This window comes from Castanea sativa, chromosome 3 (genome assembly GCF_040712315.1).
Source record: "Castanea sativa cultivar Marrone di Chiusa Pesio chromosome 3, ASM4071231v1".
NCBI classification, from domain to species: Eukaryota; Viridiplantae; Streptophyta; class Magnoliopsida; order Fagales; family Fagaceae; genus Castanea; species Castanea sativa.
In genome coordinates this window covers 23,556,798-23,627,728 of record NC_134015.1, presented here as the reverse complement: position 1 = coordinate 23,627,728, position 70,931 = coordinate 23,556,798, and the positions used below count along the sequence as shown (strand labels likewise).

The 70,931-nt window shown below is 37.7% G+C and overlaps 6 protein-coding genes across 7 annotated transcripts; 2 read left to right on the top strand and 4 right to left on the bottom strand.

The window, feature by feature from the left end:
* Positions 1-29,590: 29,590 nt before the first annotated feature.
* LOC142627662 (protein VAC14 homolog) lies at positions 29,591-42,151 on the top strand. Of its 2 annotated transcripts, none has more exons than XM_075801536.1 (20): positions 29,591-30,141; positions 30,288-30,401; positions 30,494-30,559; positions 32,572-32,661; positions 32,757-32,876; positions 33,026-33,054; positions 33,180-33,322; positions 33,416-33,510; positions 33,774-33,860; positions 34,049-34,156; positions 34,293-34,384; positions 34,597-34,678; positions 36,211-36,276; positions 37,233-37,348; positions 37,474-37,594; positions 37,880-38,041; positions 38,171-38,299; positions 40,018-40,086; positions 40,851-41,147; positions 41,616-42,151. In XM_075801536.1, the coding sequence occupies exons 1-20, from the start codon at positions 30,052-30,054 to the stop codon at positions 41,715-41,717; spliced, it is 2,178 nt and encodes a 725-aa protein (XP_075657651.1). In that variant the 5' UTR covers positions 29,591-30,051; the 3' UTR covers positions 41,718-42,151. The 2 variants fall into 2 exon arrangements, with proteins under 2 accessions (XP_075657651.1, XP_075657650.1); XM_075801535.1 differs by having other exon boundaries at positions 29,619-30,141; positions 33,165-33,322.
* Positions 42,152-45,835: 3,684 nt separating this feature from the next.
* LOC142627509 (DNA-directed RNA polymerases IV and V subunit 4-like) lies at positions 45,836-49,675 on the top strand. The gene is made up of 9 exons (XM_075801388.1): positions 45,836-46,000; positions 47,120-47,218; positions 47,374-47,442; positions 47,583-47,678; positions 47,922-48,039; positions 48,123-48,200; positions 48,359-48,392; positions 48,467-48,535; positions 49,292-49,675. Exons 1-9 carry the CDS (start codon positions 45,988-45,990, stop codon positions 49,433-49,435), a joined length of 720 nt encoding a protein of 239 aa, XP_075657503.1. The 5' UTR covers positions 45,836-45,987; the 3' UTR covers positions 49,436-49,675.
* A 958-nt stretch (positions 49,676-50,633) lies between these two features.
* On the bottom strand, positions 50,634-55,951 carry LOC142629467 (ankyrin repeat-containing protein At2g01680). Its single transcript, XM_075803461.1, has 3 exons — positions 55,239-55,951; positions 53,583-53,992; positions 50,634-51,870 (listed from the first exon to the last, which is right to left on the bottom strand). The coding sequence occupies exons 1-3, from the start codon at positions 55,558-55,560 to the stop codon at positions 50,995-50,997; spliced, it is 1,608 nt and encodes a 535-aa protein (XP_075659576.1). The 5' UTR covers positions 55,561-55,951; the 3' UTR covers positions 50,634-50,994.
* Positions 55,952-58,374: 2,423 nt separating this feature from the next.
* Positions 58,375-61,227, bottom strand: LOC142628714 (uncharacterized). Its single transcript, XM_075802759.1, has 3 exons — positions 60,353-61,227; positions 59,557-59,626; positions 58,375-59,415 (listed from the first exon to the last, which is right to left on the bottom strand). The coding sequence occupies exons 1-3, from the start codon at positions 61,225-61,227 to the stop codon at positions 58,375-58,377; spliced, it is 1,986 nt and encodes a 661-aa protein (XP_075658874.1).
* Positions 61,228-61,350: 123 nt separating this feature from the next.
* LOC142628713 (uncharacterized) lies at positions 61,351-61,908 on the bottom strand. Its single transcript, XM_075802758.1, has one exon. It carries the CDS (start codon positions 61,906-61,908, stop codon positions 61,351-61,353), a length of 558 nt encoding a protein of 185 aa, XP_075658873.1.
* A 4,185-nt stretch (positions 61,909-66,093) lies between these two features.
* On the bottom strand, positions 66,094-68,966 carry LOC142628712 (F-box protein At3g07870-like). Its single transcript, XM_075802757.1, has 2 exons — positions 67,848-68,966; positions 66,094-66,276 (listed from the first exon to the last, which is right to left on the bottom strand). Exons 1-2 carry the CDS (start codon positions 68,964-68,966, stop codon positions 66,094-66,096), a joined length of 1,302 nt encoding a protein of 433 aa, XP_075658872.1.
* Between the last annotated feature and the right edge of the window lie 1,965 nt (positions 68,967-70,931).

Genomic DNA, 70,931 nt, shown 5'->3' with positions numbered 1-70,931 from the left:
ATAGATGCCTAATTGGAATGGATTTCTTAAAAAACTGTTATTAAAAAACACAAAAAAAAAAACAACTCTTTTTGAGATAAAGAATTAAAAACTATATCTTGTTGTTTTCAAAAAAGAAGAAGAAGAAGTTTATAGACTACCAAAATTATGAGCAACGACAATTAAAAGAGTATTTTACAACATGAAAATAGACAGTATATTTTTTGAGAAGAAAAATAGACAGTATTTGAATGGAGTATTTTGTGCTAAAAAAATAAAAATAAAAAGAAATCCTATATGGTAACTCTTCGGTTGGCGTAACGAATCCTTGGTCTCGTGGGAAGACTTGTAGTTGAGGCAATGGACACCCCATGACTTTTGTACTAAATATTCAACCACCGTCGATGCTTTTCCATATCTAGAATGTGGAAAATTTGGATTCCTCCTCCGTACAGTTTCATGTCATGCGGGACTTTCTCTTTTGAGTTTTGACTATGGTTAATTAATGTTATCAATTTGGCTCTCAACTTTTCATCTTCTTGTCTCGTTAATGGGACTTATTATGCTTCTCTTTGATTGTTAGGTCCCGGGTTGTTAGGACTTACTTAGGAGGAGGGGCCATTTGTAGAAGAAGGAGCCTTTTGCCTAACAAGGTCTTAATTTTGTTACACTATTTGTTGTATATAATATTATAAGTCAATTGTCTCACTTGTTGCTTGTTTCCCAAGTATCACATCGTGTGGATATTTGTTTTGAATGTTGTGGCATCAGGAGTGAATTAGAACCATATAATATTCATAATATACACACACGGCACCAACTAATGATATAGGTAATTGATTGTAGGCTTTGTATCCCTGACCAGTAGTGTGATGCTATGCCCCCAGTGCTCTAGTGCCAAATTTCTCTCTCGTTAATTTTTATTTTTTTAATGAAATTATAAGTTTTTTTAAGAACTGCTTCTCTCTTTTCCCTCGAGTGCTTTTCCTTTTCTTGTTAGTTTGTTGCCAAAGATGGAATCATAGTGATAAATGATTTTTAATGGCTCATAAGCATCAACAATTAATTCGGATGCTGTGCATTACTGGCTTCAGGCATGTTCATCACTTAGGCATTTATGATCAGCCTAGTTCGTTTATTTGGCTTCTAGTTGTGGCCAGTGGTTCAGGTAATGGAAGGTCCCACATGCTTTGCACAGATTTTCTTTTACTGAACGAGGTGTCAATCCTAGTGATCAAGCAAAATAAATCTACGTCTGCTCAGTACATCCATGCCACAACCCATTCACTTATTTTCATTCATATAGTATAATTTTATAATAATTAGAGTATTGCAATAGGCTTAATGAAAGATGTGATAAGTGATAATGCAAGAAATCAGTGAGCTGGTTGTCCAAACCAAGGAACTCCAAAAGTCCGGTAAGGAAGAAAATGCTCTCGGAATGCACCGGTGTGATGCCGGCCAAAGACTCCGCGATGATGAAGTCAAAATCTCATTAAAAATCTTCAAGAAGGAGGTTAGGTGTTTATATAGGAGTTTGGAGTAGACCATGTTTTCATGATTTTTGCCACCTTCCTTATGGGTGAGGCATGTGAAGTTAATGGAGCTGGATATTCAGAGATCATTTGCTTATTTAGTGTTTGTGGGTTGGTGGGAGGATCTTCAGGAGTGATGCTCAAGCTTAATCTATCTTGCGTGATTAGAGGGTGAATGTTTCGAAGATTCAAATAGTAGAGTTCTATTTGAATGTGTATATGAATAGAAAGACCTAGGCGAGTAGCTTTAAGTGTGAACGACCCACTTTAGACGAGTGTGTTATTTTTCTCTTTATCAATAAGTGTTTTTTTTAAAGAAAATGTCTTATTATTATGAAAAATGCCAGTTTTTTTTTTTTGCACTTAAATGTACCATAAGAAATTCAGCCAAAAAAAAAAAAAGCACTATAAGAATTATTTGAAATTTTATTTTTTTATTTTGATACAAGATAGAATTATACTCTTGCCTAATCTAAGTGTATATGTGTGTGAAGCTCATTCCTGGAGATTTGAACCCCAGCCCTTACTCCCACACCCCACAAGCACTTATACTTGTGGAGTGACTATCGCACTAAAGGTGTGCGGTAGTAGAATTATTTGGATTCGAGTTACTTCAAGATATGAATATTTCTTATCCTAATTACAACCCCAATTTATTGTAAATCACAAAACCATTCAAATCTCCTATAAGTTATAACCATGTATTTTTTGAGTGAACAAAACTGTCGTGCGAATGATTGTCATTTTTTACACCATTATCTTCTTCAATGCACCTTTTTATTAATTATTATTATGAATGAAAAATGGGTCTTGTTACTATGGGGGCTAAAGGACCTAAGTAAGTATTTGGGCCTCGGGCTTTGTTGATGGGCGCTAGTTTGTTTTAGACTAAAAGCCTCTTAGAACTGTAACTCGGCCCATGAGTCGAGAGTCCGAGGATTCGTCCGAAGTCGAATATCTCCTCGGACAGACCCACGATGACCCTGGGATTCGCCAAAAAGATCAAGGCAGAGTTACGGAAAAACCGTTGGTTAAGAGGGGGATGTAAGCACCCTCCAGACGCAACGGTATGAGGAAAATATCTTATAAAAAGGCTGCTACCTCCACATTAAAGACCCTGCACCTACCTCCCTGGCCGCATTAATGGGGGAGTGACCCCTGAATAGTAGAAGTCAGCCTTCTTGCTATAATTTAAAGACTTCCAGAGGGTGGTGGATGGGACAGGTAGCTAATAGGGTGATTTGTGTGACACGTGGACAAAGAGGGAAGAAGAAGAAGTATTTAATGAGGAAAGAGGGCAAAGAAAAGGGGGGAGAAATATTAAGAATTGTGGCCTTTGAGAAAAGAAAAAAGATAAATAATATATAATTTGTCCTCGGCTCACGTCCGAGGAAGTTTGTTTTTTCCGTTTGTCTTTTATTTGCAAACACTGTAATATTTTAGCCTGTTCATCAAGTTTCGAATATCACTAAACTAGATTGCGAGCCCACACTCTACAAATTTCATTGTTTAAGGCTCATTGGGCCTGAGCCCACGTGTGTTTTTGGGTCCAGGCGCAATTGTGCACTTACAATTGGCGCCGTCTGTGGGAATCTAGTGCTGAAAGGAACTGAAACACTATGGCAGGCTTAGGCTCACACCATGCAGAATCTTAAGGATCGCAACCGGAGGATCTGTTCGAGCGCCTTGAGCGCCGGAGGGATCGAGAGGGTAGCGTTCACACCGAGTATCCTAGAACGAGTCGTACTCACAGTAGAGGCGCCAGTACCACCCATGAAGATGGTACTAAAGCCATGCAGAAGGAGATTGACCACCTTAAGAAGAAGCTGCGTCGCGTCAGGCGGAGGCGTGCTTCACCCTCATCCAGTATCTCTTCCGGGAAATCCCGGGGAAGTAGTTACAGTTCGAGGTCATGATCGCCCCCCAGCAGAACATCCTCTTGCGAAGAGGATGGCCTGTCAGGTCATAGGAGCAGGAAGCTCCATTCCAGGGGCTTAGGGAACGATGCCATGAGCCGGGCGTTGCACCAGCTCTCCAAATCGCCATTCTCACGCAGGGTTGAGAGTGGGAGGCTCCCCAAGAGGTTCACCCAGCCCACCTTCACCATTTATAACGGTCGGACTGACCCAGTGGAACATGTGAGCCACTTTAACCAGAGAATAGCAGTGCATTCTCACATTGAGACCCTGATGTGCAAAGTCTTCCCTTCTAGCTTGGGACCTGTTGTTATGAGGTGGTTCAACGGTCTCAAATCAGGGTCTATAAGTTCGTTCGGGGAGCTGACTGGAGCATTTGCGTCACGGTTTATTACATGCAGCAGAGTTCCTCGACCGTTGGACTCACTGTTGTTTATGGCTATGAAGGAGGGCGAGACGTTGAAAGCATACTTCGACAGGTATTGGGAGATGCTTAATGAGATAGATGGAGATTTTGATGAGGTGGCGATCAATACTTTTAAAATGAGCCTTCCAACTGATCATGACTTGAGGAAGTGCTTGACCAAAAAACCCGTACAGAGTGTACGTCGCCTCATGGACCGTATTGACGAATATAAAAGGGTCGAGGAAGACCAACAGCAGGGGAAGGGTAAAGCAAAGGTTATCCCGCAGGAGAGAAGGGATTTCAGGTCGGACAGGTATCACAACAACAAGCCAAGAAGAGATTACTCCGGGCAGTCTGGCTCGGCGGCACCTCAGACAGTTAATACCGTATTTCGAGAGTCGGTGCACCAGCTACCGGAGAAGGTCCGTAAGGAGCCCTACTTCAGATGGCCTAGTAAGATGGCGGGGATAAGCCAGGAGGAATCGAATCTCATTGTGGGTATACCATCAAGACGTGGGTCATCTTGCGTAAGCTGTCGGACCCTCCGGATTCAATTGGAGCGAGCTTGTTAGTGAAGGAAAGTTAAAGCGAGCACCTGCCAACCTGAGGCGGCGGGCGGTCGTCCCGGCTTGAATAATCAGAGGAATAACTCATCTCGGCCTCCGTTCGGAACGATCAACGTTATCTTCGTTGCGCTTGGTAGGACTGGCTCATGTCCTACTAGGGTGATGGCAGTTTCGGACTCCCAAGCCGAGGAGGGGGGCTCCAGGCCGAAGAGATTGAAGCTAAATGTGCCCGTCTTGGGATTTTCAGAGGAGGATAAGGTTGGGACCATCCAACCCCATGACGACGCCCTAGTGGTTACTCTGAGGATAGGAAATTATGATGTGAGAAGGGTAATGATTGATCAAGGCAGCGGCGCGGATATCATGTATCCTGACTTATTTAAGGGGCTAAAGTTGAAATTAGAAGACCTCACCCCTTATAACTCGCCGTTAATAAGTTTTGAAGGGAAAACCGTTATTCCAAAGGGACAGATTCGATTGCCCGTGCAATCTGGCTCCGAGACGGTCGAGGTGGATTTTATCGTGGTCGATGCATATTCCCCATACACAGCCATCCTCGCCCGGCCCTGGCTGCACGCTCTGGGGGCCGTTTCCTCCACCTTGCATGTTAAGGTGAAGTTCCCTTCGGGGGAGTGCATTGAAGAGATCCTCGGCAGCCAACCGATGGCCAGGCAATGCATATCGGCTGCAGTGTTGCATCAGACCGAAGCGCAGTCCTCGACCTCTGCTGTGAAAGACCTATAGCAAATAACGACTCTGGATGCGCCCGACGTGGTGACAGCAGAGGGGACCATATGCGAAGACCTTGAGAAGTTTTGGATATTCGATGATCCCGAAAGGTTCTTCCAGGTTGGGATATGTTTACCACACCAGGAGAAGATGGAACTTGTGGAGTTTCTAAAGAACAACATTGACGTTTTTGCCTAGGACCCCTATGAAGCTTTGGGTGTTGACCCGAGCTTCATTTGTCATCGTTTGAATGTCAATCCTGCTATTTCTCCTAGAAGGCAGTCCCCTCAGCGTTCCTCAAAGGAGCATTCCGAAGCCGTTAAAGAGGAGGTGCTCAAGCTCAAGAAGGCTGGGGCTATCAAGGAAGTTTTTTATCCAGAGTGGTTGGCGCATACGGTCGTGGTCAAAAAGAAGAGTGGAAAATGGCAAGTATGTGTAGACTTTACAGATTTGAATAAAGCCTGCCCAAAGGACTCTTTCCCGATGCCCCGCATCGACCAGCTAGTGGACGCCACAGTCGGACATCCTCGGATGAGTTTTTTGGATGCCTTCTAGGGTTATCACCAAATTCCACTAGCGGCAGAAGATCAGGAGAAAACTGCCTTTATTACTCCAACAGGGAATTATCACTATAAGGTGATGCCATTCGGGTTAAGAACGCTGCGGCTACTTACCAAAGGATGATGACCAGGATGTTTGAATTCCAGCTTGGAAAGACCATTGAAATATATGTGGATGACATGGTAGTGAAAAGCAAGGCGATATCTGCGCACCTGAAAGATTTGGACGACACTTTCCAAGTACTTAGAAAGTACATGTTGCGTCTTAATGCCTCGAAGTGTTCTTTTGGTGTGAGTTCTGGGAAGTTCTTAGGTTATATGGTCACTCATAGAGGGATAGAGGTGAATCTGGCACAGGTCAGAGCCATTCAAACCTTACAGCCACCTCAGAATCCAAAGGAAGTTCAGAAATTAACCGGAATGATCGCCGCTCTCAGCCGGTTCATCTCCCGGTCAGTTGATCGATGCAGGCCTTTCTTCCAGCTGTTGAATAGGTGGAAGGGGTTCCAATGGTTCGAAGAGTGCGTTGTAGCCTTCCAACAACTTAAGGAATATCTTTCCCGGCCACCCATTATGTCTCGGCCTGAGGTAGATGAGGTCCTATTTGCATATCTGGTAGTGGCCGTCCATGCGGTCAGCCTAGTCCTCATAAGGAACGACTGTGGGGTGCAAAGACCGGTCTACTACGTCAGTAAGACGCTGAATGATGCCGAGGTGCGTTATCTGCTTTTGGAGAAAGCACTTCTAGCCGTAGTTTATGCCACGCGGAGGCTTCCTCATTATTTCCAATCTCACACCGTTGTAGTTTTGACCCAACTGCCTCTCAAGTCAGTGCTTCGTAGTGCCGACTACTCTGGAAGGGTGGCTAATGTGGAACTATTTTGGGAGCCTTTGACATCAAATACAGGCCACGTACCTTGGTGAAGGGCCAGGTTCTTGCAGATTTGGTGACAGAGTTTGCTGAACCATTATTGGAAGAAACTTTGAAGGAATCACACATGGATGAGAAATTAGTTGGCATGATTACAAACGAAAGACCTTTGACTTGGAAAGTATCCGTTGATGGGGCAGCTAACCAGAATGGGTCTGGCATGGGACTCGTCCTGGTATCCCCCGAAGGGATTGTCTTCGAAAAATCCTTAAGGTTGTCGTTCTCGGCTACTAATAATGAGGCCGAGTACGAAGCAGTCTTGATCGGCATGAAAATGGTACATAGGATGGGCGGAAAGGAAATTCACATGCTCTCGGATTCTCAATTAGTGGTCGGTCAGGTGAGGGGACCATGGAGGCTAGGGACCCCAGGATGCAAGAATACTTGACCGAGGTCAAACGTTTACAATCCAAATTTGATTCATTTATCTTGTCTCACATTTCTAGAAGTGGGAATACACATGCAGACTCCTTGGCTACCTTAGCGACGTCCTCGGCTCAGGGTTTGCCTAGGATTATCCTTATCGAAGATTTGCTAGCTCCAGCTCTTACCACTGTTGGAGTAGCCCGGATCCATTTGATAAGGCCTGGACCTAATTGGATCGATTCTATGATATCTTTTATGAAAAACGACATTCTTCTCGATGACAAGTCTGAAGCAGACAAGATCAGTCGAAAGGCACCGCGTTTTTGGTTGTCCGAGGATCAAAAATTGTATAAACGGTCCTTCTCTGAACCATATTTGTTATGCGTGCACCCCGAATCAACGGAGGCGCTTTTAGAAGAACTGCATGAGGGAATTTATGAGAGCCATACTGGGGGAAGGTCTCTAGCTCATAGGGCACTGACTCAGGGATATTGGTGGCCCAATATGCAGAGGGAAGCTCAGGACTATGCAAGAAAGTGTGACCAATGTCAGAGGTTCGCTCCTAACATCCATCAACCTGGAGGAGTCCTTAACCCTCTCTCCAGTCCTTGGCCTTTTGCTTAATGGGGATTGGACATAGTGGGACCATTCCCGAGGGCTGTGGGAAACAAAAGGTGGTTGCTTGTGGGGACCGACTACTTCATCAAATGGGTAGAGGCTGAGCTCTTGGCAAATATTAGGGATGCCGATTCCAAGAAGTTCATCTAGAAAAACATCAAAACTAGATTTGGAGTACCACATACACTCATTTCGGACAATGGCGTTCAATTTGATTGTAGAGCTTTTAGGAAATATTGTGGTGACATGGGCATCATAAATAGATACTCCACTCCAGCTTATCCTCAGGGAAATGGGCAAGCCGAGGCCGTTAATAAGGTTATAGTTAGTGGCCTCAAGAAAAGGCTGGACGATGCAAAGGGCAAATGGGTAGAAGAACTACCACACGTTCTATGGACGTATCGAACTACGCCGCGTAGATCTACAGGAGAAACGCCATTCTCTATGACTTATGGGGCCGAGGCAGTGATGCCTTTAGAGTTTGGCTTCCCCACATTGAGGACGAGTACTTTTAGCCCAGAAAATAACAACGGTCTCTTGGAGAAGAGCCTAGATTTAGTTGAGGAACGGCGAGAGACAGCTATGGTCCAAATGTCTTATTATCAGCAGAAGCTTAAACGAGGGTATGATGCCCATGTGAAGGTCAGACCACTCGCGCCTGGGGATCTACTCCTGAGAAAGGTTGTAGGTACTGCTAGAAACCCGGCCTGCGGTAAATTAGGACCAAACTGGGAAGGACCATATCGGATTATTTCTGTAGTAGGTATAGGGTCATATCGACTAGCTGATCTAGATGAAAGAGTTGTACAACGTCCGTGGAATGTAAATAACCTTCGAAGGTATTATTATTAATAAAGTGCGCTTTTGTCGTTTGTGGTTTAAATTATAACTGTATATGGACTTATCAATTACAACTCTCGAAATATCAAATAGAAACTTGGTTATGCACGGTCCTCGGACTACATACCTTGTGAAAATTGATATCTTATTATTTGTTAAACAGAACCTTAGTTATGCCGGGTCCTCGGGCCTTCTACTTTGGGGAAATTAACATCTTAAGTTACTATTACTAAGTATCAAACAGAAACTTGGTTATGCACGGTCCTCGGACTACATACTTTGTGGAAATTGATATCTTATTATTTGTTAAACAGAACCTTAGTTATGCCGGGCCCTCGGGCCTTCTACTTTGGGGAAATTAACATCTTAAGTTACTATTACTAAGTATCAAATAGAAACTTGGTTATGTACGGTCCTCGGACTACATACCTTGTGGAAATTGATATCTTATTATTTGTTAAACAGAACCTTAGTTATGCCGGGTCCCCGGACCTTCTACTTTGGGAAAATTAACATCTTAAGTTACTATTATTAAGTATCAAACAGAAACTTGGTTATGCACAGTCCTCGGACTTCATACCTTGTGGAAATTGATATCTTATTATTTGTTAAACAGAACCTTAGTTATGCCGGGTCCTCGGGCCTTCTACTTTGGGGAAATTAACATCTTAAATTATTATTACTAAGTATCAAATAGAAACTTGGTTATGCACGGTCCTCGGACTACATACCTTGTGGAAATTGATATCTTATTATTTGTTAAACAGAACCTTAGTTATGCCGAGTCCTCGGGCCTTCTACTTTGGGGAAATTAACATCTTAAGTTACTATTACTAAGTATCAAACAGAAACTTGGTTATGCACGATCCTCGGACTACATACCTTGTGGAAATTGATATCTTATTATTTGTTAAACAGAACCTTAGTTATGCCGGGTCCTCGGGCCTTCTACTTTGGGGAAATTAACATCTTAAGTTACCATTACTAAGTATTAAATAGAAACTTGGTTATGCACGGTTCTCGGACTACATACCTTGTGGAAATTGATATCTTATTATTTGTTAAACAGAATCTTAGTTATGCCGGGTCCTCGGGCCTTCTACTTTGGGGAAATTAACATCTTAAGTTACTATTACTAAGTATCAAACAGAAACTTGGTTATGCACGGTTCTCGGACTACATACCTTGTGAAAATTGATATCTTATTATTTGTTAAACAGAACTTTAGTTATGCCGGGTCCTCGGGCCTTCTACTTTGGGGAAATTAACATCTTAAGTTACTATTACTAAGTATCAAACAGAAACTTGGTTATGCACGGTCCTCGGACTACATACCTTGTGGAAATTGATATCTTATTATTTGTTAAACAGAATCTTAGTTATGCCGGGTCCTCGGACCTTCTACTTTGGAGAAATTAACATCTTAAGTTACTATTACTAAGTATCAAATAGAAACTTGGTTATGCACGGTCCTCGGACTACATACCTTGTGGAAATTGATATCTTATTATTTGTTAAACAGAACCTTAGTTATGCCAGTCCTCGAGCCTTCTACTTTGGGGAAATTAACATCTTAAGTTACTATTACTAAGTATCAAATAAAAACTTGGTTTTGTAAGGTCCTCTGACCACATGCCTTGTTAAGATTGATGTTCGATTTTTTGTTAAACAGAACTGTGGTCAAATTAAATTGAGACTTAAGTTATATATCTTTAAGTGTTAGGCAGAAATTTGATAAGGTAGGGTCCTCGGACTGTTGAAAATGAACTTATTCATTTCACAAGTTTTAATTGTTCCAGACTGCTGAAAGTGAACTTATTCATTTCACAAGTTTTAATTGTTCCAAACTGCTGAAAGTGAACTTATTCATTTCACAAGTTTTAATTGTTCCAAACTACTGAAAGTGGACCTATTTATCTCATTCTTTCTGTTCGCTGTGTGCTAATGAGAACTTTATGGTAAACGTAAAGGTGAAAAGATGAGATAAATATAACTCAGATGAAAATCAAATAAAATTGTCTTCCATTAATTATGTCAATATATATCATTACATGGAAAATTTCAAGTATAGAGAAAAAGAAGCCCTAAGCTCGGCCCTAAGCTCTTGGAGGGGGGTCTTGCTGAGAAGTACTGCTAGCCTCGGTGCTTTTTAGTTCCAATTCAAAGGCAGACAGGACTTTTTTCCCTTTGTCTGTTGTAGTGATTGGAGGGGCGATAGGCTCCACACGTTGGCTTAGGCCCTTCTCGGCATCCCCACTCCCTTCCTTCTCTTTATTGGAACCTGAAGGTTCTGTAGGATCTGGAATGAGCTCTGGGACTATAGGAGGAAGAGTAGGAGGAGCTGCCACAGGGGCAGGAGCAACAGCAGGAGCCTCTTCTATCTCCTATATGTCAAGAGGAAGCCAAACGTTCTCGGATTTCCTCAGCTTGGAGGCTGAAGGAACCCCTGCTACGTTTAGGGCTTCCTCCCAGACCTGCTGACAGTATTCTCGGCACAAGGCCGCGAAAGCCTCTGTCAGCTGGTCTTCTGTTGTAGCTACCCCTTCCTCATAACTTGCCTGCTTGGCGGCCTCCAGAGAACGCTTGAAGGTGCCAGCTTCCTTCTTCATTTGCGCGAGCTCCTTCTCCAAGTCTGAGCGTTCCTTCTGGGCTTGGGAGAGCTCATCATTCTTTTGGTGGAGAAGCTTGCGCTGCCCTTCTACTTGAGTCCTCATAGTTCTCAGGCTGGCCTCGGCACCATCTCTTTCTCTTTTCAGATCAGCCAGCTGAAAGGTGAGTTTCTCATTTTCTGCGAGAGCCTAGCCTAGGGACTTCTCAGTCTCCATCCGAATATCAGCCTCCATTCTGGCCTTCTTTCGAGAGTCCTTTACGAATTTCTCGACTACAAAGACTTCTTGAACAGCCTACGACAAAGTGTTAGAGAATTAGATATAGTAAAACACTTACTAATAATCCGATATTATGAAAAAGGAGATATTCATAAGAAGTTAAACTTACAAGGGCTAATTCCCTTTTTAAGGACAGGAATAGCTGAGGTTGGCTCATTTTTTCCAAGGTTTCCATATCCTTGGGCAGCAGAAGAAGGCGTTCCAACGCGTCGGTCAGGTGGTGGGCGTGGCCTTGTTGGACTGCCCTAATGCTGGACTGGCAAGAAATTGGTGCTCCGTCTAGCCTTAAGTCAGGAGACCAGGTAGCCGGTGCTCGGCGCACTTCGACCATGTCCCTAATCTCCCCACTCTCAACTGAACGAGCCCGTCCTTTGCCTTTGTCTAGCTTCTGCTGTTGAGCTGGCTGTGGCTATTGTCGTGGCTTCTTTTGTTTTTCGCCACCAGTCTCCTCGGCCTCCCCCTTTCTTTTCTTCTTGGGCTCCTCAATTGGGAGTTTAGGTTCGGTTGGAGGAGGGGGAGGTGGCAGAGACGGAGGAACTTGGGACCCTCCCGCTCTCTTTTGGGCAACTTTCTCGCCTCTCTTAGTTAAAAGGCCTTGAAGCTTGTCCATTTCTTCCTCCTCGGAATCGTCTTCGGGATGGGCAACTATTAAGCCTGCAACTCCGAAGGCCTCGGCGGGCTCTTCTTCCTCGTCAGATAGCATGAAAAACTGGTTCCCTCGGGGTCTTTCAACGTCCTCGAGCTGAAACCGGTCTATCTCGTCGTCCAACGTGTGCGAAGAGGATACTTGCTCCTCCGGAACAGCAGTTGCTTGAGAGTGCGTCGAGAGAGGGATCGCCGCGATAGGTTGCATGTATAGGATGGTGTTGGGGTCGTCAGGGATGTCGTGGTCGGCAAGAAAGCGCGGCCTGGCTACGTTTATTCTCTTACGCCTCCTATCCCTCGCGATAATCACGTTCTCTATCTCCTGGAAATCCGAGGATATCGGGTCATACCCTAGTATTAAGTGGGCCGCTCTAAGTTGCAAGTCTTCACTCACAAATACCTCTGAGCGCAGGATGCGGTTCAGATCAGCAACGTTGCAATGGCTCAAACGAGGGCGCACGAGTTGTTTATCTGCAAGAAAGAACACCAACAAAGCCAAGTATGGTCAATCTACGCAATGCATATGAGAAATCGAAATGGATAATATGTAAAAGGAAATAAACAATAGAAATTTTTGAGATTGAAGTTCGGGGTAGAGAAATTAACTCCTAAAGAGTCACACTGGGTCTCCCCAGTGGGCAGTGAGGGCCATCATGTTCATTGCCTGAGGCGATGAGGTAGTCGTCCTTCATGCCTTTATTAGACTTTGAGACGGGCAGGAAATCAGCCTAACTACACTAGACCGTGATTTAATGTAGTAACCTACTTTTGTAAGTTTGTGACACTTATACATGAAGACGACATCATGCCAAGTGAGGTTCAAGCCCATCTGCTCATTTAGAGCGTCGACACTTCCTAAGACCCTAAATACATTGGGTGCGCACTAATCTGGGCACAACCTGTGATTGCGAAGGTATTCCCTAGTTACGCTTCTCATAGGGAGGGTCATCCCACCTTCTATGAAGGCAATCATGGGGATAATGACCTCTCCCGTTTTCCTAGAATCACCTACGGCTTCTACCGGACAGTATTTCAAACCCACGTCACTGGGGATATGGTATTTGGCTCTAAAGCCTTCCATCCCAGCGGCAATATCAACTAAACACTTAAATATACCCATCTAAGAGAAAGGAAAGGGCAAGCTTTAAGAAGGAATATGGTTAGGAAGAAATCCGAGGATAGAATCCGAGGAGAAAGAAAGTAGAGAAAGTAAGGACTTACGAGTTTGTAGTTATACGAGTTTTCATGGGTTTCTGGAGAGAAAAGATGATGATTGACGCTCTGATGTGATTGAATCCTGAAGAAATGAATAAGGGCGCAGATTTCCAAACGTCATGACGTACGGGAGGCGACCTCGAAATTGGATTCTTCCCGCCCAAATTTTCAGGAGGTGATGAGGACCGTTGGATGTTCATCTCACCGTTGAAGGTAGGGAACAGGGTGTAACTTGCAGTCATAAATGCGCGCGTTTTGGAAATCGAAGCGCCAAACGGCATTTTTTAGGAATGAAACGACCCCCACACGCATGGTGATGTACGAAACGTGTGAGGGGAGCTCTGTTCGGATCAAAACCTTATTTTTCTCCTCGGATGAGGAAAAATAAAGTTTTGAGGGGCTATTGTGGGGGCTATAGGACCTAAGTAAGTATTTGGGCCTCGGGCTTTGTTTATGGGCACTAGTTTGTTTTAGACTAAAAACCTCTTAGAACTGTAACTTGGCCCATGAGTCGAGAGTTCGAGGATTCGTCCGGGTCGAATATCTCCTCGGACAGACCCACGATGACCCTGGGATTCATCAAAAAGATCAAGGCAGAGTTATGGAAAAACCGTTGGTTAAGAGGGGGATGTAAGCACCCTCCAGACGCAACGGTATGAGGGAAATATCTTATAAAAAGACTGCTACCTCCACATTAAAGACCCTGCACCTACCTCCCTAGCCGCATTAATGGGGGAATGACCCCTGAATAGTAGAAGTCAGCCTTCTTGCTATAATTTAAAGACTTCCAGAGGGTGGTGGATGGGACAGGTGGCTAATAGAGTGATTTGTGTGACATGTGGACAAAGAGAGAAGAAGAAGAAGTATTTAAGGAGGAAAGAGGGCAAAGAAAAGGGGGGAGAAATATTAAGAACTGTGGCATTTGAGAAAAGAAAAAAGACAAATAATATATAATTTGTCCTCGGCTCACGTCCGAGGAAGTTTGTTTTTCTCGTTTGTCTTTTATTTGCAAACACTGTAATATTTTAGCCTGTTCATCAAGTTTCGAATATCACTAAACTAGACTGCGAGCCCACACTCTACAAATTTCATTGTTTAAGGCTCATTAGGCCTGAGCCCACGTGTATTTTTGAATCCAGGCGCAATTGTGCACTTACAGTTACATCATCCTGCTTCCTTTAAATAATTTGTTGATATCTTCACCCAAACATAATTCTCGGGTTCCCTTCACTGATTGATTTCCAAACTCAAGTTAGACTTTAATCTAGCATCCTGAATTTGAAAGAATGTTAGAATACTTTTTTTTTTTTTTTTTTTTTGAGAAAAACAATCGAGATACTGTGGATCATGATTTTATTTATTTATACTGCTATGGGATATTGTGACTTTAAAATACCATAAGCGGTAGTATCTTATCATGTTTGTACGTACTGTGATATTATGGATTTTGTTTATTTTTATATTTGATGGGAAGTGATATTTGGAGTTTCAATGGTGACTTATCATTTTTAAATGTAGGTAAATGTAATTAGCGTTTCTTCTACACCATGACATATACATTATTTACAGTTTTTTAAAACCTTGAGTTCAAATATATTCTTTTATTTTTTTACTATCGATTCGCTGTTTCTCGATCAATCTTATCAGATGATATATTTTTTTGACTGAAAAAAAAGGTGTTGAAAATCAGATGAGATATTTAGTTATTATGTGTTGGGTGGAAGCACAAAGTCTGGGATATTAGCATGACAAGGATGGGCAAAAGCAAAGTTGGGAATTTTGGGATTTTACGAATTACTTTTCGGATATTTTTTTAAAGCTTTATGTCTTATCTATAGACTTTAGTGACTGTCCAAACTTTTGTATCAAGAACAAGTGATGCAAAATGTAGTTTTTATTCTTTAACCACTTCCTTTATATGGATGTAATGGGTCCCATAATTGATAATTGTCATTTGCGAGTTTTGACTTCTAGTCCTAACCAAGGAGTTTAATATTATCATGACACAAATCTTTCGGCAATTACTGTTTCCCATAAAATAAAGTGTGAATTGACTTTTCTCAAATCAAATGGCATAGAATAGAAAAAAAAAAATTGTAATTTTCCTCATTACAATTTCTTTCACAAAAACAATTAAATATTAATTGGAAATGGGAAAAAAAAGGTGATGCTGTGAAGTAAAAGAAATAGCAAGATAAGATTTTAAAAATAAAAATAAAAAAAATCTAGAAATGAGATAATATAATTGTCATCCACACTACATTATAGATTCTTGGATATCTATATATCTCCATATCACAATTGAACTTGCATATTTATAGTGGTTTGAAGAGATTTTATATAGTGAAACTAAGCTATTTGATTGGCAAGAGAGGGTAGCAAACTTGTTTGGCAAGAGAGGGTGGCAAGCTGGATTGGTTTTGAGAAGTGGCACTACATGCGGAAAAGTGCCGCCCACTTATATTCACAACACTCCTTCGTGACCACTTACTAAAAATATCTCTTGTTAAACTTTGCTTCAAAAAACAACTTAGGGGGAAAAAAAACTAATTGCAAAGGAAAAATAGTACAATATTCTTGTGAAGTGTTTGATAATTGTATTCATTGAATTTTGGATTGCTTTTGGAATTTGAACTGCCTCATTAAGACCTTGAAAAGGAGACTCTTTTAGGAAAAAAACCTTAGGGCACGTTTGGTGCACTGAATGAAGATTACATTAGGAATAATAATCTTTATTATTGAGAATAAAAATATTGTAATGGAATAATTATTATTATTCATAACTTTGGTTGTTACATGTAAAAAGCTTGTAAACAATGACCTATTATATGCACAAAGAAATAACTATTACATCAATTTTAAAGAGGAATAGTTATTCTTCAATTTAACGAATAGTTATTCCTTTGTAATAACTAGTTCATGTAATAAAGATGCAACCAAATGACCGAATTGCTATTACACATGAATAAATATTCCATTATAGGAGCTATTACACCATACCAAACATATCCTTAGTGAAATGAGAAAGGGTTTAATCAACACATATCCTTCATAATATGTGCTCACCTTCACAAGTTCATAGGGCTTAACTAATTAGAGAGTACAACCTAGTGAGGCAACTTTAAATGTAGCCTAGCTAGCACATCATAGTAAACAATGATAAAGTCACTACTTATGTTTTCCCCCCCCCCCCCCCCCCCCAAAAAGCAGGATCTTAAAATTCACTATCCCATTGACCTCCCACAGTCCTACATAAGATCCTAACTTTGACAATCTTGATTGCAGCACTTTTAAGTTCAACAAATTCTAAATACTTGTTAAACTATATATGATATATGTAACTCTACGTTCCTGATAGCCCGACTTATCTGTTCTAAGAGATGGATCAGACCTTAACCAAACAACCCTAGCCATTAAGCAATACAAAAATAAGTGAGCATTTGTTTCTTCCTCCTTTTGACAAAAGGAGCACTTCCCTTTGTGTAAAGTTATGATTTACAACTATATTTTATGTTGGCTTTATTCCATGACAAAAAGTATTGTATTTACTTTAATTTTGTTCCTTGTATTTTGTGGGATTTTATTGTACTGGGTTTAGTGTTAAGTTGGTGAAGAATCAAGCATGTATTGGATGAACAAGTGGATTTCACGAGTGTCTCACGAGAAGCCTACCCATGAAAGAGCCACGTGAGAAGCACATGCTGGAAGCTGAAGAGTCGTGCCAGGTTGTCAGTTTCACGAGTGTCTCGCGAGAAGAGCTAACCCGCAAGATACCCGCGAAACTCTCTGCTTGGAGGATTTTAAATGTTACTTTTTTACCCTTCACCCATACTATATATACCCTCATTACCCACAAAAGTATGTGAAGCCATTCAGAAAGAAAGACCTTAGATAGGTTTTCTACAACACACACACACCCATCTTTTATAGAGAGAGCTACTCATCCTTAGTGAGAAATCATTGTAGTCTCTTCTCTTTCCCTTTCCCATTGTCATACCTTGAGAGGAGATTTGTACTCAAATACAACCCACATCTTTTTAGAGTGTAGAGAGTGTTTTGGAGCTTGGGAAGTTTTGGAGATTTACCAAAAGAAGCCGGTGAGGCTTGGCAGATGCAATCGGGCGTATTGCGGGAAGCTAGAGAAGACATGACTCCAAGAAGTCCGTTAGTAGCAGGAGCTTGGAGGGCTCAAGTACATTGGGTAGACTAGGCTTGGAGGGTCTTTTTTTTATTTGTGTATTCCAACTTTATTCTCTAGTGGATCGATTTCGACTTGGAGGGTTACGGAGAGGTTTTGCATCAAGTTCTTCGGTTTCCTCTTCGATAACACGTATCGGTATTATCTTATGTTTGCATCTCTCTTCCCTACTCTTTAAGCTTTTCTTTTATTGTTGATTATGGATGAATATGACTTAGGGTAGTGTCATCGATTGTTTGTGCTCATTTACTCTTATTTCGCACTTAGCTTAAGTTAGAGTAAAAGTAATCTAGCTGTAATTTTTATTTGGAGGTCTGAATAAATTCTTGTGTTTTCACAAAAATCCGAGCTTTCACTTTGTATTAGTCCCTTTCCTTTTAAGAATCCAACCCAAAGGTAATCCCTCTTGAAAGGCCTTTCAAATGAATGTCAGAATTTTAATTGGTAGCAGTGGTGGAGCCACATGCATGCTTGGGGGGTTGGCCCTTCCATTTTTTTTTTACAATATAGGTATATTTTATAAATACTTGAAGTTTATATGAAACAAAAGGAGTTGGCCCCCCAAAAGAAAGCATTCATCAACTAATCTAGTAATTCTTAAAAAAAAAATAGAGTTTAGACTCGACGATAGAATGAAATAATTATGTATAAAGTTTTGTGAGTAAATAGTGAAATCCCTAATTTTTAGTCCAATTTCAAATCCTATTAATGCTTTCAAATCATTCAACATTGATAATAATCAATTTATATATAAAAAAGGAAATTATGAATAATTTTGCTATAAAAATAATAATTGATGAAGTTTATTATGTGAAGTATTATTGTTGAGCATGACTTTGACGGAAGATACTATATTCATTTTTTTTTTTAGGTTCTATATATTTGTATGTTTTATACCCAATTATACAATGTTAATTTATATACTTATTAGAGTTTAAGAAGATTATTAGTTTCTCTTATAAAGAAAATCTTGTGTCTAGGTGTTTATATATACATAATAAAGTTGATAATTTTGGGAATATATATAAAACTTACCTTAGAATAAAAAAATTAATTAAAATTTATATTTTATACGCACGTATATTATGTAGATTTTTTAAGAGTAGTGTCTATTTGTAATTTGAGTTTATTTTGACACAATAGTTTGACTCCCCACTCAAAATTTCTGACTTAGCCACTGATTGGTAGTGAGACTTTCCGAAGGGAAATTATTGTGTACTCCCAGAGTACCATAAATGCGTACTCCCTCCTCTCACATGAATGGTGGGTCCCACTAATTAAATTCATAGTGAGACCCACCATTCATGTGAGAGGGGAGAGTACGCATTTATAGTACTTCGGGAGTACTTAATAATTTTCCCTTTCCGAAGGGTACTCCAGATTTTAAGGTTTCCCTCAACTTTTTAACTTTCTCCTTAATTCTACACTGAGCTTGACAAGTAGATGATATCCTTTTAACTTGGTAATCACTTGTATTGGAATAAGGCCACGCAGCTACTACTTTTGATTTAGGAATATGGTAAGACAGAATCTTATCCACATCTTCCTTCTCAGGTAGGTTTCTAAGTAAGCCACTCTTCAATTCCCTAGTTAAACCATCTATCAAGATATCCATTAACTTATCCTTCAACTCATTAACCAGGGGATTGTCCTGTTTCGGAGTGAACCAATGTGGATGATTAAGATAAATTCTACTAGCCTGCCCTATCAAGCATCTTCCATGTAAAAGGCTAGGATATTTATTTTTAATAATATTCCTCCTTGTCCAAGAATGGTGAGGTTTTGGTTTGCACTTTTGAATCATCTTGCAGGGAAGTATTTAGCTTTGAAGGCTGTGGCTAAAAGTGAATTAGGCTGTTAAGGTAATTCTCAAATACTGTTTTGCAAGCATGGCAAGGTTAAAAAGACTAAATTTCTTAATGCCAAGCCCCCTTCTCTTCTTGATCTACATAAGGTCTCACAGTTTATAAAATGCAGTTTTCTAGAGCCTACTCATGTTCCCACCAAAAGGAACTCACATGTCACAATAGCATCCATTTTGCTACATATAGCCTTAGGAACTTTGAAGCATGAGAAGGTGTAGATTATTAGGCCCCCCAAATGAAAGAAGACCCCCTAAAATAGAATATATTATATCTATTTGACTCATAGTATTGCACAAAATAATAATAAAAAAGTAAGGCATCACACTTAGAAAGAAAGGGAAAAAAAAAATCTTCTATTGGCAATAGAATGTCTTATCTATTTGTCTTACGATATAAAAATTTGAATCAAGACCCAATATTTAATAAATAAAAATTATTTTTAAAATATTATATATATTTCAAATATTTAACATTTTATAAATATGTTTCATTATGTTTGAGGTACTTTAATAGTGTAAAAAATTTACTCTTCCTTTATCTTTCTATAAAAATTAAAATTAGAATTTAAAATTTTCGAGATAAATTTATTATTGAAATCCATTGTATAATAACTGAAGTCCAATATTGCTAAGAGAGATAGTGGCCATGTAAAATATGATATTTATTTGGAAAAATTACACTTTACAACTCTAAACTATACCTCGAATTACACTTTGCACCCTAAATTATTTGAATGTACAGTTTGCACCTTAAAGAATGACCATTGTTAAATTTTGCACCTTGATGTTAGTTTTACTGTATTAGACGGAAATATGAAACATGTGACTTGCATATGTGTATTGCTTAAGTGGCACAAACTTAAAAGACTAAAAACCCTTTTTTTTCCAATTAATTAAAAACAAAAGTTTATTTTTTCCATCTCTCTTTCTCTCTCACGTGCTGCGTATCAGCCCCTTGGCACCACCATTGCTCCATCACTATTGTGGGGTCATGGATTTTGGGATTTGGCCGAGAGCATGTGGTTTTGGCCGAGAAGCATGGGTGGTCTGAGTCCGAGGAGTATTATCTCCTCGGATAAAGCTAAACGCAAATCTGGTATAGATCTTAATGATCAAGGATGACCTTTCAAGAAGTTCTAATGATAGCAACGAGCATCATGAACGTTCAAGAGGGATAAGGACTCAAAAATATCTAAGGGAAAGCTGCTTCCACCGCATTAATGAGGAAGTGACCTCTGAACAGTATTATGGCAGCCTTACAGCCACCCTAGAAGACTTTTAGAGGGGGCTGATAGGACAAGTATCAGCATAAACCATTAAACTGTCCACATGTAGTCCACGTGTAGGGTAAGGATGAAGGGAGAGATGTAATATAAATAAGGGTAGAGATCCCAGAAAAAGGGGAGGATGAAAAAAGGAGAAGAGAAAACACTATAACAATCTCAACAACTCTTGTAACCATTGTCATCCAATATATGCTAGAACAAAACTCCTCGGACTGTGCCGAGAACCAACTTTCTCGCCAAACCGGGTTCAATTCTTGTTGGCTCGTCATCCAAAACCATATTAACTGTTATCCAAGCACTAAAGCCTAGCTCTTTGACCCACTCTCTACAAATTTATTGTACTGGGTTCACTGGGCCAAGATCTCTTACATTTTGGGCTTGGTCTGAAAATTGTGTCCCTACAACTATGTTCATTTTTTTTCTTGTCTATAATTTAGAGCAGGTATGCTTCGCACGCCTTTTTGTTGGCCTCATCAATTCTCTTCCCCAGTATCATTCACACCACCACTATAAGGAACTTGACCAAACTATAACAATGTCATAGTAGCGTATAAAGACTCAAAACTACCGAATATGATTTTGATTTGAGGATTTAGGGTTGGAGGTATTTTGATTTGGGGGGGAGGGGTTGATATGCATAAGAGAGAGAAAGAGAATTGAATTTTTTTTTTTTTTAATTGATTTGGTAGGGGGAGTTCTGGTCTTTTAAGTTTGTGTCACTTAAGCAATGCACATGTGCTAACGTGCCTTATCATCTAACTTAACAGTAAAACTAACGTCGGAGTGTAAAGTGTAACAATAGTCATAGTTTAGGGTGCAAGTTGTGCATTCAAATAGTTTAGGGTGAAAAATGTAATCTAAGGCATAGTTTAAATTGGTAAAGTGTAATTTCCCTTATCTATTTTGATACTGATTGTTTCGTATTAAATTATATAAAGATGTTGAATTCTTTTTTCTAATTCATATATCGCTTATAAAATACTAAGTAACAATATATTTTACATTTGTGTTTGGCCCAAAATGTATTAAGTTGGCCCTAGACTATATCTTTTTTGTGGATTGCGAATTTGAGCAAGGTTTGAAAAGATTCTATTTGAAGTTGAATTGAGGTATTCAATATAAATGACATCGTTAAAATTCATGAGTTTTTTTTTTTTTTTTTTAATAATTTATTTTATATTTAAAATAATTTACATAAGAAAAATCTTCATAGAAACATGACCATGCATGAAAGACATTTAACCTACCAATAACACGGTTAATATTTCATGATTTTGGCATTAAGACAACCAATTCAATCGAGGCTAATTCATGGTTAATTGGTATTATTACAAAGAAACCAATTCAATCAAGACTAAATTTACTTTAAAAAAACAAATATCAAATTGATGGTTTTTTTTTTACAAAGAAATGTTTAACAAATATCACTATTGGGATATTGGAAGAAATTAAATTGTGATGTGGCTTCCATTTACTAAGATAGTAAAGGAAATTGTGGGTAAACATTCCATTATCCACCCTACCATTTAGGACTGATATTCACAATGTGGGGGAGTAGAAGAGTTCCTATCTAGGCCTAAATCCCAAATCCCAACTAGGCCTCGTGAAGTAAGTTGGGCTAGGCACGTATACTTATAGGAAGGCCCAATGGAATGTATGGTACGGAAGAGAGACAATAAGGTCATCTTGAGCACCTAAGAGGAGGAGGGGAGCTTTGGTAGATCGTTCTTGTGAAGAAGGCAGTAAGCTAAAAAGAGCCTAATCATTCTTGAGGTGGGGTGCATGGATAATCCATATTTGATTTCCAGAAGGTACCTGGGACCCCGATAAACTTCCAAAACATGAAAAAAGGTTGAAAATTTTCACCTCCGCATTAATGAGGGAATTCCCACCTAACCCTTGCCACATTGAATGCATAAGAAACAACCTGAACAGTACAAACGCCCCCAAAAGTCAAATTCTAGGATAAGGGAAGGGAAAAACCGATAAAGGAGAGAAAAATATCCTTGAAACTCAACTAGCTATAGGAAAGTTGTGAAGATAAGAATAAAAAGACACTTATATAAGGGGGAGGACAGGAAAAGAAAAGGATGATGAAAAAGAGAGAAAAAATAGAAGAAGATAGAGAGAGAAATATTAGAAGGAGTAGGAGTGAAACTTCAGAGTACCGTTGTAGTGTAACACCACGGGAAATTGACTTTTCCCCTTGTAAAACAACAACCTTACTTTTTATAAACAAAATTTCTTGAGATCAATTGCTTGAGTTTCCCATTGTAGAGTGTGTTTTTTTCCCATTTTTTTTCTTTTTATAAGTAGATTCCCCGTCAATCCAACTCTTTCCTGTGAAGCCAAATATTATCCCCTGGGAAGGGTGGTTTTTTGGCCCCCATAATTGGCGCTGTCTGTGGGAAATCTCTACTAAGCAATAGGCTCTAGAGTTGATTTGCTTTTTTCATTATGATGAATCGATCCCGGAGTGGTCATGCCCATCTAGCTTGTCGAAGCATTTTAGAAGAATCTGTCCATGTAGATCGATGTTTGCAATCTAAGGTTCATAAGGAAACTCAACAACAACCTGACCCACACCTGCAGGAAGAGAGGTTGGCCACCAATATAGAAGGTCCCTTCTATTCTAGTAGGGAAATGGAGGTGGAAAGGTTGAGGGAGCAAGTGGCGATGCTGCAGAGAGAAGAAGAAAGAAACAAAGAGCTTCCACACCAAAAGGACGAAGAGCTTCTTCATCGAAAGGGACCGAGTCCTACACCAAGTCACTCATGAGGAAAATTGCGTGTAGTGGGAGATAGGACTAGGAAGACAGATAGGAGACAATCCCTTCCCCATGGGGATAAAAAACAATCCCCCCATAGGGAAAGGATCGTCTCTCCATGCCACAGGAAGAATATAAGGGAATAGCGAGATAGAGAGAAGCTTAAAGGGACAATTCCTCAGTGCTCGACGATTCCTAACCCCCAAGTCCTCGCGACACCTCAAGTTTCTAATACTGATGCCATAAGCAAAGTTTTGCAGCAAATATCTCAGTCCCTGTTCTCAGAGAAAATTTAAAAAATAGATTTGCCAAGTAGATTTACAAGGCCAACCTTCACAATATATGATGGCAAAATAGATCCCATGGAACATATTAGCCATTACAATCAAAGCATGACCATATACTCTAGAAACGAAGCTCTGATGTGTAAGATATTCCTTTCCAGCCTAGGACTAACTACGATGAGATGATTTGATGGATTGGAGAAAGGGTCCATTCAAAGGTTTGATGAGCTGATTAGAGCATTGAGAGCGAGATTTGTGACTTGTAGTAAAGCCCCAAAGCCTTTTAACTCACTCCTTACCATGTTCATGAAGGAGGGGGAGACCCTTAGAGCTTATTCGGATCGTTATTGGGAGTTATATAATGAGATCGAGGGAGATAACAGAGGAATCGTGGCTAGCACCTTTAAAGTGGGACTCCCTATTGATTTCAACTTGAGAGCTTCGTTGGCCTTGAAGCCAGTTATGGATATGAACAAGTTAATGGAGTAGGTAGAGGAGTACAAGAGATTAGAAGATGACTAGTTGCAGGATAAAGAAAAAGCTAAAATACTTACTGCAGAGAAGAAGGAGGTAAAGATAGATCAAACTCCTCGACCCTGAAGGGACTTTTTCCTTCAGGCTCAGAAGCCAGGGTCCGAGATGGTTAGCTCATTATATAAAGAGCCCATATAACGAATTGTGGAAAAGATAAAGAATGAACTTTACTTTTGCTGGCCGAACAAGATGAGTGGGGATGTTATAAGAAAAAACCAAAGTCTATACTGTTCATATCACCGAGACCGGGGGCACACAACTGAGGACTGCCGAACCCTAAAGTACCATTTGAATTAGTTCGAGAAAGCAAGGGTAATTGAAAGAATTCTTGGTACAAGAAGACTCTTGCCCACAAGACCTTAAAAGGGCTAGCATCTCAAGAACCTCGGCTCTAGCCTGGGGGCTTATAGGGGTAATACATATGACCAGGAAGCAAGTTGAAATTACAAAAACTTCACCTCGAGTATTGGCTGTAGCTTCTGCTTTCGACCCAGAGCTAGATTTTCCCGTACCCAAAAAGGGACATTGGGAAGATAAAAACATCGGCTTTACAGGGAAAAATCTCGAAGACATTGTTTAGCCCCATGAAGATGCATTAGTAGTGACACTATAGGTTGTGGGTTTTGATATTAGAAGAGTTATGATAGATCAAGGACGTGAGGTAGAGATAATGTATCCTGATCTATATGAAAGGTTAAGACTTACCTCTAATTATTTGACTAAGTATGATAGCCCCCTGGTAGCCTTTGACAGAACTGTTGTTACGCCAGCAGGACAAGTGACTCTGCTCGTGGAGGTGGAAAGAAGAAAGGAGTTGGTCGACTTTATAGTGGTACACATCTATTCCCCTTATACAGAAATCCTTGGACGCCCTTGGATTCATTACATGGGTGCAGTACCTTTATCTTTGAATCAAAAGGTAAAATTCCCAACCGAGCAAGGCATTGCAGAAATCCGGAGAGATCAAAGTATGGCACAGAGATGCTAGGTAGCCGCCGTGGGGCACAAACAGAAAGAAGAGACAAACCAATGAATCCTTTTTATCAACTACAGTCTCCACTCGAGGACATATGAGAACGACTAGAGAAGATATCCATCGACCTCGGGGATAAGTACTTCTAGGTAAGAGCAAGCCTTCCTATCTTAGAAAAAGTAGAGTTAATTTTGTTTTTAATAAACAATCTGGACGTGTTCGCATGGATTCCGTATGAGGCACCCGGAGTAGATCCGAAATTTATATGTCATCAACTTAACATTGACCCCCGATGCCTACCGAAGAAACAGAGACCTCGTAGGTCCTCAGATATCTACGTTGGAGTAGTAAAGGAAGAAGTGGATAGACTTAAAGAAGCTGGGGAAATCAATGAGGTCTATTATCTTAAGTGATTATCTAATACGGTAGTGGTGAAGAAGAAGAATGGAAAGTGGCGAGTATGTGTAGACTTCACAAGTCTAAACAAAGCACGTCCGAAGGACCTCTTTCCAGTGCCTAAGATAGACCAGCTTGTTGATGTGACTTTTGGGCACCCTAGGATGAGTTTTCTTGATGCTTTCTAGGGGTACCATCAGATAACATTGGCCCCCAAGGACTAGGAGAAAACTTCTTTCATCACCCCTGTAGGTAATTTTCACTACAAAGTCATGCCATTTGGGTTGAAGAATGCAGAGTCCACCTACCAAAGAATGGTTATTAAGATGTTCAAAGAGCAGTTGGGAAGGAATATGGAGGCTTATATAAATGACATGATACTGAAAAGTAAGGTTGTGGAGGATCATCTTTTTGATCTCGTAGAAACCTTTGAGACTCTGTGAAAGCACCGATTGGAGTTGAATGCCTTTATGTGTGCCTTTGGAGTTAGCTCAGGAATGTTTCTGGGGTATTTGGTAACTCATCAAGGGATTGAAGTTAACTCGAATCAAATTGTAGCATTGCAAAATAACAAAATACCAATAAACCTCTTAGAAGACCAAAATAACCTTGGAATCTCTAAAATGACTAAAATACACTTCAAATTTACAAAATGCCCCCAAAACCTCTAAAATGACCACACAAAAAAAAAAAAACCCAAAACCTAAAAAAAAAAACTAAAATATCGAAACTTTTAAAATGACCAAAGTACCAATAAACCTATAAAATTACCAAAATAACCTCGAAATTGCTAAACATGTTTGGAGCCAAAATTTGTTCACGTTCAAATCCTACTATATCTTAAAAAAAAAAAAATTATGCCTAGAAAATTTGAAGATGATAAAAAATAAAAAATTATTTTATCTACAAAATGTTTAAATTTCAAAATTATACAGAAGGTGTGTACAACTATAAGAATAGGTAATCTAATGGTGAAATTATTTGAGTGATGTAATAATAAGAAATAATTAATTGAAGTTAGCTGTGTGTGTATATATATAAAGTTATATATGGTGTACTTCTAGTAATATCATACCATTTAATATATTTTTATTGGATGTTGTATGTGCAAGTTAGACTTTAGGATGACTTAAATGATGCGTGACCTAAACCCTTACGGTACATTTGAATTTCATGCTTGTTGAGTATAAAAAATGTCACTTTTAACACCAAAGCATAAAAGAGAAAAGAACAGGAAAGTAAAGAATGACAAAGTATGTATGTGGAAAACCTTATGGAAGGGATGAAAACCACGGTGGGATGAAGGATGGAGTGTCCTTATCCCTTATAGACTGCAACATTGTGAAAGTTTAAGGATTACATAGTGTTTCTCTTCCTAAAACCTTACACTTTTTTGCCTTTCTTCCTTACCCAAATTTCTCCCTCTCTGTCCTCCCTCTTTGCTCAACAATATTCTCCTTTTATAGTACGAGGAACGTTGTTGGCTGTACAAGGATAGATGTCTTACTCTCATTCCCCTTTACAAACCCTAATACAACTATCACTAGTACTATTTTGCAGCTCGATGAGAGAGGAAAACTGTTTTTGTCAAGGTGGTGGGTTGAAGGGAAGCTCTGTACCATCATGAAGGACAAATAGAGAGGAGGAGAGGGAAAGCGCGAGGCCTGAGGGCATTACACGTGTCTTTGGTAGTGGTCCAAACTCGCACTAACCAATGAGAGGTGTTCTATAGCTTTTGACCAACAGGGGTTGAATTCTCTCTCCTGGTAGTGCTTTGTGTCCATGCCAGACTGCACATTTCTCTTTCTCTGATGGTATCCATGCTATTGGCACGAGCCAAAGGTGTGGCTCCCCTCATAAAGTCCTTGCTTTTGTAACTTGAGGTTGTCTTCATGGAGGGCCAAGCTGTAACCAAATTGGCATGCTTATTTACACTGGCTTGTGCATTGTATAGATGTGAATAATGATAAATTCACCATTGGATTACATTGTATTATTTAGTAATGTCACTCCATGCTTGAAAAATTTTAAGATGATCATAAATCAATACCCATGTCATCCATTTAAATTTCAAGTTTTTTATTTATTTTAAATAGTAAATAAAATTCAATCAACATGAAATTTGGCATTTTGTTAATAACTTAGAAAACTGGTAATTCAATGGTTAGAATTATAAAATATTAATTCAAATAAAATTTATTAAGTGGTGTAATCATCATCAATATTCAATATATAAAAGTAGAGACTTCATACGGAAGTGCATTAGCTCTTTCCATGTGGTGCTCTATTATTTCATTTAGCACTTTTAACCTATTTTCATTTAATTTTTTTTACTATTATCCAAAAGAACACGTTAACTTTTTTTAAAACTATTATCTTGTTTTTTTTTAAGAGATAATTACAACATGCTACTAACCTCACAGCTTGAACCCTTTCCCCCTTAAACCCCTAATCACTTTGTACATGGGGAGGTGTCAATTTAGCTACAAGACCTTTGAGTCGTAGTTCAAAATTAAATTAAAATTAGACCAAACCTTATGAAAAACCCAAGCCCACTTATAATCTTACATATTATGACCCAAACGTGACCCTTTCACATTAATTTTTTTTCCCACATTCTCCAAAATATGGGCTAAGATCATAAAATAGGACATACACTTTGAAAGATTCTCTCTACCATCTTCCTGATAAGACTCTTATTATTAAGTGCCACATCACTCTACTCTTTCCTCTTCATATCGTTGATAGTATGTTTTGTACAAAAATGGATTATTTCACCACCATCTTCTTTTATATAGTGGAATCTATTAAAAATTAATAAATAAATAGTTTATATGATAGAAACAATAATTTCTTCAATTTGTTTTTTGTTTTAATTTCTAATGTAGAAGACTTTTGAAGCCAACAAATTATATGCTCAGTTGTCCGCTCTCTTTCAAGGAATGTCAAAGATAATTGTACACTTTAATTAGCCATAATAATTGTGAATTCATTTAGGCTATATAATATTCATATTCTTAATTATGTATATTCATAATAATTTTGTTTCTTTTTAATTTCTTCCTCTTAATGATATGTATAATATAATTGAACATAAAATGAGTGTTATTGGGTCTTAAAGAATAATTAGAAATTAATTCAAAATAAAAGTATAAAGTATCTACACATCGCATTAGACATCGACTAATATTACTTAAAAGTATATCAATTATAATTTGATATATATATATATATATATATAGATATATATATTTAGAATACTAAGTATTTTTAACACACACTGATAGAGGGAAGAAGGTCTTAAAGAAATTGACATTGAGAGATGATCATCTTGACTTTCGCGCTAAATATTATGAATAAGTTATTGGACCCTAAAATTAAGAAAATTAAAATGGATGACACAAATTTAGACTACAACTAGAATCTAAGTTAGATTCAATTTAGATTGCGATTATTTATCATTAATTATTACTTTTTTTAAGTAATTGTTATAAATTAATTATTACCTTACCATATTGGGCTTAAGTGGTGGAAGAATTTGGTCTCAAACTTGACGGAATTTGACTAATGTGCCATGTGGCTGGCTGCTGCTACTAATTTTTTATTTATTTATTTTTTGATGAACCTAATTTTTATTTTATTTTATTTTATTTTTATTGGAAATCACGCTCTCAACCATCCCACCAAATATGGACGTACGGTTCATACACAACAAAGTATTGACAATTTTTTTTTTTTTTTTTTTTGGTAAACAAAAATGGGGGCGCTTATGGTTGTATTAAACCCCCGGACAGGGCGCCGCGGTTTTTTGATTATTTGTTCCGCGTGTGAGGGTTACCTCATTGCTGAGAACACCCCTCACTAAGGATGTCCACCAACGAAAGGCCGTTGGCAGGACTCGAACCCAAGCCTTTCAAGCAGGGAAGCGAGAGCCTGACCAACTCAGCCAACCCCCCGTTGGCAAAGTATTGACAATTTGACATACAGGTTTCATGTTTGTTTGAAATAAATAAAAATTAAAATACCCAATATGACCATACAAGGACATTTTGGTCATTACACCAACATACACCACCGTTTGATTCCAAGCTCCAAACCTCTCCAGTCACCTTTCACACATATAGAGAGAGACTCTGTCACGGCGAGAAGAGGCTTCAGAGAGAGAAAGAGAGAAAAGCGAAGAAAAAAAGAAAACCCAAACACATAAAAAGAGAAAAAAAGAAAGAAAGCAAAGCTTGGCAGAAAAATTTAGTACGTAAAAGTAATTCCAGATTTTCGTAGATCTGATTTTCCTCTTTCTTCTTAAAATATTTCAAATTCCCGGATTTCATTTTCCTCGATTTCGCGATCTCTGGGAAGAAAAAAAAATATAAAGAAAGAAAAATATCATCTAAACGAAGAGAAAAAGAAGGAAGCGTAGAGTGCAATGTTCCGATTTCAAGAGGAGAAGATCCGAAAACGAATTTGAATTCTCAGAGAGAGATTGAGAGAGAGAGAGAGAGAGAAAGAAAAAGAGAAAGAGAGAGAGAGAGTTCGAAGGAAGGGTTTTGTTGCTATGGCCGACGCTCTCACAGTGATTCCCGCTTCCGTGCTCCGAAATCTCTCCGATAAGCTCTACGAGAAGCGCAAGAATGCTGCTCTTGAGGTCTCTCTCCCTCTTTCTTATGCCCTAGAATTTTAACAGTTTTGATCGGTTTTTGGTTTTTTAGGGTTTTTGATGGTTTTATTGGATCTTGGTGGAGTAGTTGTGTATATAATTATGTGTACATGTATGTGTGTGTGTATGTATAGGTTGAAGGAATCGTGAAGCAACTCGCGGTGGCCGGTGATCACGATAAGATAACTGCGGTGATCAATTTGTTGACTACGGAGTTCACGTACTCTCCGCAAGCGAATCATCGGAAGGTATTTTCAATTCATCGAATTTCGTCAACTTGTTTCGAATTTGTGACTGTAAAAATGAATTGTTTGGTTTGAATTTTGGTTACATTATGTAGGGGGGATTGATAGGATTAGCTGCCGCCACAGTTGGGTTGACTAGTGAGGCGGCTCAACATCTCGAGGTAACAACAATTATGCATCGTTACTTTGTAATATTGATTTCTGGGTCAAGTTTTAGTTTTATCAATTGATATATTTGGTCAAAGGGTTTTTTGTTTGGTGGCTTTTAACAATTGGATATGCTATGGGTGCTGAATTGAAATGAGTCAAATCTCGGTGTAAATATATTAGCTTACCATGGCAGTGTGCTCTAAGAATATAATCTAATTTAGTGATTTGCTAAGTAGAGATTCTGGATGGACTAGGGGACTAACCTCTTCACTTGAAGTGAAGATGGACTTATAACTCAATGTGTTCTGGTGGCAATGGTGCCTTGACTTATGTTTTGTATTTTGAATTTGAAGTGTCGTTGCTACTTACTGTTACTTATATTGGTTTTAAGACTGCAGAATGGTTATTGCTTGACGTAGGTTACAGGATTTAGCCTTAGTTGTGTATGGCAGGCCAAGCAATCTTGAGGGAGATAGATTTATTTATAAAGAAAAAGAAAAAGAAAAAGAAAAAGAAAAAGAAAAAGAAAAAGAAAAAGAAGAAAAGAAAAGAAAATTGGCTTGGTTTTAGTATTGTTAAGTTTTGATGGGTGTAGAAACCCCTCATGTTATGACTTACCTCTGAAAGGTTGTCACTTTTATATGGATATGGGCTTGCTTTATTATTTGCTGCTGTCCATTGGTTGCAGCTTACTCGTGCATTTCAACTTAACTTGTCGAATTTTGAATTTGTACCACTTAGGGCCAATCCTCTTCTCCCATATTCTAAGACGATATCTTCTACTTAAAAACAGCATACCCTGACATTGTGTTTTATTTAGATTCATCATTCATGTTTGATAATACTTGGGATGTTTAGGACCTGTTTGGTTTACAGGAGTTTTGAGTGATATGGTCCAAAACTCATAACTGAGTTATCAAAAAACGTGAGACCCACACAAATTTTTTTGTTTTTTGGCTTAGTTTTCACCCATTGTTTTCATCACTCAATTCTTTGATTTTTTGAGTGATGAGTTGTGGAAACTGAAAACACATTTGAGGTGTTTTCAGTTTCCAATAGCATTTTCGTAATTAAACTCACAACTCTCACTGTTCAGCTGCAATGTTTGACTTTTGGGTTTTTTTATTTGAAAGAAAGCCCAGCCGCATTGCGTGACTTTTCAGTTTTTTCTTTTTTGAAACAAAAAGTAAGGGCAGAACTGGGTGATGAGTGCCAAATAGGGGGTTTGAGAAATTGAGGTATTTTAAGTGATGAGTGATGAGTGATGAGTGATGAGACTTGAGTGATGAAAATTGAGTGATGATAAATTTTAAACCAAACTGGCCCTTAATGTGTTTAGGCAAGACAAGTAAATCTTTAGCATTTTGTAGTTGGACGGAATAATATATTTGGGGTGATATTGGGGTTTGTGAGATCGATTGTTTTGAAGTAACACTAGATTTTCTAAAATTGGATCTCTATCTCAATTTTCATTAAAGAAATGAAAACTCAATATGTTCTATAGTGCCATATAATATAATGGGAAGTTGCTTCTTTTTATTAGCGGTTCTTCAAATCATGCTTTCTAGTAGCGTGTGTACTGCTTAGAATTCTATAGATATCGATACTCAGTGGAATCTTGTGTGCCAGTGATAAGAGCTTACATTGCATTTTACTAACTTAAATTGTTACTAAGTAGTGACCAACTTGTGGCATATATATCAACTAGATAATGTGTTTGCGTATTTTAGTACTCAGGATGAGATGATCCTTTTTTGTCCACTGTTTTTAAGTTGTTCTTTTGAGGTTTTCAGCTGTGCATATTAGACACAAAAATACATTTTAAACACTGAAGAAGACCATTTTGCCGTTAATCATTATTATGGAAGTGAGTCTTAGTGTTGCTGGAGTACTCAAAAAGGATATACCTGTTGGTTGTATCGCATTATAAACATTGTTGAACATTTTATTTTTCCATTTGTTTCCCACCTTCCTGTTGCTATAGTATTGATAAATTTGTTTTTGCTTCTGATCCACCTACCAGCAAATTGTGCCTCCTGTGCTTAATTCTTTTTCTGACCAAGATAGCAGAGTTCGGTATTATGCTTGTGAAGCTTTATATAATATTGCAAAGGTGAGATTGGATTAGCAGGATTATATATAATGGTGTTTCTTTGGGATTGGTAGCGGGCTTTATACATTATCTTTTGGTGGTGGCCTGATGCACAGGTTGTAAGAGGGGATTTCATCATATTCTTTAATCAGATTTTTGATGCCTTATGTAAACTATCGGCAGACTCAGATGCCAATGTACAAAGTGCTGCTCATCTTTTAGATCGGCTTGTGAAGGTAAAAAATTATTACTTGATCCTCCTCATTCTTCCAACTCACGTACAGACTAAAACACCAAATAGATTGCTGGGTTGTTCCCTTAGTTGTCTGAAAATAGGCTTTCCTTTTCTTTATATCAATTCTCAGATTTTATTATAATGAAACAGGACATTGTTACTGAAAGTGATCAATTCAGGTGCGCCATCTTCTTGCTCTTGTTCTAGACCTGTTGTATTTTTAAGAATAAAAAATCATCGGATGAGTTTGTGAACTTCTTTAACAGTGTAACTTACGCGGCTTTTAAAGTTCTTTTTTCTTCAGCATCGAAGAATTTATACCATTGCTGAGGGAGCGTATGAATGTCCTAAATCCCTATGTCCGGCAGTTTTTGGTAGGCTGGATAACTGTATTGGACAGTGTTCCAGATATTGATATGCTGGGCTTTCTTCCTGATTTTCTTGATGGTAATTGGTCATTATTCAAAACTAATAAGCTTCTTTGATAGCTGCTCTCTTCTTTAAATGCATTTGAACTTACACATCCTTGATGAATCTCAGGTTTGTTTAATATGTTAAGCGATTCTAGCCATGAAATAAGGCAACAAGCTGATTCAGCTCTTTCGGAGTTTCTACAAGAGATCAAGAACTCCCCAGTAAGGCTTCTGTTAACAATGAATGCCCAAACCCCAGTTTTGTTGTTTAGTATTCCTTGTGCTGCTACCAAGCAATTTGAAATCTTGTGCAATGCATTATCCTCTTTTCTTTTCTTCTGATACTGTTGGAATCATAAGATTGTTGCACTTTGACTCTAGCTACAAGCAAAGAATGACTTTATCATCAGTCCCAATTATTTTGACAAAAGCAAAATATTTTGTTCATTTGTAATTTTCTGACTCGAGCAGTGCTACTCTTGAAGTCTGTAGATTATGGTCGCATGGCTGAAATACTGGTGCAGAGGGCAGGTTCTACAGATGAATTTACTCGGTTAACGGCTATCACATGGGTAAGTAGAACTGTAATTCAGAGAGTATTTCTACTATTTTTAACCAGTATCAATCTCTGATTTGGTTTTTCTATCTGATTTTGGAGTGAATATTTTGGCACATATTCTTGATTTACAGAGAATTCGCTGCTTCATTGTAAATTTTATTTTATTTTGTTATAGCTTTTTTTTTTTGGGGTTTTGTACAGATAAATGAGTTTGTAAAACTTGGTGGGGACCAGCTTGTGCCTTATTATGCTGATATTCTTGGAGCCATTTTGCCTTGCATATCTGATAAAGAGGAGAAAATTAGAGTGGTAGGTTGTTTCATGCTTCCCCACTTAGTGCTCCCCCTTTTTTTTTTTTGGGGGGGGGGGGGGTTGGTTCTAACTAGTTTATGCAATGAAATCTTTGATTCTCCTGGTCATCTAAATACATTAATATTTATATAAGGTTGCTCGTGAAACAAACGAAGAGCTTCGTTCAATTCAGGCTGATCCAGCTGAAGGATTTGATGTGGGAGCAATCCTCGGTATTGCAAGGAGGTATAGTTTTTGAAACCTGGGAAAAAAAAGTGGTATGGAAATGTAACTTGTAATTTGTACTTTTATGGGTATATGTAGCATGTCTCCATCTAAGGAGCTATAAGAAAGGTGCTTACAAGAGTCCCTTGTTTATCTTGGTTACAATGGTTATTCTAAAAGACTTATTGTGTAGTATGATTTAATGGTGATTACTGGCTATTTTTACTGATCAGGGAATTAAATAGTGAATGGGAGGCTACTCGAATCGAAGCATTGCACTGGATCTCAAGCCTTCTTTACAGACATCGCTCTGAGGTAACCGCCTATCTAAGAATCATATCTATATCAGGTTAGATGCATGTTTCCTGCCTTTTGACTTACATCATGATGGTTGTTACCTGGTTCAAGGAATTTGCCAAGCAAACCTATATCTAACGTGGGAGTTTAATATAAACTGACTTCCTAAAAGGTCCCTTAGGATTTGAAGTGGTCTAGATCTATTATCTCTTTGGCCAAGAGCCTTGTAGCTCAATTGGCACCTCTTGGTGTTGCGAACAAAGACGTCCAGGGTTCAATCCTCCCTCCCCAACTATCGAGTTATCAAAAAAAGATCCATTATCTCTGTGCCTTTTAGTATGTCAAACTGCTCATCTACATTCCCCTCTTTGATATTATCTCATTGTAGGATTGAAGAGAGTCACTTATCAAGAAAGATGGGATTGAAGAGAGAGTCTACTTTTAAATGCTTATTCGCATTTTCCATTGGAAGTATGTTGGTTTTATACATAGGACTCCCAAATGATCATATCCACATCCCTAATTCTTCACTATATGTTTACATTAGGAGGGTGGGGAGGCTACACTAGAAAATATCATAAAGACTTGGAAAAAATTCAGTATGAATTCTCCCCAAATGAGTGGCTTTCAATTAGTTTGGGCTTGGCTTGCTAGCTGGCCTTAATAAAAGGCTTGTTATGGAATAGGAGCCAATCCTGAACACAACACACTTTGGCTCAGAAGCTTGTGAGCTAGCTTTTAATAAGTCAATGATAGGCTTTGTCAAATGAGGGACTAAATGACAGTAATTCCACATTGGAAAAAGTGCAATTGAGTCATTGAGGTGATATATACTGTCTATAATTTACTTTCTCCACCTTTGCAACTTGCTTGGACTTTCATGGGAATGAGGCCCATTACATGGAGTTGTTAGTGACCAGCTGTTAATATATTGAAATTTAGCTTATAACTTTTTAAGTTTTGAAAGGGTTGGACTTTAAGGTGCATTTCTTAACCAACCCAAATTAGATGTTGGCTTAAAATTGTTGTTGCCAGGAGCTTCTAGGGGCAACTTTCCTGGGCTCATCAAGTGGCTTGTGAGCTTGTTTTCACTAAGCTGATCTTGAGCTTATATTTAATGGCTTGTGCTGGACTAAAGCTTCTTCTTTTTGGTTGAGGTCAGCTCGGGTTTAGGTTTTTTTTGTTCAGCTCATCGTATTTGGCTTAGATCATTTCCAGCTCTTGAATATGTGAATAAGTGACACAGAATATGTGTCCTATGGTTAAGTTATACTTACAAAGAAAAGAAATGTAACCTGATTTGGTTACATAATACTCATTAATCCCCGTCTATGTCTATGTTGCTGGGTAAAAGTGAGCAGAACAAGCGAAGAAGTGCTAAATTAAAGGAAGGGGTGAATTGCGTAGTTGGCTTGGTTTTATCAATTAACTACTGGGCAATTTCTCTTTGATTGGTTGTTTTGCTCTGAATTTATTTTTGTAGTTTTGTTTGGTGGACCTTTCTTTGTTAATGTCAACTATGTTTAAATTAAATTTTCTACCTGAAACAGGTCTTAAGTTCCCTCAATGACATATTTCACTCCCTTCTGAAAGCGCTGTCAGATCCTTCTGATGTGGTAATTCTTTTATCCTGATTGTACATTTTCATTTCTGATTGTGTAATGAAGTTGCGTTTTCTGTTGAATTTCACCATCATCAGTAATGTAGTTGGAGTTATTTTTATTTGTGGCATTGTTGTGATCTCCATATATGTAGTCTTTCACCTTTTCTTTTCTTGGATCTTTGGGGATCAGCTATTAGTTTAGAGTGAGATAACTCAGTAAAGAGGATAGTTAGAAAATGATGTCGTTGATGAGGAAAACAGGAGGCTAAAACTGTATGTTTTGTAAGCGAGAAATACCATATTCAGGGCTATTAAAAAACTGAAGTCATTGAGAGTTCCTGGTCTTTTGCTTTTCTTTTTCCCTTTTGCTGGTCAGGTTTGAGAATGTTAAAAGTTTGCAACTCTCCCGGCTAAAATTTTGTAAAAAATGAGCAATAGTCTGAAATATGACTGTTGTCTTTTGGGGGTGTGGCCAGATAATTTACAGTTGCCAATGAAATAATTCAGCTATTCATATGAGAAGTAGCCTCTCTGCATGCTTTCACACACACTCACAAACATTATACATTGAATGTAATATGTTTTGCATATGTTTCAAGTATTGTGTTATAATATTTCAAAGTTCAAGATTTATGTATTGCATTTCTTTGCACTTCTTTTGGGAGTTGGTAGTATTTTATAATTTTCAAAATATGGATGGTCTATGAGATCATATTGTTGGACTATATATCTGAGATAGATGCTTTAAATTTTTACAAAGAGCAATTTATAAATATCAGATTTGAAAGTGGTCTTGTGAAACTGAATCAAATGTGGGCACTGCTACTATTTGTAGCCTTAGGATAATCCTTAGAACATGTGCTACTTATCTGAGACTGCATTTTGGTAGTGTTTGTAGTTAGTACCAAAAAGAATCATTTACTGGCTTCAATTTTTTCTTAATTGCTTGGCTATTATGGATCTTCTCAGGTTGTGCTCCTTGTTCTGGACGTTCATGCCGGCATAGCAAAAGATCCTCAGCACTTCCGCCAACTTGTTGTTTTCCTAGTTCATACTTTCCGGGTAGATAATTCTCTTCTTGAGAAGTGAGTTTCATTCCTTATCTTTTCTTGCTTTCTTGTTGCTAGTCTTGTATTTATCAATATTAACTTAATCGTATTATTTCTTCTGAGATTAAATCTCTTGTTTAATTCTTGATTTTATTCCTCAGGCGTGGTGCTCTGATTATCCGCCGGCTATGTGTACTTTTAAATGCTGAAAGGGTCTACCGTGAACTCTCAACCATACTAGAAGGAGAATCGGATCTGGATTTTGCATCTATTATGGTTCAGGTTCTGTTGATTGTCTGAGAACTTGTATAAACCTGTAGTGCTTTGCTTGGTTATAATTTTTGAACAACATGACGCAACATCATAAGATTGTACGTTGAGTTAAGATGGTGTGGCACAACTGGGACATCGAACAGTACATATTTTTTAGAATGCTTTTCTTTGCTCTCTTTTAGTTTTTTTTATTTTTTTTTTATTTTTATAATTTTATTTTCTTTTGCCTGTGTTGATTCTTTAGTCACTTAATGTAGGTGAATTATTGTTTATCCATTTGATTTTTTTTTTCAGGCTTTGAATTTGATTTTACTTACATCCTCTGAATTGTCTGAGCTTCGGAATCTTTTAAAACATTCACTGGAGAATTCTGCTGGGAAAGACTTGTTTGTTTCGTTGTATGCTTCATGGTGCCATTCACCCATGGCAATTATAAGCCTATGCTTACTAGCTCAGGTGAGCGTTTTGAGTTATTAATGGCATCTTGTTTCATTATCAATCTCTTCCTGTAGCATTTAGTGATCTTGATTGTCCACCTCTATGTTCTTGTTGCATTTATTGATCATCTTTTATCTTGCTTGGCAGACATACCAGCATGCAAGTGCTGTGATTCAGTCTCTGGTGGGGGAGGATATTAATGTCAAATTTTTGGTCCAGCTGGATAAATTGATTCGCTTGTTGGAAACTCCAATCTTTGCTTATCTTAGACTGCAGGTGCATAAGTAAAAGACAATTGTAATGACATACATTCATACCTTATTGGGTCTTTTCTCTTTGCAATATCAAAATAATGCCTATTATAGTTACTTCTGGTCAAGTCCTTAACAAATATTAATACGTTTTTCCACTGAAAATGTCACATTGAGAGTGAGTGAAAAGCAATTAGGAATAGGCTGGCTTGATTTGGAGCGTATTTCCTTTTAAGGAGGTCGAGGGGACCAATATTCTTTTTGTAGGATGCATGGTGTGGAGAAGTGTGCTTTGAAGGGGATTTTCTCCTGATTTGATTTCCATTAATGTTAATTTTGGCTATCTATATATGTTGGTTAGGCAGAGTGTTGCATTTGAATTTTGAGGATTGTTTGGCCTGTTTAGGATTGGAAAATATAGTCAGTTGATGCCCTTTGTCTCTCGTATGATGTTCAAGGTTGTGCGATAGGAGAAAATGTGATGTGTGGGAGACCAAGTAACAATCACAAGATTGAGGTGAGAAGTTTTCTCTTTGGTGCAGTGTGGAATTAGGGGGAATGGGAGATGATGTTTTCTTGGAAGAGAACTTGGCTAGTAAGGGCTCTACTAAAGTGGTAGCCCTTGTGGAAGTGAAAGAATTTTGCTTTCAATTTCTGTTACACGTGCAAACAGTGGACCATTTTAATCTTTTGGAGTTTATTGATCGTTTGAACTTTATTATCTCTTGTATTTTTTCCCCCTCTTATTGCAGTGAGTTTACAATCGTAAACACATTGCACTTTTGCTTTCAATAAAATTCTTATTACCTATAAAAATAAAGTATTTTCCCCCCTCTTGGAGAAGGTTGTTATTGTTGTACTTCCCTTTTAGGGTCTAATGAAGTAACGAATGGTTTTGTTCATTAAATTTCTAATGTTAGTTCCTGGTTTGAAAATTTAAAAAAAGGGGGAAAAAAAGAAAAGAAAAGAGAAACTATAGTATAAGGAACCACTTTCTCTACCTCTAAGAAAAGTTGACTTGAAAATATACTGTTTTCAGCATATTTGGAATATGATCCCTCACCTCGTGTGGGGTATTTGGAGAGAGAGGGATGTGTGTACTTTTGAAGGGAATGAAAGATTGATTCAGAATTTGAAGCTTTCATTCTTTCAGACTCTGTTTGAGTGGGTTAAAGCTTCGGGTGTTTCTTCCTTTAATTCTTTGCATGATTCACTTGACTTTTGTACTCACTGCTAGTTAGTTTGGATATTCTGCTGGTTGCACAGCACACTGCCGTGTGCTTTGTTTTCATTGTATTTTCTCATTTCTTTTTCAATGAAGTTATTTACTTATCCCCAAAAAAAAAAAAAAAGGTTAAAGCATTGCTTATATGTGATGGATGTCCAATCAATTAATAATTTTTTATTTTTATTTTTTGTCTTGCAATAAAACCCTTGTACATGGCAAAGATAATTTAATGCCTCTTAGTGTGTTTGTACAGTGGTGTGATGTATGACCTTTTTTCTTGTACTGTCTGTATTTGGTGCATGAGTGAGTTTTTTTGCTCTCAGTACAACAACAACAAAGCCTTCATCCCAATTTTGACTTTTGGCATCCTCAGTATCTTATGTTGTACAGAGTGTTTAATGTGGTGCAGTTTTTCTTGCAACTAAATGGATTTTTTTTAGTTTATGTTCCTGCCTTGTCTTCCCAATTTACAGTTGATATGTTCTGGTGCCTGACCCCTTTTGTGGTTCTTGCAGCTTCTTGAACCTGGAAGATATATATGGTTGTTAAAAGCCTTAAATGGCCTTCTGATGTTGCTTCCACAGGTATGGTTCTGGAAGAGTTTTACTTTCATTCCTTCCCCCTTTGTTAATGACAAATATGTTTGCCTGCATTAAAAACCGACTTATACACTATCATGTAATGTAAGTAGTTTTGTACACACTTTTTTTTTGGTTTTTTTGAGACAATGGTTGTCCTCACATGTATATAAACACAATTAATCCATGAAAAATCTTTATTTTTTTTTTCCTTTTTATCTTTGTCATACTTTACAATTTTTTAAATAAATTTTTAGCCAAATGCCTTGTAATGATGAACAATCACAAACATGATACATTGGGATTTCCAGTTTTAAGGAATTGGAACATAAAAGTGAGGTGGATAGGGATCTGGTAATTCGAGCTGGAGCTGCAAATTAAAGAGCCTGAAAACAAAATTTACCAAAACATATAGAATTCATCTAACTATACTCAGTATGCTGCACTGTTTAGGTGTAGAACTAGAATACAGGTTATTTTCCATCTGAAAATGGTTTTAAGTTCCTCTTTTTCCTGGGAAATCTATTTGGTATTTGGATCTTGAGACCCAAGTAAAAGAGTGAGGTTCACGTCAAGGTGATTTTCATCTGATTGTTACCCCAGCTATTGGGCTTGTTCATACTAAAATCTCAATATTTTGCTCCTAACACTAGCTGTTTGGTGGTGTTTATTCTGAAATGCAATATATGTGTGTGTGTGTGTGTGCATAAAGTGCTTTAATTGTGTAGTTAGTAATTTATGTTTACCTTGCGTTTGACTCTTGATTGCAGCAAAGTGCCGCCTTCAAGATACTACGAACGCGTTTAAAAACTGTACCAACATATTCCTTCAATGGTGAGCAATTCAGGCGAACTTCTTCAGGGAACCCCTATCAAATTCTACATCACATGCCAAGTGGATCACAAATCACTGAGGATGGTGACGGAATGCAGGATGGTGGAAATTCACATAATGGAATTAACTTCGCTTTAAGGCTAAAGCAGTTTGAGGAAATGCAGCACCAGCACCGTATGCATGCACAAGAGCAGGCACTATCCAGCAACAGTTCTACCACTTCGTTATCAAAGGTTTCATGATTTTTTTTCTTGATATTCTTACTGTCATTGAGCTTTATAAAGATCTGAATGAGTGTTTTCTAGAAATGTTTTGAAGTGAGTCAATTTAAAAAATGGGTTTTGGTGCTCTTTTGTCATGTTCTCATGCTCACAACAAAGGGATACTGGTGAGCTTTAGATCAAAGCATTAGGGGTTAGACTTGAGGCAGAAGACAAAACATCTTCAGTAGGGCTGGATACTTTTTTTATTTCTTTTAGCTAGGGTCAAGGGTTGTGTGGGGCTATAGTGACTTGACTTTGGAGCAAAGTTTATGTTGCCAGCCTCAAGTATTTGTGATAAGGCACTGTTTTTTTTATTTAAATTTTTTAATTTATTTATCATCTTATACTTTTAGTTTTCTGTCTCAACTTATACTCAGTTTTGTGTTTAAGGCTGCTATTGCTATTCTTGCAATCACATTGTTGCATGTCGATATGCAGGAGGTGCAAAGAAATGAAGAACCTCGGCGCCCATCTTCATCAGACACGAGTGGGCCTCCTTCAAGATCATCAAAGAGAGGCCCGGGGCAGTTACAACTATGATTGTTGTTGCTGCTTCCTGGTTCCTGCCCATAGTCAAGGCTAATTGTACATTGGTCTTGGAGGATGTCTGACCCATGGATGGGATCTAGTGTAATCTGTAAAATTGTATATCGTAGTAGTTTGTTTTTTTAAACTGTATGGTGGTTGGGACAATTAAAAGGGTTTTTGAAGTAAGATAAGCTTGGATTTCCTGAGCTATTCTTTTTCCATTGTAAGCAGCAAGATATACCCATGTGCCATCGTGGTTCTGTTGTTTTTTATTGAAAACCACGTGGGCTAGAGGGAGATAATTATTTTAGAAGATACAGTCTGTTTTTGTTATGTTCATCTGTTACAGAAATCTTATAAAATAAGAAATTAGCTACTTCATGTATACAAATCCTACAGAAAAATTATGGATGTGTTATTATTTGCTTATCGATTTTCACCCACTAGTATATTGTGTGCATGTGTGTCATCCATTTTTTGAATAGTGCTAGCGAATAAATTGTGTTACAGAGATTCTCCCCCCCCCCCCTCTTCTCTCTCTCTCTCTCTCTCTCTCTACGGTACTCAAAATTGAAGCATGTAAGGAAGGAATCGAGATGGGATTCTAGCAGTTACAATCAAAAGCTAAAGCTAGAGAATGGGGGGCTATATAAGAGAGAGAGAGAGAGAGAAGAAGAAGAAGAAGAAGAAGAAGAAGAATAGGAAGGCATGCAGCCTCCCATTTTATATGAAAAAATGTCCAATAACAAAGAGGTAACCAACCGTAGATATCTTCAATGATGGAAGCTAATGGGACCAATCATGAATAGCAGATTTCCTAGGGGCATCTGCTGTCCAAACTTACTTATTCAGCTCTCCCGTGTGATTGTTACACAACACGGCTGCTAGACTAGAAGTCTCATTAATTTCTTGCACAACATCAAGATTCAGCTCCAATCATTCAATAGAGGGAGTAATTATTCAATACTCTCTATTCTTACATAATATTAAATTCCACTAATTAAATATTTAGTAAGATTTATCCTTTATACGAGAGGAATGAGAACCTTCGGTTAACTTTAGGTTTAATTTGCTTACAATAGGTTTGGGCCTTTTGAACTATAATATCTTTAATACCAGTGGAGCATTAAGTTTGTAAGGTCTTATATAATTTGTCGAAACAGGAAGTGTGCAAGACATGTTTGATCCAATAAATTGCAACCATTGCTCCCCCTTGGTACGGTGGTCACTCTACAAGTATAAATGCTTGTGGGGTGTGGGGGGCAAGGGTCGGAATTCAAGTTTCCAGGAGGGAGCTTCACACACATATACACTTAGATTAAGTTATAGTAGAAATTTTTTCTTGTATAAAAAAAAAAAAAATTGCAATGGTGATAAAATTAATAGACACCAAATGCAGGAAAATGCGTCGACAAACGGAAGCATGTTCGACAACAAAGGTTCATTTTGAAATGTAATCCGATAAACAATTTTTGTTTGTAAATAGCACCACTATCCCTTGTTAATATTCCGTCCAAGAAAAGGATACAATTAAGCCTATCAGTTTCTCACTTTTCGTTGTCTTATAATTGTCGAATTGATATTCATGTTGTTCTCAGTTGATTCACCTTGCAAAATGCAACAAATTTGTTCTTGGAAGAAGTTGCTCAAAATAATGCAAAACTTTTTCAGATAAAGTGCATTGGAGTCTTTCCAATATGAGAGTCTGTTGCACAATTCTTGTACCACATCATTTGTATAAAATGACCAACACTAGTTAAGAGAAAAGTTTCACATTAATATGAAAGTGATTGTCTATTACTTACAATTGACTATTTTATTAAGTTGACTTATTATGCATTATAATATTTTGAGAATAAATTTCACTTATGTTACACGGTTTTGAACCATACTAATACATTGAATAAATAAATAAATTAATACGTTAGATACAAAACTTTAATGAGGTGGAAGGCAAACTTTAACATGAAAAGATTCTCATAAAATAATCATAGGAACATTGTAAGAGGCAAAATTTTAAGCCAATTATAAAATGTCACATTAAAATTTAGTGGCAAATTCCAAATTAATTTCATTAAATTAATTAAATTAGATAATGACATGTGTCATCCAAATTGACATCACACTGGCATATCAAAATTTGCCACATGTCATTTGGCCCACAAGATAAAGATAAACTTCCTATTCAAAATTTATGGATAATTATCTTTATTAAAATAAACTAAATAGAGATAATGATTTATCTTTGTTGATTATTATCTTTATCAAAATATGATATAGATAAATAGAGATAATTATCTCTAAGAGGAATTTGGGCCAATCAAAAGTCTACTACATACTTTCAAGCATATCAACTCAAAGTGGAGCTTATCCTCTAAAATCACTATAAATAGAGGACATCCTCTCTCATTTTGAGAGGAGGAAAAGTTTTCAAGAGGCCCAAGCTTTGGAGAAATTCTGTCTCAAGAATCTTTGAAGAACTTGAAGCATCTTTGAAGAACTTGAAGAACATTTGAAGAACTTGAAGAACATTCGAAGGGCTTGAAGAACTTGAAGGACAACAAATCTCTAACAAGCTTAAAGCCAGAGATTCGTTGTGAAGACCATTTGATCCATCTTTCAACCAAATTGAAGAAAGTTTCGCGTTTGAGTCAAGACCATAAAGAAGATAGAATCAGAGGAGCATTTGTCAAAACTGAGATTGAACTCATTACTTGATTAATACAAAAAATATATTTGTAGAACTCATTTTTTTTTCAATTTGTTTGATTTTTCTTCAATTGAGAAATTTGTGTTTACAAACATAACTATGATATAGTGGATCTTCTCATAAAATGATCATAGGAATACACAACTATGATATAGTGGATCTGCAGTATAAGCTGCTTTAACTTTAAAGACTGTAAAATGGAGGCAAAATTTGCTCTCAAGCAGCTCATCAGCATAAGGAGTTTGTGAGGCATCAAAAGTGGACAATGATCTTAGTGTCAACTCTCTCTTTGTGATTAGGAATGTTTTCAAATTGTCATTTAATCTGGGGAAAACCTATTTCATAATGGGTTAGAGTCATCTAATATTGAAACTAGTGATAGTTTTATCGTGTCTAAATAGTGGGTTTTAATTCTTTTAAATTAAAAACATCATCATGTCACTTAATGCTATAAAATTATTTTGTTAGTCGATAGCTTTTACTTGAAATTTGAGAGACTAATGAATAGTATCATAGACAAAGTCTTATAATTTTGACACTAGTGATAGGTTTTCTCATGTGTACATAATAAGTTTTAATTTTTAATATTAATAACGTTATCACGTCACTTAAAAAATGCGACGATGTTGTTTATAATGTTAGCCACATAGGTATCGAGAAAATTTCTCAAGAAAAAAAAATTTGAAAAAAAACTTGAGAGACTAACTTCAGTAACCAATAGTATATTCCCATCTCATAAAATGATCATAGGAACACAACTATGATATAGTGGATTTTCTCATAAAATGATCATAGGAACACACAACTATGATATAGTGGATCTACAATATGAGCTGCTTTAACTTTAAAGACTATAAAATAGAGGCAGAATTTGCTCTCAATCAGCTCATCAGCATAAGGAGTTTGAGGCATCAAAAGTGGACAATGATCTTAGTGTCAACTCTCTCTTTGTGATTAGGAATGTTTTCAAATTGTCATTTAATTTGGGGAAAACCTATTTCATAATGGGTTAGAGTCTTTCAATATTGAAATTGGTGATAGATTTATTGTATCTAAAAAGTGGGTTTTAGTTCTTTTAAATTAAAAATGTCATCATGTCACTTAATGCCATAACATTTTCTTGGTAGTCGATAGCTTTTACTCGAAATTTGAGAGATTAATGTACAGTATCATAGTCAAAGTCTTCTAATTTTGAAAATAGTGATGAGTTTTCTCATACGTAAATAATAAGTTTTAATTTTTAATATTAAAAACGTTATCACCTCACTTAAAAAATGCTACGACGTTGTTTATTATGTTAGCCATATAGGTAGAGAAAATTTCTCAAGAAAAAAAAAAAAAACTTGAGAGGCTAACTTCAGTAACCAATAGTCTACTCCCATCTTAATTTAATTAATATTATTTTTTGGAGGCCATTTCTGGGTTTTCCTAAAAAAATAAAGCAAAATCTATTATATAGGAGGAAAAGGGTTTTGGTGGGAGGCACTAGATCCGAGGCAAGTCAAAGTTGTCGTGTATACACTGTTCTAAAATACGGTATTGTGAATTGTGATCGCAGAAATACAGGTGGCGATGGAGAAAGGAGGTAAAGTGTGTTCTGCTTCTTTCTATCTATCTCCACTAATGTATCTCTTTTTTCCTTTTGTATATTCCTTCTGTTTTCTTCCTAAACATTTCGTGTGCTATTTATTCATTTATTTTAACCCATTTCTCGAAACACCCACTAATTATTTATTTAATTTTCTTTATAAGAAGATTATCTCAAAAAATGTTGGTCTTTTTTTTTATTTTTTTTATTTTTATTTTTACAATATCTTTTACGCTGTTTAATTTTTGGTTGCTTTTGAGTTTTTTTGGGGGTGTTTGGGAGAGGAAGTTGAGTTATGTTGTTTGAGTGATTTTGATATATGTGTGGAGGAAAATGTGTGAAATGTTGTTTAAAATGTGTGAAAATGTGTTAGAATTAGCTTGCCAAACACCCCCTTTTATTTTTAAACTTCAATAGTTACAATAATGTGGTGACGTGGGGAGGTGATTTGAACTCATATCTCTATTTAATGGAATATGCCAGAAATGTTATTTAATTACAAGGCTCTTGACAAAAACGAAAAACTTCGTTTTTATCTTGGTTAACAATGAAAATGTTACCCAACAATACATTGCTATTGTTATAATAGTTGATAGTTTTAAGTTTGAGGTGATTCTAAACTTAGAGGGTGTGCACTTAATTTTGTTTTTATCTTACTCAAAGTCAAAGTAAGGCTTAGATAAAAAAGAAAAAGACAAAGAAAAAAAAAGTAAGGCCTAGAAAATCTCTTAAAAGGAAAATGTTGGTGGTCCATGTTGGAAAAATTTTCTTTTTGGATTAGTAAGAGTAATTGTATTAATAAAAACCAATATTTGTATAATGATTCAGGTAGCAGTTTAAGTATACTGTGTACATGTTATACCCCCAGGTTCCAAAATTTTCTTTATTAATCTAATAATGTCTTGTTTGGGGTTTGTTTGGGTATTGGTTGGATTTGGGACCCTGTTTCACTGCATGTACCAGTCAGACCAATCAGTGGTGAAATATGTGCAATAGTACCTGTACAATATCCACATTTCCTGTTACTTTCTTTCTTTCTAACCTGCACTGAAGCTTTGTTTAGAACATATAATGTTTTGAATACACTTGTTTCTTTGTGTAAATTCTTGGGTGTAGCAACCTTGAAATCAAAGGGAAAGGAAGGTAGTTTTAAAGGGAAGGATGACAGCTCAATAAAGTCTAAGTATGGAAGGAAAGTTCGTATCAATTTTGAAGGTTAATGCTTTCTTCTTTTCCTTTAGTGTATATTAAGTTTGTTACTGGAGTATGCTAGTCATAAATATGCTTATCTTCTTAATCTTGAACAATCATTTGATGGAAACTTAATCATATTCATTAATTCTCTCTAATTGGTGGTCTTGCTTTTATAGGTCCCCTTGAACCTAAAACTCTTTCTTCACCAAAATATGTAGGGAAGGATGACACTCCATTTCCAAAAGGTCCAATTTTGTTGATTGTTTTGTTGGTTGTTGCCAGTTTATGTTGATTTTACATTTCCATGCACAATCAATGATCGATTACCTCTTGTGTTGATTTCCCTTGAATGAACTTCTCTTTTTTATTTTTAAATATTTTAAAGGCTATTCAAGCAAAGGGGGAAAAGGAGAAAAAATTGCTAATGGTGGAAAGACCCCAGCTAAAGAACCACAACCACTGGAGCTTAAGATTGAGCTAGGTGGGTACTTAGAAGTATGTTTTTGGTTTACAGGCATTATATTTATTATTTTGTTGAGATAATGAAAATTTGGCCTCTTTATGCGTTTGAATGTTTCGCTTGTTAATACTGTAGATTTTATGGTTGTATACTGTGAATTTTTTCTTGGTTTTGGAAAACTTAGTTCTAGATCAATTTCTTAAGCTGGGATGTACTTTGATAGGTTAACACCATGTTGTTACATGTTTATGGTGGCATATGCAGAGCTACCAGAAAATGTCAAATGCATTAGCATGATGGATTGTGAGGCTGCAAGTATTTTACAAGGAATCCAGGATCAGATGGTCACATTATCAAAAGATCCAGAATTGAAACTCCCTGTGTGAGGAAAACATTTTCAGATTTTGCTATTGAATATAAATGCAGTACATTTAATTAGTGATATAATCTGTCGTTTGTTTTCAGACCATTTGACAAGGGACTGCAGTATGCCAAAAGGGGTGTCCATTATACAAATCCCCAGTCTGTTAGAAAAGTTCTTGAGTATCCTTGAACTTCACTTTTCAGAGTGTTTACTTTTTTTTATTTATAATTATACTCATTCTTTAGATTTGCTTTGTGTGTGTGTTGACCCATCACTTCTTCTGATGCGTCATCCATTTAAATCACCCATATGCTGTTGAATTCTTAACTGGAATAAGGACTCTCACAAAACATGGTGTCTCCAATAGCGAGGTTTCAATCTCAACTTGAGTCACTTAAATCTTAAAAGTCATGCAGCACTCTTATTTTCAGTTTTTTGACTGCAGTTATGTGTGATTGCCAATGTTGGTCCAGAGTCTGTTGATGAAGTTTTTTCTCTGGTTCCATCCTTGAAGGTATGATGTCTGGGTTTGTAGTTTTTAGATAATGATATGTTAGATTGCTTACTACGCTAGGGTTTGCTTACTGTTCATTTCTAGTTCTATGCTTGAGAAAGGTTGTTTATGTTTAATAAGTAAACAAGTAGAAAATCTGCAAACCTTATCCTTGCCATATCAGTAACTGCAAAGGTAGAGCTGATATCTGTTGAGCCACTGGATTTTTTTTGTAAATTAGTAGAAACAAGCCAAATTGGTGCTAGTGTATTAATGACTATAGTTGCAGAACTGACATTTGTTGCGCCACCAATTATTTTAAACTTGAATGTTAATATTTCCTGACTTTGGGGCTTAATATTCATGCCATTCCCTTAATTTCTTTTGAATGACTAAATAAGTGTGAAAAATTTTCAGTTGTTGATAATGTTGTCATAATCTAAATGTGTTCTGCCATTCAGCAAATCCCTAGGAAAGCATCTGGTAATGCAATTAAAACACTTATTAGTTTCTACAGCTCTACTGTGGATTCTCTCTCTCTATATATATTTAGCTGTAGTTTAATAGGACAATGTTGAAGGAGACCCAAGTTTCAGTGCTACATTCAACAATTCAAGAGACTTTGTTCAGCTCACTGAGTGCCAGTCTACTTGAAGAATTATTTATGGTTATGTTCTTTTGTGTTGTGGTTTTAAAGCTACTATTTGGGGTGACAACTTGCTGTAACTATTTTTTATTTCAATCAATTGAACATGCTCCACTACATATTTTCTCCAGGCTAAGAGAAGCAAGCTTAGTGAACCCCTCAAAGGTGTACTAAGTGAGCTAGCTAAGCTTAAAGAGTCTGCTAACTTAGCAAGTCAACTTGAGGAGGAAAGTCAACATGGGGGAAAATCAACACAAGGAGGAAAATTCAAATGAGGATTCCTGTGTGTGGTGAAGCAACGGCAGCTCTACTTGCAATTAAGATAGCAATCCAAACGAAATTTGATTTTATAATCTTTGATGGTTATTCGACTTCAGTATTAAATGTAATTAATGGCAATCTCTTTGATGTTTTATGGTTAATCAATGGTATTGTAGCTGATATGAAACTTTTGTTAAAAGAATTGTGTAGCTTGGGATTTGGTACAATCTTATAAATCCATTAATTTTGTTGCTTGCAATGTTGTGAAATGGACTTTTGATTGTAACTATTTGGGCCTTTTCCCATCTCCATTCTTCCTGACTGGCCTTTTATCCCAGGAGAGAGATGGGCCGTGCCAGGAGAGAAATGGACTTTTAATAAATTAATTTATTCAGCCGAACAAAAAAACTGGAGATCATGGACAAAATAAAGGTGTGAGAACTGAGAAAGCCACAATGAACAAATGGAGCGTGAACCCCGAAATCAAGGCATTTCCAATATTCCATGATGCATGAAAGAGTAGCAAGGCTGTGCTACAAAATGGAGAACAACTTCATGGTGGTAGTTAGAAAAATAAAAAAGAACTATTAAAATGGAAATTACCAAAAACTTTCACTAATGATTGTGAGATGCTGTTAATGGTGGAATTGAAGGTGGTGATTCATTGGGTCATGTAGACTCCATTTGGCAACCATTATAGATATGTAGCTGTGTATTAAAGAACTGTTAGAATTACTTTAATTGTAAAAGTTAAAACTATTGTTAAAAGTCACGTGAGATATCTACTTCTAAGACCAAACTCTTATTATATGACATTAAGTTCTTATTGTCCTGTTTCGCAAAAAGAAAAAAAAAAAAGTCTCATTGCCCTGTACCATATCCATGCTCCTTAACTTCATGTAAGGACGTCAGAGCTGATACACCCCCACCAGGCAGACGAACCCATCTTCCTTTCTTTCTGCACCAAACGATTCTTTTCTTATTTCTAGTTCTGTAAAAGCAATTGATCTCATCTCTGTAGTCCCCACCATGGTATCTAAGGAAAAAATGTAAAAGAAACAAAAATCTAATGTAAAAATTGGGAGATATCTAGCATGAATTCTTAAGGTGCATTCTAATATATTTTTTGTTATTTATTGATTATTTTGCATTTGTTTGTAGTCTATGAGCATCAACCTGCTCAGATCTTTCGGCCATCTTATATTGACTCAATTTATACATTAAACAAGTCTCTTGCCTTGAATAGATATACAGGAATTCAGAAAGCTCACAAATTCAAGTTGCTATGTTAGTATGATTGGAACCATACAAAACTGCAAATTTACAACCACAGCAACATGCTATCACAATCAACAAGCAATTTGTTGGAAACTATGTAAGCTCGTACAGACTGAACTATCATAGTACACCTCATTGCGCCTAAATATACATAACTTTTTGTTGGTCAACCATCATACAGAGCCAAACCCATCAACTTTTCTGTGCACCTCATCATAGTTTGAAATTGTGTACCTAAAATTGCATGAACAGTAGAAGATCTGGTGCAGCTAACTCATTGTTCTAAATCTGGTGTCTACAAAGCATAGATCTTCTCAAGGTCGGAGTTATAGTCATCAAGATCTGATATATTTGCAGAGTGTGTCCATGAGAAAGACTTGCTCCCACCAGTCCTTTTGATGCGTCTTTGGGAGTCACTGCGGAAAAACCCAAAGTGTTGCCGGAAAACAAAGTAGCACATGCTTGCAAGAGTCCCTACAAGAATTGGAGCTCCCATAATGGTTATAGTAATAGCCATCCATGAATTTGGCTTTCCAACAACAAGAAAAGCTATTGCCAGGAACGCTCCACAAGTGCAAGTGCAGGCAACCCACATTAGCTTGTTAACAACAGACACAACCTGCCTCTGAGCTCTTGTGTCCCAGGCCACCAAAGTGATCTGAACCACAACAACGGCTAGAGAAATGAAGAGCGAGGTAGCATTTAAAAGGCAGAATACTCTGAAAGCAATACTATCAGCTATGTTAGCCTTCCCTGCGTTTGATTTATCTGTAAAATATTGGCCAGGCAAGTTGAATATGGCCAAGAAAGCTATAGAGGCAAAAAGAACAGCAACGACTGTGACAGAGTTTGTGGTGTTTTGAACAGCTTCTCTGTGGAGTTTCTTTAATTCTTTGGCAATACCAGAAACTCGTCGACGGGTCTGTTCATGTTCTTTGAATTGTGAGTGCACCTCATGCCTTATATCACTCACAGTCCTTTTGAGTTCCATTGCTTCATCCATTTTGCCAACATGCCTGGCATACTTAGCACCAGCTTCAGTTAGAGAGTCCTTAATTTCCAATGCAGATTCTCCATATTGCAGTTTATCTGCCAAATCCATTGCAGTTTCACGCTGATTGTTAATCGCGTTGACTTCAACAGATGTATAGGTCAGCAACAGGTTGACTATCTGAAAGATTGAGAACAATATTCAGTACAGGAAAACAACCAACACAACTACAGAGGGAATAACAAACACATTTAAAGTGCATAAAGCCTTCAAATATTTATGATCAAGAATGAACTTAGAGGATATGATATCATACTACTAGGATAAAAGTTGTACGTATAAATGTGGTAGTGGAATTAGACAGGCAATTTGATAGGATGAAAACACTTTTAAGGGTGCGTTTGTTTCGACAGTAAAGTAATTCTGGAAAATGTTTTCAGGAAAAGAGAATATTTATCGGGAAAGGAAAATATTTTTAGATGTTTGGTGGCATTTTAAAAAAAACATTGGAAAATATTTTCAAGTGTTTGGTAACATTCTGAAAATGCAAATTTTTTACTGATTTTTCACATTTTCTCAACCATTTTCTCACATTCCAAACAAATTTTATAATAAAACGTTAAAATCTATCAACTTCTACACAAACAAAAATCAAATCACCGGCCAAATCAAATTAAACTGAGAGAGGGAGGTGAGACAGGGAGGAGGAAGAGTGAGATCGGTGGGGAGGGTGTCTCGCCGGCGCGATCACGCTCGTTGATCTCGCCCGGCGCGAGCTCGACGCGCGATCTGGGCGAGATCGAGGCGCGATCTCGCGCATCGCGCCTCGATCTTGCCCGGCGCGAGCTCGACCGCGCGAGATCGCGCCTCGATCTCGCCGGGACTGGGTTCGACGAAGAGAGAAGCGACGGCGCGGGTTGGGGCGCGACTCGCCGGCGCGGGTTGGGGCGTGACTCGCTCTCTCTACTCTCTCTTCGTGCTCTCTCTCTCTCTCTCTCTCTTCGTGCTCTGTCTCTCAATTTTCTGGAAAATTCCAATTTGAAGGTAAAATACAAATGGAAACGAATTTCCGGGTCAGAGGCCTAAGTTTTACAGTCAACTGTTCTTATTTTCCGTTTGACCATATTTTCAGCACCTGCCAGACACCCGAAAACGTGGAAAACCATTTCCTGAAACCGTTTACCGTCGAAACAAACGCAGCCTAAGTTGCTATAGTCTTTCTAATGATGATTGGTATTGAAAGTTTCTACTTCCTCATCCTCTAAGTTAACCTAAATTAATTTTTAATATCGATGTTTTCCTTTTCAACTTATCTCACTCTAATAACAGGAAAATCGAGCTTCCAACATCAGTAGCCGAAGAACTGGTAAGGTTTCCAACAGCCAAAACGTGAATAGGCAATGATTAATAGTTGGTAAGAGGCACCCAATAAGGTTAACTTGATGCATCTACTTTATAGATCCACTTTCATAGTCATCAGTAAATGCTGGCTCATAAAACAGGTAGTCTTTTCATTTATAACTTTAAGGGCCTCTTTAAGGAAGTGATCACTTAATGCTTTTCCTAATCCTCTTCCTCATCTTAGATTGCTACCATGGACACGGTTATATGCTTCTGTTCAAAGAGGTGGTACAGATAATGTGATAGCTACGAGGTGATAGAGATATTTCAGGTAGGTAGTATGAACTATGAAAGAATCCAGGAGAAGGGTCCTTGGCAAATGTTACTGAAGCTGCAAGATGAATTCTCACAACAATGAAATGGATAACTCCTAATCTTACTAGTTACTACTGTCATTAAAATCAATACTAACTGCAAAAATGTAAAAAAGAAATTCTAGAGGAAACAAATGTGCTAACATGTTTTCAGCTATAAAGTCAGAACAAAAATACCTGTGAACGGCCTTTCCTTGTGGCCATATGCACAGCTGTATTACCCTTCTTATCACGTTCATTCAGAATAGAGCAATCAGCTTGCAATATCTCATCAACTACTGAAGGACACTGACCTTTCACAGCCATATGGAGTGCTGTTTGACCCTTTTTATCTTTGATAGTGACTATTCCTGGATCACGGTCTATAAGTGCTTTTACAATTCGAAGGAGGCCATACCTGGCAGCTGTGTGCAATGCAGTTTTCCCATTTTTCCTTACTGTGCGAATTATGCTAGCATCAGCATCCAAGATGGCATTCACTACATCCAAATGGTCCTTCACAGCAGCTGAATAAAGCGGGCTGGTGTTTGAGGAGTCACACAACTTACAAAGCTCAGGCCAAATGCCCAAAAGTTCCTTCACAATACCTGAAGAAAATAACAGTCAAACACTAAACGAAAAGAAATCCTCTCTGTATTTGGGTAAGTGAAATATATCCTTTCAACACTATATAATAACTGTAAAATAATTTACGCAAATGGACCAAGAAGTTACTAATAGTAAACTCCTGGATGAATGATGCTCAGTTTTACTGGCCGAATTATATACACTGCTAGGATTGTTATAATCGCTTCAGTATTTTGATAGTAGGCTAAGACACTTATTTTCAGAAAAAGCACCATCATGGCTTGTTGAATGCATGCAATTCATATCAGTTGTTTCCATGCATGATTTTGAGGACTACAGGCCATCACTCTCAAATTTACCATAAAGGTTATTTTCTACTCTCTAATCTCAACCTTCAACTCCAAAAAATGCTCAAAGCAAGGAATGCTTAGAATTTAGAAACCATTGAAAGTCAGATTTTTCTTTCTAAAACATCATTATATACACCCCATTAAAAGGGTAAAAAGCTTTGCCAAAATGACAAAGATAAAAGCATTCCTCCACAAGTAAATAATCTCATTTCACAGTTTGAGTCTGAAGCTAGATCAATAAAATCATTCGCAGTTCAATGATTACAAGGTTCAATAAATTCACTCAAATGAGACAAGCTCTTCCCTGAAACACAGAAGCCCAGTACTACATGAACTACTTCCTCACACCCAAGCCCAGAACAGAGCTATGCATCCAATCAATTAAATTTCAATCTCCTACAATTCCACTCATACCAATACAAAATTTGATTAGATCAATAGCACCACTTGTAAGCAATAATACATATGAACAAGATATTAGCAAACTATTAGGCATCGCTAATCGCTTAGTCATAAATCTCAAAGCACTTCAATTGCTTCGCAGAGAAAAAAAATACACTCATATTTTCTGTTAAAAGCAAGAGAAATACTTCTCCCATCAAATAACAAATAGTAGTTACTAAACAAACTGACATAAATCACTCCCTCTTACCATTCTTTCAGCCAAAGCAGCTAATATTTCTACAACTAGAGATCCATAAATCAAATACAACCATGCAGAAAATGAAAATTTTTAGCTAATAATCATTCATTAAAAAACGACAAATTTAGCCAATTCCCAACAACCCCACCAAAAAAAAGAAAAAAGAAAAAAGAAAAAACAGTTATACAGACATAAATTAAGAATTGAGATTAACACACCCATGTGGCCAAAAACAGATACACAGACTTAAATTAAGAGTTGAGAGTAACATACCCAGGTGGCCATGCTTAGCGGCGATGTGAAAGGCATCCATATCAGAGTCGGACCTGATCTTGAGGGTCTGAATATCAGAGAAGCTAAGCAAGTAGCTGAAAATTTCATGCAGATTATTGGCTGCGGCCAAGAACAGGGCAGTCTCCCCTGCATCGTTCTGCAGAGCCATTAGATCGGAGGTAGTGGAAGCTTCTGATGGGTCATCTCCTGACAGCTTATCCAAGAGCTGCTTGAGGGAGTCAAGGTCGCCTGATCGGACGGCGGAGAAGAAGGGCTGGTGGGTGATGAATCGTAGAGCCTTTGATGAGTTTGAGACTTCCATCGTGTTGATGGCAAATAGTGAGTAGTAACAGTACTGAGTGATCAATAACCGTAAGAAGTTTCTATCTTTTCATTGATGGAAAGGAAAAAAGTTACTAAGAATTATTCAATGGGAAAAGGAAGACTTCGGAGAAAGTTTTCTTTGTGGGTTTGAAAGGAGAGAGGACCAGCTGTGTGTGTGTGTGTGTGTGTGTGAGAGTGTTGAGGAAGATGTGTGGGCCGGTGTGGCGTGTCCTTTTTTGTTTGTTTATTGCAACTTGTTTGAAACTCTCAAGCATCCTTTCCTTTCATTTGTTTGATTGATTGATGATGATGGTGGTGGAAATGGTGGGGTCTATTTTTGAGGTGAAGTCTATGTAGATTGTGGTTTGTGGAAAGAGGAAGGGTTTGACTTCAAATATTCGTTTCTTTCCACCATATTATATATATATATATATATATATATATAGTGGGGATACTAGGCTTTTGCAAGGATTTTGCTTTAATTTGCAAAAATAACATCTTTATTTTTTTCGAAATTATTTAGGTTTGTATTTTTGTTTTTAAAACTTGATTTTAATAAAATCAAGTTTGATATAAAAATTGATATCCTCAAAATCGAGTTATATGTAAATTTTTTATTGAAACTTGACTTCAAGTTTTACTTAATTTTTTTATTAAATTAAGTGGCAAAATATGCATAAAATTCGACATTGCTAATGTTGAGTTCTACTTATAACTCGATTTTGTTAAAATCAAGTTTCAAAACAGAGACACTGACCTAAATAATTTCAATATAGGGACATATTATTGTTATTTTTGCAAAATAAGGACAAAAGCTCAATATCTCCTCTCTCTCTCTCTCTCTCTCTCTCTCTCTCTATATATATATATATATATATATATATAGTACATACTTTTTTGTGGAGCTCATACTCACAATTCACCTTCAGCGGCTTTTAACCATTAAATTATAAGGTTAAGCTTAAGCTTAAGGTTTTCTTAAAAAAATAAAGGGTTGGGCTTGTATTTAGGATTAGTTTGACTGCATACATTAGGATAGGGACACGTATTTGGCCACTGTACACAAATCTCACCCAAGAAAGAAAGGTTAAGGTTATGGTTACTTTTTCTTCTCCACACGTTTGTTTGTTTGTTTGTTTTTTTTTTTGGATTTTTTGGGGTTGGGTTGGGAGTACTCATTGACTAACAAACAGCAGCTAGTTTTACCATTAATATTTATCATTTAGAGCACTGCATGAAATCTGACAATACTCCACATCGTTAAAAATTACTTATATGCTAGATCAGGTGGGTAAATCGGGATCTTTTATAATGAAATTGATTAGCTTTTATAAAATCTCAGAAATCAGATACTTGAGACTTCTTACTTTCTGTTCATCCACTGGCGGAGCCAGAGGGGGCACCTGCCCCCTGACTCCTAAATTTTTTTTGTTTTTTTTTGTTGTATTAGTAGTCACATGGAGGGGAAAAAAAAAAAAAACTTCTACTTGTTGAAAGTGACCAAATCATTGCTTTTGTCTTGTCTACGTGCAACTTGCTCCTATTTCACTATTTTTTTTATCATTATTTACACAATTTTTACTATTTATGATACTTTTAATAGCATTTTATTTTTGAATGATGCTAGAGATATTACAAATTTTACTACTTATGTCTTACAAATTGGCATGTCACCTATCACAAAAAATTATTTCAAACATTTATTCATTATATTTTTTAAGTAACACTAATCATATTTTTACTTCATCAGTTTATAAATTTTTTAGTAGCTATGAATTGGTTGTTTTTGTTTATTTATTTTAATAATATGAAATTTATTCATATTTTCTTACAATTTTTTATTTATTTTGTTATTATTGTTTATTAATGTTTTTTAGATAAATTTCACTTTTAATATTGTCTTTTAATTTTGCCCCCTCTAGACTAAAATCCTAGCTCCGCCACTGTGTTCATCCCAGGAATATGTGGAACAAGATCGAGCCTCTCCTTTTGATTTTTCTCAAGTCATCTTATCTATAGCCGGGCTTGGATGACATCTTACTTATTACTATAATAATTTTTTTGTTAATTGACATAATTCTAATGGAATAAGTGACCGAGACAAGAAACTCCCTTTTCCTCTCTAACGGAAATATCAATATAATATAAGAGAAATGAAGACAATACAAATTATTTATTTTTCTACAAGTTAATTATTAGCTCTTATCAGGGCCAACTTAACAATTTTGAGGGCCTTAGGCAAAAATTTTAAGTGGGACCTTTTTTATATTAAGATATTAATCAAATAATATATATTAATTTTTTTTATTTAAAATCTATTCTTCTTGCTTTTTGAGATGCAAAATTACTAATTAAGTTTTTATATTTAAGACTACTATAATACAAATGAGTTGATATCATACCGATCAAATTATTAATTGGTATGATAATTTATAATAATTGATAAAGTAAGAAAACGTGTTGTCCATGACTGTGGGCTGTGCAACCTTTTAACTTATGTAGTGTGTAGTGTGCAGTGTGCAATTGTACAGTGTGCAAGCAGCCTGTGCTACTGTGCAGTGTAGATGTCCAGCCTGTCTTATGGCTATGTGCAAAAAACGTGTCCTATGACTCCTATCAATCAATCATGCAGTGAATGGGGAATAATATCACACATACAATGAATGGGGAATAATCCCTTAAAAACTGTCACTGAGTAGGTAAATTGTAAAGCTCTAGAAGTTAAATTGTGGTAGACTGTTGGGAGCAAGGAAAGAGTGCATGATCACATTCTTTTTTTTTTTTTTTGATACACAACAAGAAACAGACTTCATTAATCTGAAACAGAGTTCAAACAGAGTACATCATGCTGGACTTGAGCATCAATTAAGGGTGGAGTATCCTTCACCCAAATAATACAATCATTGACCAACTTGGCATGTCTTGCCAGGATATGAGTCGTAGAATTACAACTCCTGCGGGTGTGGGACACTTCCCACGCGTTGAAACAATTTAGCTCCATCTTTGCACCTTCCACCACCTTTAGGATGCTGCTAGGAGGCCGGTTGTGCTCGAGCAATGCATTGACCACAATCTGTGAGTCGCTTTCGAGAATGATCTTCTTAAGGCCAAGGTCCCAAGCAAGGAGGACACCCTCTTCCACTGCTCTAGCTTCTATTTCTAAGGCTCCCAAAGGCAGTTCCACCCTTTTGCACATTGACCCCATTAGAAGACCCCTATCGTTTCTAATGACCACTCTAATCCCACTGCACCCCACCTCACTAAAAACTGCACCATCAGTATTGATTTTATACCATCCCTTTTTTGGGGGTGACCATGAACCAGCGATTGGAGGGGGCATTCTCACCCAAGGATGCATCACTTGCTTGATTTCCTCAACATACTCCCCCACAGCCTTGATTAGCACCTCCTGCCCTTTGCATAGCCCACCATGAACTACATTATTTCTGTTATTCCATAAGCTCCACGCTATTACAGCGAACACCACCCAGTCAGTGGTAGGCCGAGCTTCCATTATCTCCCACATTACGTTGCCGAAATCCCCTAGTGAATCAGGCACTAGGGGCAGCTTGATTTTCGTGTCACTCCACACATTCTTTGCATATCTACAGCCCCACAGAATATGCCCAGTTGTCTTACTACAGCCACATAAAAGGCACACATCATCCTGCCCCACCCCTCTACTCATCAACTGATTCTTAGTTGGGAAAATATTGTTACAAGAACACCACATAAATTGTCTGATCTTAGATGGACACTTCACCTGCCAAACCACCTTCCAAATGGCTCTCATTTTGGAATTATCAGAGCAATAGCCTATCTCAGGTTTATTGCTACACTCCTTCAGCCACTTCTGCGCCAAACCATAAGTGCTCTTGACAGTAAACTTACCATTGGTAGTTCAAGCCTAAATGACAGAGTCTTCCGGCATGCGAGGGCTAACTGGGATGCTTAAAACTACATCAGCTTCATGGGGAAGGAAGATTCTTCTCACCTTGGCCACATTCCAGCTCCTCTTTTCCAAGTCCAGCAAGTCCAATACGAGCATTGCCTCTCCTTGAGGCCTTCATGAGTTAACAACTTTGAAAGAATCAGGCATAGGAAGTTACCGATCCTCTCAAATATGTACATTTCACCCATTACCTATACACCACCGCGTACCCTTCTCAATAATCCCTTTAGTTGCCATAATACTCCTCCATACGTATGAGGGTTTTTAACCTAGTTGAGCTTGACTGAAGGAGCCCTTCGCGAAATATTTCGCTTTGTAGACCCTATAAACTAGTGAGTTAGGATTCTGTTGTATTCTCTATCTTTGTTTAGCAAGGAGGGCCAAGTTGAAGGCCTTGAGATCCCTAAATCCCATGCCGCCCTCATTCTTTGGTGTGCAAAGTTTCTCCCAAGAGATCCATGCCAATTTCCTCTCTTTTTCCTTTTGTCCTCACCAAAAATTGCTCATCATGGAATTTAGCTCCTTGCATAACATTTCTGGGAGTTTAAACACGCTCATCGTATACGTGGGTGTGGCTTGTGCAACGGCTTTGATGATGATTTCTCTACCCGCATTGGATAGGAGTTTCCCTTTCCACCCCGCTATTTTCCTCCCAACTTGGTTTTTTATGCGATTAAAAACTTTCTTCTTACCCCTTCCTACAATTAGGGGTAGCCCTAAGTACTTATTGTGGTGTTTAATGATTTCCGCCCCAAATTTCTGTTTAATATGAAGCTAGGCTTCTCTCTTTGTGTTCTTGCTGAAGAATAAGGAGGTTTTTTTCTTATTAAGTTTTTGCCCTGAGTCTCTTTCATAATCCTCTAAAACCTTAATCACCCTATCACAATCCTCAACCGATGCCCTACAGAAGATGATGCTATCGTTTGCGAATAATAAGTGTGAGACTTTTAAAGCCCCCCTACACACTGCAATCCCTTTTAAGTTTCCCTCACTCTCCTCCTTTTTCAACATTGTTGTCAGACCCTCCGCACACAGTAAGAATAGGTACGGCGAAATGGGGTCCCTTTGCCGTAAGCTCCTAGAAGGAACAATCTTCCGTTTAGGTTCCCCATTTATCAAAACTGAGTAAGAGACCGTGCTCACACACATCATCATTAATGCAATCCATCTCTCTTGAAACCCCATTCTCTTCATTATGGCTTCAAGGTGAGGCCATTCAACCCTATCGTATGCCTTGCTCATATTGAGCTTCACCGCTATAAGAGCTTCCTTTCCTTTCCTTCGTTGATCAATGCAATGCATCATTTTGAAAGCTACAAGGACATTGTCTGTAATGGATCTACCAAGCACAAACGCACTTTGAGATTCATCTATCACCTCTGTAAGAACTCCCTTAAGCCTATTTGCGAGAACTTTTGAGATAATTTTGTACACCACGTTGTACAGGCTAATAGGCCTGAACTTAGTGATTTTTTGGGGGGAATTTACCTTCGGTATGAGACAAATGTAAGTTTCATTGATACCACATGGCATAACACTCGAATTTAAAGCATTTAGTTCGCAGCCTATAACATCATTACCTACAATTTCCCAGTACTTTTGATAGAAAATAGGAGACATACCGTCGGGTCCAGGGGCTTTTGTGGGGTGCATCTGTTGAAGGGCGATTTGAACCTCCTTTGCCTTAAATACTGCTAACAAATCCTCATTCATCTCCGCAGTAACCCAGTTGGATATTGCTCTTAAACTCACATCAAAACTGGACGGGTTGTCAGACTTGAAGATAGTAGTAAAGTATTCCAAGATTATGCTGTCTATACCTCCTTGGTCTTCTACCTAATCACCTTGCTGATTTTGCAAACCGTCAATTTTGTTCTTCCAGCTCCTCTGGCTGGCTATGGCATGGAAAAATTTCGTGTTACGGTCTCCCCACTTTAACCACAACGCCCTCGACCTCTGTTTCCACATGATTTCCTCCCTAATAAGGGTCTCGTTAATCTCCTTCTTCAGAGTTTTGATCTCCTCTGCCTTGTTAAGCACACCATCAATGGCTTCCAGTTGCTGAAGCCAGTTTTGCTTATATCTGAGAATTTTGTTAACATTCCCAAACACCCTCCCATTCCAACCTTGGAGGCTTTCTTTACAGCTTCTCAGTCTGTCCATGAGTCTAAAATCAGGGTCTTTCCTCATCGAGTCCCATGCCTCCTCAATCACTTCCCTATAGCCTTCCTCCCTAGTCCATATTGCCTCAAAGAGAAACCTCTTCCTTACCGGTTTATGTGGCTGACGGCGGTGGACATATAAAGTTAATAGGCAGTGATTCGAAATTGACAGCGTGAAGTGATGCACTGACGCTTCAGGGAAACACTCACTCCACCTTTCGCTTGCCACCATTCGATCAAGTCTGAGTTTTGTTCTTTGATCCCCAAACCTTCTGTTACACCATGTGTATTGTTGACCCACAAAACCCAAGTCGAAGAAACTACACTTGCTCAATCATTCTCTAAAGTTCCTCATTTGCCTTGCATCTCTGTCCGGACCACCTAATTTCTCGTCTGGGTGTGATATTTCGTTAAAATCACCAAAAACAACCCACAACAAATGATTCTTTACCTTTAACACTTCCAACAATTCCCACGAGATGCCGCGTTTTGATGCATATGGTTGCCCATAGTGAAGGAAAAATTCTAGTTTTATTTCTCATACAAAACACACAGCGGAAGCAACAAACAAGGATTTATTTCATTCATGATTGATAACGTGCACAATATAAATTTTAAAATTTAAGAACAAGATAGCGTACCTTGGTGTGGAGAAATTCAAAACAAAGATTAGAAGCACTTGGGAACACTTTTAATCTTCACTCTAATTCCACTTTACGCCCAAGATGTGTGGTCTCTCAATCAGTTTTTTAAAAGGAGAATGAAAGTGTGTCTCACACTCTCTCACACACCGTTTTCTTTTCTTTTCTAATCTCTTCAAAAAAAAAAATTTGTATGTTTCTCCCTTTATAACTAACTGATTATCTAATTGGACTGGCCTATTGGGCCTTTTCAATTGGGCTTTAGTGTGTGGCTTGGAGTGGGACCAAAAGGGACCAATAAGACACTAGCTCCAATGGGCCTTGGGCTTTTTCGTCAACTCTTGACAAGTCCAAAGTTACCATTAATTATATTTAATACCACTATATAAATATAATTGCACTCTAGGCCTTATTAATAAATTATATCCCAAGACTTTATTATACACGTAACCCCTTCATAAAATATTCGTAGTAACACAAAGTCATAAATGTGGACTGCTACTTTGTAAATTACTACATCTTATCCTTGAGTACCCGGTTTAATCCTTTAAAGTTATTAATTATATATTTATGAAATCCAATTTCATAAATATATACTTTAGTAATTTCTTACTCAAGTGGTTAGGCCTAACTCTGAATAACTGAACCCATTAAACTTATCTCAAGGGAATATTTTATATCTCCATCAAGAGACTATGAATTCCATCTTGAGAATATGTGTTCCATCAACACTAAATGTGACTGCCCAACATACTGAGGTTTTGACCGTCACTTCAGATCTCACTCTTGATATATCAAAGCAACCTACACTTCATGATCAGGTCCATTATTCTCTCAGGATTAAGAGTTCATGCAAATAGAAGTCGTGAGATTTATTATTCATTTGACAGTCGTTAGGAAAATAATAAATCCCACGGCGGTTCTATTCAATATATTTTAACTCTTAAAACATATCAACATATCAACTAGAAGTTTCCACTTCCATGATCAAGACAAATCATCTTAGTTGACACGTTATAGTCTTCGCAGATGAAATGCCCAATTTCATCACCGACTATGAATTATAAATTCTGAGTTTACAAAGAACTTGTGATTTACATCTTTTATGACTTTTCACATAAATCACATACAATGCATCTCATGGACTATATGATAATGTCCCATATTCATGTTACCATTATTTTAGATAATAATAAAATAACTTTATCAAACACAATATTAAGTCATATATCATGTCATACATAATATCATACATAGCATCATACAATAGGATTTAATGGCACAAATCCTAACACATAGAAACTAGTCGTACGCCACGACGAGGACGATGAGCAATCATGAACCTCTATGTCGATATGAGAGTTGAAATAGCTCTTGAAGCGCATGTTCGTACCCTAGGGACCGTAATTCCTTGAGTATAGTCTAACTTATTCTGAATGCCCTTGATTCTACCTTTTCCTGGCCTTTGTCTCCGATAAGAAGACTAGAAGTGGATCCTTTGTTCTCACCTCGTCGATGAGTGTCCGAACTGCCAGGGAAGACCCCAATCCCTGGTAGTTCCAAGCGATGATGCTCATTGGGCTAGACGGTGCTGCTCCGCAGCCATCGCCACTCCGCCATCCATCTGCTTCTTCCCATCTGTGTTTTGCGATTGATCCTTCTTTCCTTTTCTTCGTTTTAGATCATTGATGTTAGGGTTTAACTCATGGAGTGGAGTTGGACCCTTTCTCTTAGCTTTTATTGGGCTTTTTCCTTCACTGGTTGGTTTTGAGTGTACTTCCCTTGCCAACCTTTTCCAGTGCTTGCTTGATGGGCCAAGAGTTTCAGATATCCAACCTTTCTTCTCACCGTAACACATGGCTAAAGGGCCCAAGTCTAAGCTCAAGTTGGTTGGGCCCCTCTTCTCTACTTCATACTTTTTAATTGGTGTCGATACTCCCTCAAGGTCTTTGTCAACAACCAGACTGCTAGATGTTTCCCACTGCATACCAACTATTGGTTCAGATTGGTTAACTCCCTGCTCTTGCTCCTACCTTCCCAAAGAAGCTTACGTTCCCTCAATCTTTTCCACCCCCTCTGCCACACTTCCTTTCTTACGTAAGACTTCTGACAGGGGCGTATGATGGGTAGTACCATCCCCACCTCACATGCGGTTGCTGTCCTCCTGAGTTGTCTTTTTAGGCCTGTGATCTTTGCCTACCTCCACTTCCTCCCTCGGTAAGTGGGATACTGCCGGTGACCTTACCGTCCTGCCCCCTGCATTTTTGGGACTAAACTCGACATCATTTCTAGTTCCAGACTTGACCAACTCCTTTTCGCCCCGTCGTATCGGATCGCCCCTTAACCATGCTCTATAGAACCAGTGCTCTCGGGCTTAGGCACATAGAAGCAGTCTAGTCTTGCAGCTCGCTTGCAAGAAGTGTTGGTGGTACCTCCTTTGAGTGAGGTAGTGTTGGTGTCCTTCATCCCCTCGTCATCTGAGGGTCTGAAGGTAAGAGGAAAGGATGGCAGAGGAACTAGAAGAGCTATGGAAAAAGCTCACTTTCACAGAGGAAGAAGATGTAGGGATTGAACTTGATAGCAGTAGTACTAAAGCAGCGAAAGAAGTAGGAAAATGTTGTACAATGATGAAGATTCTGACCCAGAGAAGCATAACTGTGGACGCACTGAGGAAGAATATGAGAATGGTGTGGAAGCCAAATAAAGGGGTTCAAATTTCTGAGATTGATGAAGAGCATTTCTTGGTGGAGTTCGGTGATTGGAAAGATAAAAAGAGATTGATTGATATGTGCCCCTGGAGCTATGAGAAACAATTAGTTCTTATTCAAGACTTTGAAGGAGAGCTTACCCCAAAGGAGATTGAAATACGATGGGCTCCGTTTTGGATCCAGATTTATAATCTTCCGTTGAAGAGTAGAACGAAGGAAACCGGGTGGACTATTGGCTCAAGCTTAGGATTGGTAATGGACGTAGATGTCCCAGATTCTGGAGTTCATTGGGCAAATGTCTCCGAGTAAGGGTGCGTATTGATGCAACGAAACGTTTGGTGCACGGCAAGAAAATCACCATTGAAGGAGGCGAGAGTAGGTGGGTTAGTTTTAAATATGAAAGGTTACCTAATTTTTGCTATAGATGCGGCCTCCTTAGCCACGCCCTAAGAGACTGTGCTGAGGGGCACGAACACAGCAAAGAAGAAGGGGCATGATCACATTCTAATTGCACTCTTTCTAGCATAACCGTTAGTATTTTGGAAGGGTAGGGTAATTAGAACTAGAGTGTGAAGTACGTGCCATTCTTTGTCTCACTCGCCTACTTCTGCAATGGAATGATTTGGGTGATCTATGCACTCCTAAATTTGATGTCTTCATCTTGGTAACTCCATAGACTAAGTAGTAAGTATGCGTTTAAGATTACTTATTTAGTAAAAAAGAAAGGTTACTACAGCAGTACCTAAAAATAAAAATAAAACTTTAAAAATTGTACCTAGCCAAATAAATAAAATAAATTGCGGAATAAGTGGAAGCAAATAAGTATAGTAGTGTTTTCTAGATTCAATTGAACGAAGAAGTAGTCTCTTAATTGGTGTTGCCATGGATCTATAATCTATTCTTGATGTTGCCATATACACTGGATCAGCACCAATGAGAAATGGCTAACTGGGCACAATGCGAATGATTGCGTGAAACTTTGCCAATTAGAGAAACCCAGAAGTTCTCAAGTAGAGTATTTCTACATTTCACTGGTTAGCTGTACTTCCCGGTTTGCATATTTTCTTGTCATCTTTGTTTTAAACGGCAAATGTAATTTACTATGAACCAAGGATTAGGCTTCAGCTTAACTCCCGGCGTAGCACCCATCCAAGCCAGCTTACACAACGCTGAATCAAGTTTATCAGTCACTGAAATCAACGAGGAATATAGTCTACTCACTTCAAGAGATTGGATGGTCATGATGAGCTCCTGGTGGAAAAACAACTATGTCAATTTTAATGAAAATGGCTGTAAGTACATCCAAATTTGTTATATTGCTTACCATAAAAAAGATGTGTAATTTTCAGTGGTAGCTCCAGGATTTTCTTTTAGAGGGGTCAATAGTGTCTTGAGCTAGAATTTTGTTGTGGGAGTAAAAAATAAAATGATTAATATTCATTTTTGTATATACAATTGTCATATTACATACAATAATCTAACATAGTATTCTAAATAGTATACAATATAACTATATTGTAAAATAGTCTTAAAAAATTATTAATAGTTTAAAAATCTATAAGAGAACAACAATAGAATGCATATAAATAAATATAAATAAATAACTAATCATAATATTTGTCAAATTAATAATAATTTATTATAATCACATGTAATATCAATTAAATAAAAATATATGATAAAAAAGAATAGCAACACACCTAAGAGTAAGTCTGAGAGTAAACGTTAAACTAAGGAAAATAAATAGTAACTTATATAAGATTTTGCTTTTGAAGTGTATGGATATTCAACCACACATGTGGTCATTCTCTTGAAATTGGAGGAAGCACTAAAAGACTTTTTAGACTTGAAAAACTGTAAAACACTTATCAAACTACTTGATTAGATAGAAAGAAAATATAGAAAGGAGAAAGAGAATGAGAAAAGAATCATAGATGTAAATACAGATCAGTTGGTAGTACAAGTGGTGTAATTTTTTGTTGATGAAGAAGAAAAGTCTAAGAAAAAAAAAATTTCATTCTACCATCAACTGTAAAGTAAGCCAGAATCTAGAGAGAATGTTTATTTATTTTTTAATAAATGAGCAATTTTAAAAGTACAAACATTAACGAAATAAAATCTATATGACAAGTTGTTAAAAGTATGTACAAAAATGATATTAGTTTTGAGTTTAGATAAAAAGTCAATATATTACAACTTGTCACTTAACCTTTATTGTAAAAATATTGTGAAAATAACACTAACATGATCATATTTCAAGTTTATTTCAGTTCACTTTAAACAAAATTTAGGATTAGGTTGTTCAAAATTTTATTTTAAGGGTCAAAAAAAAAAAATTAAAAAAAAAAAAATATTTTTTTTGGGGCAAAGCCAGGGGTTCATTTGAACCCCCTGGGCTGGCTGTAGAGCCGCCCCTGGTAATTTTGCAAAATAGTCAATGTGTAAGTTGAATAAAAAGTTAGAGCAGTATTCATTTTCAACACGAAATTCATATTTTTATCATTCTAAAGAACTAAATGTTTATAGAGGTAAGCTGATTAGTGAGCAAAGCATAAACGTTAGTATTATGACATTATTGTCAAACATGAATTTTATGAGATCAACAGAATGCACGCAACAAGAATTTTATTATCAAACATGACATGTCAACGTTTACATGCTGTTGCTACTTACCATATAAAGAAAATTATGTCATGTGATGTGCGCTATACAGCCAAAGAATATATTCTTCTTTTTAAATTTAAACCTGTGATTACTAACTGAAGAGGATGACCAATTAAAAGGAAAAAAAATTAAGACAATTCTGATTTGGTACAAATTACCTGTGAACTTTCCCCAATCACAGCTTCCTTGAGTGAAACAAGGCTTGGTACGTAAGGAATCACAAAGTGGAATGGATGAATACCACAAACCCGAATTTCCCGCTCGTGTCTTTTGGCATTATAGGCAGACAACTCAGAATTATGCAAAATATATAATTCAGCACCTTCCATTGCTTCCATTTTTGTGTATAGACCATAGTTCAAAATCTGTACAGGTCCACTATTCCATATTGAATTAGTCCATTCCGCATTAGAGATAACAAACTCTTTCGTCCAAGACTGTTCGACACCATAATCCTTCATAACCCAAATTTCAACAGAGTAAGAAGTAAAAAATTTCTCACATAAATAGAGGAAACCTCCTGACACTCCCAAATGCATATGCCTGATCCTCGAAAGGTCTTGAACAGGGGGTCCGGGAAATGGTTTAAATTGCTCATTCTCAATGTCAAAATGACATATGAATGTGGTATTGTTATGAGGCTGAACCAACAAATGCAGAGCACCATTCAAGGAGTCACAAAAACTTAGGTATTCTGTTGTAGGAAATGAATATGGGAGATCTCCAATGTTTCTCCATTTCTCTGTACCAAGAGTGTATACCTCAATCTGATGTGATTGTTGCTCCTGTGTAGCAAAAGACCACCTATTATCACAAATTTCTCGAATCACCTTGTATTGTTTAGTGGTTTGGCTGAAACAAAACCCCAGTATTCTTCTTTTGAATCCATCATTCTTGGGTTGTGGAAGGGCCATGTACTCTCCTGTAATTACATTACACACATACGTAACAGGTTTCCTGCGACAAACTGCAGTGATGCACAACAAGCCATGGCAGGAAGATTCAAAATGCAGTACCTCACCTAGATGGTTAATCTCTCTTGGCAATTGTTTTAACGGAGCAAAAGAATCATGTGTGTCCCAACCTGCAAGCTCAAGCACATACAATCTCTTATCTAAGATACTAAAATCAGTTGTGTTGGTATAAAGAAGGCTGACGGGTGCTCTTGCAAAGTGCAGCGTAGCAAAATAAGGGTCCGAGATTATATTGAACCAGGTCTTACAAACGCACTTATATTGAAGGATGGTTGTAATGGGAAGTCTGGATAAAATATCCATTAGTATTGTACAAGGCAGTTCTGGTATTGAGTTTATTGACATAGTAGTCTTCTTCTTCCTCGACCACATCTCAGTGTTCAATGTAGAGGGAAGGCGAAGGACTCGAAATGCGACTCCTAGCCAGACAATGAAGAAAAAGTAAAAAAAAACCATGAATATATATATAATTTAAGAGTTGAAGGGCATGAGTTTGCAAAAGGTTTTGTTACGCTAGATGACACTCTCACTGTGAGAGAAATTTATAAACAATACTAAAAGGTCTTGAAATTTTTGTACCTCATTCATTTTTTGTTTGTTCCAAATATTCGTTATTCCTATTTTTGTTATATTTTGAGCTGTAATCGTCTGAGTAACCAAATTGCTAGAGAGAAGGAGCATCCTACGTGAGTTTGTTCTTTAAGAGATCATAAATAAGCTGGAAATTAGGAGTAATTAATAGACAAAGAGCAATTCACGCTTTGGCTGTTATGTATTAAACTGACACGTGTATTTCACTCATATATATATATATATATATATATACACACACATATTGACAAAAACATTTTTGGCTTGTACAAAGTTATCTTTAACACGTTGGGATGAAAGAGCCTCACTCAAGATTCGTGAGGATGAACTCCTCATTCTCAACATGCCTGTTGACTTCCAGAAGACCCGTCGGGTGCCCAACGTTCGGCCCCAACAGGCGACTTGCGCCCGGGCCCAACGTATGGGTAGCAGGTGAACTTGATGGATGACCATGCATGTGCCCGACGGATGAACGTATGAACCCGACGGTTGAATATGTTGGGTCCCACAAGCCTTTATGTGTTCTCCACTCATAAACGGTTGTATATGTTGGGTCCCACAAGCCTTTACGTGTTCTCTGTTCATAAATCCCTACATAGAAATAACTTGCACGCCACGCCCAATGACACTACATGGTCATATCTTCCCAGTATAGGAAGGAAAGCCCTAGGATCTGGGCCTTAACTCCAAAATATTCTTTACAAGAAGGGATCTCAATTATATAAAAACCGAGCCCTCACTCCTTTAAGGGAATGAGTGATTAGCCATATCACCGCTTTTATGACAAAGAGTTGCATGGTCCAAATGCGGTCAATGGCTACCATCAAGCAGGAGATTAGGAACCCCTCCAACGACTTGGGAAAGACAAGTACAAACCTTCACTGCAGTAGTTGAGCGGCTTACTTAGCGCAATCAGGAGTTGGAAAGGGAAGATCAGGAAGAGAGCAATGTCACTAGTAGGCAGGACCGACAGGAGGACATTGACCATCCATCTGAATTGGAAGGCAACACGCTACACATGGCACAGGATATGCAAATGATGAAAGAAAGGATGGATATGATGGTGAATGCCATGAGAGGGTGAGTGTCCACCAACCTGGATGAACTAGTCCATCAGACCGACTCACCCTTCACAGCGCAGGTCACCTTTTTCCCTCTTTCGGCCAAGTTCTAGATGCCACAAGTGGAGGTGTACGACTGATCAAAGGACCCACTCGACCATCTGGAGTTGTTCAAAACCTTAATGTATATGAAATCATGTGCAGAGTATTCCCTACCACACTCAATGGATCGGCTAGAGTATGGTTTAGTAAGATAGCCCCTAACACCCTCTCAACTTTCAAAGAGTTAAGTGGACACTTCATCACCCACTTTATTGGCAGATAGAGGTATAAGAGGTCCTCGACAAGCCTGTTGAACATTAAGCAACGGGAGAACGAGAGCTTGAGGTCATATGTGACTCGGTTCAACAAAGAAGCGTTTTTGATTGATGAGATTGACGATAAGGTCTTGGTCACCGCTTTTACCAACGAACTCAAGTCTAGAGAGTTTCTTTTCTCATCTACAAAAATGACCCAAAGACAATGGATGACATTCTGTACAGGGCCACGAAGTACATGAAAACTGAGGGCGCCATGATAGCTCAAGGGGGTAGACCAAAGAAGAGAGAGAGACAAG

Bases quoted from the DNA above. Each gene is read 5' to 3' on its own strand.
- LOC142627662 (XM_075801535.1), top strand. From the start codon at position 30,052: ATGGCCGACGCTCTCACAGTGATTCCCGCTTCCGTGCTCCGAAATCTC. The intron at 30,402-30,493 runs GTATTTTCAATT...TACATTATGTAG, and splicing joins CGCAAGCGAATCATCGGAAG to GGGGGATTGATAGGATTAGC. The intron at 32,877-33,025 runs GTAAAAAATTAT...ATAATGAAACAG, and splicing joins TTTTAGATCGGCTTGTGAAG to GACATTGTTACTGAAAGTGA.
- LOC142627509 (XM_075801388.1), top strand. The intron at 48,201-48,358 runs GTATCCTTGAAC...AACTGGAATAAG, and splicing joins TCTGTTAGAAAAGTTCTTGA to GACTCTCACAAAACATGGTG. The intron at 48,393-48,466 runs GTTTCAATCTCA...TTTTGACTGCAG, and splicing joins ATGGTGTCTCCAATAGCGAG to TTATGTGTGATTGCCAATGT.
- LOC142629467 (XM_075803461.1), bottom strand. From the start codon at position 55,560: ATGGAAGTCTCAAACTCATCAAAGGCTCTACGATTCATCACCCACCAG. The intron at 53,993-55,238 runs GTATGTTACTCT...TATTTTCTTCAG, and splicing joins CGCTAAGCATGGCCACCTGG to GTATTGTGAAGGAACTTTTG. The intron at 51,871-53,582 runs GTATTTTTGTTC...TCAATCTTTCAG, and splicing joins CAAGGAAAGGCCGTTCACAG to ATAGTCAACCTGTTGCTGAC.
- LOC142628714 (XM_075802759.1), bottom strand. From the start codon at position 61,227: ATGAATGAGGATTTGTTAGCAGTATTTAAGGCAAAGGAGGTTCAAATC. The intron at 59,627-60,352 runs GCAAAAACTTAA...TAACTCATGAAG, and splicing joins GATTATGAAAGAGACTCAGG to GCCTCAAGGAGAGGCAATGC. The intron at 59,416-59,556 runs GTGAGAAGAATC...GGTTTGGCGCAG, and splicing joins GGAGCTGGAATGTGGCCAAG to AAGTGGCTGAAGGAGTGTAG.
- LOC142628713 (XM_075802758.1), bottom strand. From the start codon at position 61,908: ATGGTGGCAAGCGAAAGGTGGAGTGAGTGTTTCCCTGAAGCGTCAGTG.
- LOC142628712 (XM_075802757.1), bottom strand. From the start codon at position 68,966: ATGGATATTTTATCCAGACTTCCCATTACAACCATCCTTCAATATAAG. The intron at 66,277-67,847 runs GTAATTTGTACC...TTTTTCCACCAG, and splicing joins TGATTGGGGAAAGTTCACAG to GAGCTCATCATGACCATCCA.